Below are 72,089 nucleotides of genomic sequence, written 5' to 3' on the forward strand. Positions count from 1 at the left end.
TGGACACACCTTGTTTTTACTGAGGAAGATGAGAGGCTTGAGATGTAATATTGCTGTTACTGACAAGAGAAAAGGAGAAGCCTTCCCCTTATACATTGAGAAAGCTACAGTTTAGCATGTGCACATGCACTTCTGTCAAACACAACAGTACAACTGCAAAATACCAGACATGTACACACTCCCATTTCTTACATCATTATCCTTCTCCATCACTAACATTTGAGGAGATACTTAAGTTCACATCTGCCCTTCACTTCTCTCAAAACATTTTCTTTTTCATCTTTTTTAAACACAGTTTTAAGCAAATCACTTTCAGAACAATGCTTAACTGTCTCTTGCCCTTCCCTACTTCTCATTCAACACTACCATTGCTCCCTCTGGTAGAAATACTTTTATTTGTCAATAATTTGCAGCCTTAACACTCTGGCCTTCCATAAACCTGGGTAGCTCAACAAATTTCCCAGCAATAGCAACACATTTCATGGCCATTTAGAAGGTCTTGTAAGTATAAGCTCTACAAATAGGTTAGCACCACAGGTTTACAAGTTGCAGATCCAAATTTCACATGGTTATCTTCTCCTGGATGCTGCTGGAGCACTGTGATCTACAAAAACAGCCTCAGGAGCAAAAGCCATACTCAAATGTGCACACATACAGACAGACATGAATTGGCAAAGTGACTATTGTGCCAAATACAGATAAAAAGAGCAATTTCACATTTACTGTCTTCACAATGCCAGGAGTGCAGAAGCAGAGCAACAAATTGGTAATACTTACATTCAGATCTTACTTTCATTTGGAAACAGGTTAGTCTGATGACTTTAAAATCAAACAAACAAACAAAAAGTTGAAGGATAGGATTCCTCTCCTTCCTTGGTAGGAGAAATAGATGGCCAGTTATTTCAGTCAGTTACAGTTTTCATAATATACAACATTAGAGCAACACACACCAACAGTCAGTGAATAGCAAAGGATCTGCGTTCCTGAATTATATGCACAATGTGACAGGATATAAGTGTACTGTGTTTATATAAAAATAGATTCAAGATTTAATGAACTATGTTTTGAAATCTCCTAGGCCAACTTGGCAACAGAAGCTGTAATTCTAAGTTGTTTCCACAGTATTTTTTAGATATTGGTTTTCAGGCTAATTAATTACTTATGCCAAAGAAGAGTAACAAAATTAATAATCTTTTTCATCTCTACTCTCTTTAATTTTATCTCTATTTTTATTCTTCTGATCTGCCATCCAGTTGCCAGAGATTCAAATCCCATTAGTCAGCATTTTCTAATTCCATGTTAAGAAATATAATAATTTCAACTTGAGACAGTATCTTATGTTGTTTCACTTAAGTACTTCCTTGGAAATTGGTCCAGCAGATGAAGTCAACTTAATCCAGTTTTACAGTCTAGACTCAGAATAGAACAGATGAAACATAAATAATTACTGAAATGTTGCTTTCATCCTGCGCAGTGTGTCCTGAATTTTTCGAGAATGTTTTTCTGCTGGTATCTGATGGAAGTTGGCACAGTTGTCAGCTGCCAAGGCAGAAATGTCTGCATCTTTAAAACGAGTTATTCTTTGTCTGAGGTAAGACTGCAGCTTGAAATCTGGTGCATATGTATAAGGATTCTCTTGGAAGGCATGAACTTGGCTCACAACTTTTGCAATATTTCTTGTAAGAGAATATGGTAAAAAAGATTAGTTCGTTTTGCTGATGATAAAAACAAAAGCATAAACCAAAACCCAAACTTTAAAGGAAATTCAAAGGCATCAAGCATTTTATTCTATTGTATATGTACCTCTAATTACATGTCCAAACAAATGAAATTATTTGAACTGGTAACTGTGAAATGCTGCATTAGTTCTCATTATCTCATTAGACAATAGTGTAATAAAAAATGTAGGTGATATATACACATAATTAAAATATTTACCTAAGTTTAGTCCACTTGTGAGCTCCATTTGTCATTGTGAATCCTCCAGTTTCAAGTTGCTGGACATGCATAGCCAAAACATGGGCTGATGGAATTGTTGGAAGAGTTTTGAATCTGTCTCCTTCCATCAGGCATAAGCTGTCACTTTTTAAAAACACCTAGTTAAAAAATGCACTCAGATTAATCTCACATTAAGTATTGGGGAAGGCTTTACAAGTTCTCCATGTACTTAACACTATCTATTTATTTGTCATGAATATCAACTTTTGCCACTAAAGTTCAAGACAACACTATGAATTCATCTGGTAGCAAACTTTTTAAAGTACACAAATAAATAAAAGTAACTTTAATCAAAAGATACTTCATACATAATTTTAATTGTTGTAAATTACAGGCAAAATTGCATTTTAAAACCTCACTCTATGTTTCAAAGTTGTATAGATCAGTAAGACAATGGCTATAATAAAATAAACATTTAAGATTTTTCAGAACATATTAGAGCTGCAAAGCATCTGCAGAAATCTTCTAATGCAATGTGTCTAATCTAATATTTTAGCTTGCTTCTGAAATTTTGATTTGTCACACAGGATACATGTTAAAGAAATACTCAGATCAAAATTTACATAAACTTTTTGATTAGGAGTAAAAAGTCTTCAATCAAATTAAATTCATAATACAAAGTAATAATTATGGTTTTCATTCTGCAGAGACACCCATTTAAGCAGATCTTGCACCTTCTCCAACCCCAAAGAAGTCATTTTGCATTAAGGAGTTTATACTGTACCTCAACAGCCTTGAGTTCCTCCATTATCTCAGCTACCTTTGCAGGTAAAATTTTCCAGGCCTTATAATAAAACAGAATAGATTTTTGTTTTTCACATTAATGTCCATATTCAAACAGAATTATATTAAGTAAAATGGTTAGAGAAGAGAGTCCCAAACTTACTGGTAACTGTCGTACAATAAGATTTTCCAGTCCTGCTAGGATTTGCATTGCAGTAGCAAAATTTCTTTGTTCGTAGCAGCATTTTGCTATAAGAAGAAATTTTGATAACAAGCTCACCTGCCGCTGGAAAAAAATTAAGATATATAATATATACATATATAGACATAGTAAATCTACACAATACAATTAAATGAGAAGGGGGAAGAGGTATTTCCTTTTTCAATTTGTTATCGAAATTGCTCTCTGTAGTTACATTTCCCTTCACCAAAGTTTTCCCCTTTCTGTCACTCAGGTGTCCTTGATAAAAGTTTGACCTATATTCCTCTCAGACAAGCCATTTCTTACATTCTGTTAGGTTTTGACACCTGCTACTAAAAAGCATCCAAGACCCTCCTTGTGACAACAAAGCAAATTTTTAACAGCCCACTCACAGGTGTATTTCAGAACATTTCTTGCAGGTTTGCTACATAGCAATTCATAGATAATAACAAATAAATAACTATTTTGTAGTTACTAGCACAATAAACAATGACAAACCTTAGTTGTGTGACATGTTACAATTTCAGCAGCAACCCAGGTGCTGATGCTGTCTGCATTTTTTAATAATTGCAGAAGGTACTGGTCTTGTATGCACTTTGACAGAAACAGATTACAGACTTTCAGTGAAACTGTGTCAGCAGAAACTGCCCTAAGGAAAATATGGAAAAAAAAAAAAAAAAAGGCAAAAATAATTCTGGCTGATACTGGATTTTTAAAGAAAACTTTGATTGTGAAGATGTCAACTTCTAACCATTTAAAATAATTTTGCATTTCTTTCCATCTTGATTTTATACTTCATGATGTACATAGTGAGCTGTATTACTTTTTCTTCCTTATAATTACAAGATAATTATATCTGATCAAAAAATAAGCATATGCAGGATACATTTCTGTACATAAAACCACTTTCACCACTCATTACTGAACAATAAAACCCCAGCCAATCTGACACAAAATAACAGCCAGAAATCCAAACTCAAGAACCACAGCCACATAAGAAATTGAAACTGATATCAAGGGGCACCACACACTTTGTTTCCCATGACTGGACCCCAAAATCTGTATAAATGAGCTGATTTAGCCTTGGCCATTGAATAATCTGTAAAAAATGAGGTGCTTTAGATGTACATTCCCTATCCTTAGAAGCAAAAATCTACCATAGGTAATGCAATTAACAAGTACTAATTAGAAGCTAACTGAATCCACTGAGTATGTAAGAAGTAGACCATCATAAAAATAATTAGGTCTACGTGGTTGGATAAAAACATTAATTACTGATAAGCAAATAATTTAAATAGGTTGGTAACCACTCTAGTAACTACAGGAAAATTTCTGTGTATCTCTGAATACCAATAATTAATTTCCCTAACAGTACAGAAGGAACATTGCACAGAAGCTGTGGAATCTCCATCCACCTTCAGAACCCAACTGCACACAGCCCTGGGCAACCTGGTCCAGATGACCTTGCTTTCAGCAGGGTAGTTGGACTACATGATCTTGAGAGGTCTCTTCCAACCTCAGCTATTCTGTGAGATTGTAAGTGTCTTTGAGATTTTAAATAAGTACACACATCCATAAGCAAGGATCCTACTTCAGAATCCATTACACTTTTTCCCTACCAAAAATGCAACCTTTCAAGCAACTCCCAACACAAGTTCTTAGAAATATTTTAGCCTCAACACACTTCAGATTTGAAAGAAATCACCTGGCAAATGTGACCTTCCACATACATGCATGTGCATAGGTATATACCTGTATCCATGTATGAAAACTCCTGAAATTAAATAATCCATATAAACAGGCTACTTAGTTTGTAAAAAAAAAAAATACTAAGTATTCAAATTGTTTCTCTGTTTCTGACTGTATTAAAAGTGTAACACTCTAAGTTATTGTGAGTCAACAAAACAGAAGGGCAGTTAAAACAAGCAACTTACTTTGGCACAGCAACACACTTATCTTTAACACCGAGTGCTCTGGAATTTAGGAAGTGTACTGGATGACATTTATGAAATACTTCCTAAACAAAAAGAGTAAGATATATCTGCTGTTAGTTCTAACAGTTCTTTTAAAATGCTCAGGGATAAAAATGACAGAGTATGTCCCCCTCCCAGCCCACCTGCATAAATTTCTGAGAGGGATCACAGCCTAAGAACAGCATTTGATATTCTGTATTTCACTGTAGAGGTTTCAACAGAAAAGCTTTAGTTCAAAGTACCATAAAATAGTATGAAATAAGCTTGAAACAAGGTTGGGAAATGGTAGAGAAAGATGAGAACAAGTAAGAAGATAGATATTATTTGTACTTCCAAATAAACCTAGACCTTTGTACCTGCTGCAGTAGTGTCAGCTGCCAACAAAGCTGCTGGGCACTGCACTCTATCAAGAGAAATGGTCCCACTTCGTCTGCTCTAGCAAAGGAGACTGAGGTTTCTTCTGTGAAACTGCTACAGCAGGGCTTTGGCAAAACTGCTGAACCAGTGTGCAGTCTCTCTCTCTGATATTGTGCAATTGGTCCCATACCTTTGGATCGCTTCCAGTAGAAGTTCTGTAGAAAAAATAAAATGTAAGGTTACAACTTCTCTAAAACAAACATTATGTCTCTTGAACAAACACTTCAGGAAAGTGTTAAGAGAAACACCTTTGTGCATGCAAAACTCTTCAGCTAATCTTCAACATTAGCCCAGAATGAATTGGTTTACTCAACATTGCTATTTTAAGCTAATATAAAATGCACAAGGAGTCTAAACAGGAGGCTGCCACATCTCATTCAACAGTCAGTATTTAAAACAAACCTCTGTGTATTCAAGCATGCTGCTATAAAACATTTTACTTCTTTTTGCTTAGAATCAAACACCTCTTTCCAAGAAATATTTTGTTTTCCATTATTTTTGCTTCTTCTGTCTTCCATTACCATTATTATGTGATGACAATAAAAAAAGTCCATGTTCCTCTATTCTGTTTGCCCTTCCTTGCCTGAATCCCCAATATACCCACGGAATTGTGCACCTTTATCATGAGGCTGGTTCTTAATTTACAATCTTAATGCACAATATTGATACATTTGACTTCCACATGTTATTTTGGTCACTCTGTAAAGAGATCTATTTTTGGGAAAAGCCTGCAGTATGTTCTGGTTTCTGGGGCTCTAGAACACTACAAAATAGTAAATATAGACAAAAATTCAGACAAGTTCTTGCTACAAGCTTTCAAGTTCTAGCAGGAAACCGCTTAGCCCCCACTGTTTTCTTGTATTTATAGTCTTACAAAAACCAATGCCTAATAAAAAGCATTAATGGTTGACAAGGGGGCAAAGGACTCCTAATAACAATGAATCACATGATAGTGTCAAGAATGAAGAGTTCAAATCTCAAAGTTTTTTATTATCTGATCTGTGATTACTGAAACAGCTGTCAGTAGTTAAAACTTAAGATTATTTTCACAGTTACAGAACTGTCTGGATCTTAGATACTTTCAAAAGAAAATTTAAAATGCAGGTACATAATTCTTATTAAGTATGTGGGCTGGATTCTGAGTTGGACACTTCTGTTTTTGTCAAAATGTAATATATGGAAATGTGCTCCATACACTGCAGTCTGAAGAAAAGACACACCTTTCTGGAAACATCTTCTGAGAGCTTTTTACATAGGGAATGTAATGTTTTTCTGCCCTCCTCACTTTCCTCTTCACATTTGTCCACACTAGAGCACTGACCAGCACTGCCACTTTTCCTTGCAGAGGCATCCTCGAGCAGTGACAACAAGCGCTCCCCGTAGCCATTTAATGAAGCAACCTGGGAATGCAAAACAGGCTAACAGAAAGCAGAACTCAATTTCCCAGAAATTAAAAGCAAGTTACAATACAGCTGTAAGATTCTTAACCTGTCCAAAACCAGACATACTGAACACAGCTGTCAAATATAGCATTATTTTTCTTTTATTTACGTTAATTGAACTTAGGGCAGCTATTTGTAATAACAATGTTACATATCCCATAACCGACTTAATTTTTTTTTTTTCTTAAAGGATCTATTGAATTTCTGAATTACCTTGGAAGAAATAAATTCTTTTAGGGTACCCAGAAGATCAGTATTTGTTGCAAAGTCTACACTATAACAGTCTTCAATCCATGCCTGCAGGATGTAGAAACTGCGGTTACATATTTTGGTAAGGGATGTGGAAGGATCCAGGCTTGCACTGGTGAGAAGAAAAAGAAACTTATTATGCCAAAATTGACATCCAATTCCAATTTAAAAATAAGTGTTGACAAAACCCAGAAGTTTTATTTGGTATTTAATGTATTATCTTAAATTCCTAAACTTCATGTCTCTAGCATCCATGGTTCTATGGGAAAAAAAGCTGTGGTTGTAATTACTACCCATTACTGGATAAGTGGTAAAAGGGAGAAGCAGAACTGAGAAGTAAGCACATTGTCAGATGCAGCTCTTGCTCTAGTTTTGCTGTCATTTGTTAAGAGAGTCTTAACAAACATAAAAATTCATTTTAATTAAGTAGGACTTTTGAGAAACAACTATTTGTTATTGGGAGGAAACTCAATTGTGCTTTGATAATATTTTTCATGGGAATTTACTGTACCTGGATAAAGTGCTGCTGATTCTATCAAGAAGAAACTGCAAAAATTCTTCTTGTGTGCAGAAATAGCGAAATGTATAAAGAAACTGCTGTACATAACCTTCTAAAAAGGCATTTCTGTAAAGCACAAGAAAACTTCAGACAAGCCAGAACACATCTTCAACTTGCATTACAGTACAGCAACAGCAAACAATCCTCAAAATATCAACAGGCATTTTAAATTCTCAAGCTCTTCATAAAACCTTGGATTTTTTAAAAATTATTTTTACACATCAAGTACTCTGACTTGCAACCCTGAAAGCATAAGTAGTTTTATAGAGAGTTTCTCTACTTTCAGTCTTGTGAATAACCACTTTGACACTTCTATTATTAAGGCAAGTTACAATCTAAATAGTATGGAAGAACATATTACATTTTCTTTTTTTTCTATCATATCACTTGATACTGCTTTAAAACATTTTCTTTATAATAACAGCATAAGAAGTAGATACATTAAGCAAGAAAATATTCCCCGTAGTTCTAATTAGAGGAGTAGTTACTTCAACAACAGAATACAATCATACACACATTAAAAATGAGGGCATTTAATTTTTTTATATACACACACTCTCAAGGTCTTAACACAGACCTTGAGGTCTCCCTATTGGCTTACAGCTAATCATGAAAGTCTGTGTTTGATGAATGTGGAAACTCCAATTCCAAAATATTTTCTTCACTTTGTGCAAAATATTAACTACCAGGCAAAGCAGCACTCAGCGTAAGTAACTGGATCTCAGAGTCAGGATGAACTGGGAGAAGTAGCTGGGAGGAAGTTGCTCCCTCTACAGAGGCACAAGTCTGAAGGAGCTGCTGGCAGTTTCCATCCTTCACACTATTACAGCTCAGGTACCTTAAAACAACACTGCCCTCACCTGAGCTGAAGGACACCTTTATCCCCTTTTATACCCTGAGATAAGCCTGCATCTTGATCAGTGGCAAGGACTGATTATTGGGGCAATAATCTGTAGAACAGAACCTAAACATTTTCATATCCAGACCCTATTAATAAGAACTACCAAATTACATCATCTGAAGAATTGTTGTACTGCTGGCAGTAACATAAAGTCTTGATTCCATGGCAACTATCAGAGCAAACCTCAAATAAGTACAAGATAAAAGAGTTTAAAGTTACTAGTTTTTTATTTATTATCAAATACTTTTAATCAAATCCAGCTGATCTTTTGCCTTTTTCACGTCCATTTCTGTAAATGAGTGTTCATAGAAATAACACAAACTTGATAGAAGAGAGGAGAATTTATTCAATATTGAGTAACTAGGATTTATCACAGAGACAAGTTTTTCCTGATTTAGCAACTATGCTTCAACCTACCCCCAATTTAGGTGCAAAATATACTATACCTAGAATATAAATAAGCCATTAAACCAAGTGGTGTACCGGCCTGCAGAACTCTTACTCCATTTTGATTATTACACTGGTGTTTCTCTGTGTTATAGTAAAGAAGCAATGATGATTCATCCATAGGTGCCATGTCCATGGTGTCAGTTTTCCCATTGTGAATGACTGTAGGCAGCACATAGGATTCCACACCCCACTGCTCTGCATACATCATCTGCTCAAAGAAGCAAGGCCATGATAAAATAAGAAATTGAAGAGGAAAATTCACACAAAATGCAATCAAGTTAAAGACAAATTGCATTTCATATAATTGATTTTTTTTTTCATTTTTAAACAATACTAGTAGCAATTACCTTTAATAATTCTTTTGGATCTTACTTAATTTGGCAGTTTGACACAAAACATTTCACACTTCTTATAGTGATCTGGGTGGCCAACTACACTGATGCAGTAATGAAATGACAAATTAAGCATAAGTGAAAAAAAGTCTGACTTGCCTGCACGTATTTCTTTACCAGTTCAAGAAACTGCACTTTTGATTTCATCTCCTGTAGCTGTCCTTTCAGTTTGGGCAACATAGATTTAGTTTCAGGACCTTTAGATTTAAAATACATGGCATAAGAACATCAATGATTCAGATTTACAGAACAAGTCCTTAAAAGTACTATGCAGCCATCTTATTACTGGCAAGTTGCTGCAATCTTACCTTTGCTTCTTCTTTCTTTCTGCAATAGTTTATGGTAAAACTTTATGGTCTTTCTGTAATTTTTTGTCTCCATCATTAGCAATTGTTCTAGTTCCTATTTAAAAAGAAACAGGATTCTGATCAGAATTGTAAGTGGAAGGTGGTTCTAGTAAGAAAGTGAAGTTTTAGAAGAGAATTATTTTGTATAAAGAAAAAAGACCATCCAAACAGACAAGAATATGGTACTAAAAATGAAAAACTACCTTTCACAGCTGTGCTTACAGGCAAGATACAGCAGGTATTATCTGTTCCCAGAAAAGCATTAGTGATGTCACAGTTCCCCAACTCAAGAACTGAAGCAGGTTTGTGTATGATGAGACTGCATGGAAGTTTGTCTGAGTCTGTTCACATAAATATGCCTTCAGTTATAATTGTACTTATCTGGTTGTTTTCAAGAGCATTTTTAAAACTTACAATCAGAAGTTACCCAGAATTAAAATTTGTATGTTCTGAATTTAGTGCAGACCCCAGAAACACTTTGTTAAACAGCTGACCTATATTTCCAGCAAGAACTGAAAGTTTGACTGAAATCAATGGCTTCCAAACAAGTATAATTACACTATACTGTACAACCAGGTCAGAAGGCAGACTAGAGAGCTGCTCTGGAAACAAAGGACATATAAATTTCAAAGTTCAGCTTTCATGTTTTATATTTATATATTTCACGAAATCAAAAAAATTAAACTAAATTTCCACAGAATTATGTAACTTAAGCAATGAATAGAAGTGAAAGTATATCAGGCCTCTCACAATGTATCAATTTAAAAGTAAACATTTACATTTATAATTGTTTGCATATCAAAGGTTTCATTATTTTACCAGCCAGTAAAAATGGGCCATCCACTTTGGGTTCAGCTTCTAATTTATTATGAAACAACAAACATGATGTATGTTGTGCTTTATAAAAAGTGGTGACTTTTGCACTTGGGTCCTAAGTTAACTACCAGTGACCCAGTTACATGAAACAGTATTTTAAATGCAGTAATTTCACGGAATGCAGCAGGCAACTCCCACAAGCAGAGTGATCAGAAAACACACAGCTCAGAGTTAACATATCAAACAACAGATTGGTAAATAGGTTAGCTTTAATGGGATGGACTTGCTAGAAATTAATTTCAGCTTAAGAAAAACCTGTCACTCTTTTTCAGAAAAGCTCAAAAGGTTTAACAACACAGTTCATTAACATCGAGTCACAAAAGCCCCCTGGATTTTTAAAAGATGTACTCCTACAGAGGCATCACACAGAGAACAGGGAAAGTACAGGAAAGCTGTTATCCAGATTCTAACTGGAAGCTGCTATCTTTTACTTCAAGGTCTGTTTTTGCTTCATCAATTAAAGCAAAATCAAGGTGATTAAGAGACTATGTAAAAAGAAAGGGAATCAGAACGACCAACCACTTGGAATCCAGCAGACAAAGTGGGTTGTCCCATAAAAGACCTGGGGTGAGTAGCAATGATGTCAGAGGCAAATTCTCTGTCTATTCCCCAACATTTTCCAGTTCAGGTAGGTCTAGAGTATAAAAACCTTTGATGAAGCTACATGCCTGTGATGTGCTCCAGTCACAGGCATTCTTAGCTCTTTTCTATAGTATCACCACCATGGGGTTGGTGCAAAGAACAGACAGGGCTTTTCCACTCAACTTTAAGAACAGGAGGTGGGTTGTAGGTCAGTGATGGCACTTTTGTGTCAGTGAGCTTTATTTTGGAATACTACCTCTACTGTGGTTACTGCTAAGACATGACAAATCTTGAGGATTTTAAACCACTTAAGAATCAATATTTGAAAGAAGAAATGGTGTTTCGACTCACTATAACAGAATGAATTTCATCACGCTATTAAGCAGCAAGATGTATCTTAATGATTTAAAATCAATGTACTCACCACTTTTTTAGCATCTATATTTTGTGACTCACTTGATTTCTGCTTTCCAAGGTTTTTCAAGTAATTATGAACTTCTGAATCAAAACATTCAGCTCCATAAAAAGCACTGCACCAACCAGGACTACAGCCATGAAAGTCAGGTAGATTGGGAGATGCCAGGTAGCTGTTTCCAGCTATCTTTATCATGGCCTGTTCCTCTGAACTTGTATTTCCTTCTGCAAAGCCTGGACCACAGCTGTTGCTTTGCAAATATTGTTGCTCTTTTGCTATGGGGACTGTACTCTGCAGAGTCAATTCTTTTTTGATATTATCCAAAGGTGACTCATCAAAATCCATTTCAACTAATGATGTTTTTATCATAGGCTCAGCCTTCACGTCAAAGTTTTTCTCCCCTTTTCCTAAAAAATGTGTATAGGGGAAAAGAAATAATGGTTATGTGTTGTAATGCATGCTTTGTTGAACTTAAACACTACCCATACAAAACACTGCTATGAGACCACGTATGTGCTCTAACAGTGGGTTTAGATGCTTATTGTGACTTTACATTTTTTTTCTCAACTACACATTGTAAAATGATAAAGGTTAAAAACATTTCAGAACTATTAAGCAATAGTTAAGTAATGCATTTCTGAAAAGTACGAAATATTTTCCATGCATAGGCAACAAGCATTTAAACAATACAGAGAAACTTTAAGACTGAAGTTAAATATGTCAGACCTAAGAACACATTAGTGAAAAAGAACACATTAACTTTTGAGTTTTTTCCATCCATAAGTCTTGAAGCTTTTATTCCATACAGAGAGGGCAAGAATACTCGATACAGCCAATGTTAAACTTTCTATCCCTACAGGACTCAATCCCTTGAGTTATGATGGGACTTTTTTGCAGTTTTAACAACTACTACCAACCTTCAGGGACTGAGGTGACCATCAAAGGTTGGTATAATGCTGACAGGAGCATTTAGACCTGCCAGAAGTCTCCCTTTCCACTTGAGCAACCCTCCAGGGCTTAGATATGCCACCTTGGAGTCAAACAAACCTAAATTATTGGTGCAAAGAAATCACACACTCCACAGTAAAGTCTAGCTCTACATTTGCAATCATTCTGATTTGGAATGGAAAACTGCAATACTGAACAAATATTGCAGCAAAGTGCAAAATTACAAATTTAAGTTTTGCTATAAAAATGAACAATGTTAAGTGTATAAGCCCTTCTGTAAAACACACACATTTTCCCTTTGCTAAAAACAGAGAAGTAAGCAAGTTTAAATGCTGAAATTTGGATGAACTGTCTTGAAGAAACCTCACACTGGTAAAACAGCAAACAACTAGAAGCTGTCCATCTACGCAGCAAGCCTAGAAGGGGTAATGGTTTTGTTATAATATTGGGATTCACCAGTCCCAGCTCAGTTTTGAGTTCAGTTGCTGAAAGATAGATATTTTGTAAACTTTCGATCACGAAGTGTGTCAGGAGAAATATAAAACCCAAACTGAAGAAGTATAAATAAACAATCCACTAATATAGCAGGCACTAGAATATCTACTCAAACACAAGAAAACCACATACAGCACTTCTCATTTTGGGAGTTTTCAACAGACACATCTGTCTAAATAAAAGTAGGTAAAGTAAATGACATTCCACAAAATAACATTGGGTCAAATGTAAGCTTCATTCATTTATGTCCTCAAGGCAGTGATAATGTAAAGATTCAGTGAAAATGTCCGTAATTGTTGTGTGCTTTTCTGAAGACACAAGGAAAGTGTCTCAAAGCTTATGTCATTGATAAGATTCCCAGCACACACAAAGATCTAGAAACATGAAGTCTCTTCTCACCCGCTTTCTGCTCACTGGTTTCCAAAAAGCTTTCAGATTTCTGCACATCTTGGAATTTATTGCCACACTTTGCTTCATCTGCCTCAGTTATGCTGAAAATACAAGGAGACTGAGAAAAATTAATGTTTCCTATAATTTTATATTTACATCAGCAAAATGAGATCTTACAAGTGACTCTACCATGCAAGTAAAGGGCTTCATAGCATTTATCTACTTCCTAAAGTTTTAATGTTCAGCTTCAGTTGTTATTTTACAAGAAAAAAACAATGCTCAAATGGCTATTCAAGCACAATAAGACAGAGATTTTCCTGTATAGCATTTGGCAGACTCCAACAGAAGTACAGAGCACACACAAACAGAAGGCTTAACTCCAGGCATAACTTAAGACTGCAAATTACTGTAGTGGGTTTTTCACTCAGGATCCAACCTCTGGATAACACTGACTCCTAGTTATCCATAGTTAGAATCATAATCTGAAGTCAAAGAAGCTAACACTGAAAAACTGCTGTAGTCTTTGTCAAGCTAACGTTAAGTAAAGCAGTGTCTGAGAGATATTTTAAGACAGGCCTTGCATGTGATGTAAAAGCTAGACCTGTATTTTACACTGGATAATAAATTATGATCTCTCACTGTCAAAAACTACTTTGTAACAAAAGTTCATACAGAGGATAACCCCTTCACACATCTCAGTAATTCAGCTGCAACAGTTCAGGTTTCTCCTACCATGTCACTGAACTCTGGGGAACTAAGGGCCTAACTTCCAAGCAATTTTCAATATCTCCTTAAAAATCCCAACCTAAATGGAAATAGGCCAGCATACCAAGGCTGGGTATTTGGAGGTCATAATCTATTATCTCTGAAATTTGCTGTAAGAATTATACACCTTTCAACACTGAAGTTTTTCTAAACTGTATCTACTAAGCTTCTTTGTCAAAACTTCAAATTTGTAGTTCCAAAAACCCCCAAATTAACTTTGACATAAATTTATTTCTTTTTCAACCGTTTTCAGCAAGAAGCTTTTATAAAAAGTGTGCTACATTTGGAGGCTGCAATAAACCAAGAATTTTGAAATTATTTTTCAGGCAGATACATATGTCAATGAAGATTAAATAAGAAAAACGAGAAATTAATTAAGCTGTTTTTTCTCACTTAACAGGCTACTTATGAAAGACTGCCAGGAGGAACACTGAGTCAAATTAAACCGGTTAAGCAAAACATTTCTAGCAAAGCTAAATTAATTTCCTTTTTCTTGGGTGTGATTAGAACACATGATGTATAAAGAACTAATATCAAACAGAATAAGCAAACTGAACAGTGAGAGCAATATACTTCTGATTAAACAGCCTCCTTCTAATAAGACTATGAAGCTCTCCATCAATGTTTGTAACCAATATTGAGCAGAATTAGGTTTCCATTATTCAGCTGTCATAAGATGGAGTTAGAGACAAGTGTAATAGAAAATATTTTTGACTGAACCATTAAGCACTAATTATCATGGAAAAAGCTTTTAAAAACCTCAAACTGTGAAATAACAGTTTACAGAAAACAAGTACGAATACCCGAAGAGAAACCACATATTCTTTCCTGCTGCTATGAAGTAGTGATAAAAGCAGTAAATTCAACTGTAAGAAGGAAAAAGCTGAAAAACACCTACCATAAGTGTGAAGATCTTCTTCCATTTACTACCTGATAGAGATTCTCCAGTAATTTTTCATCCCAGTAGAGGTCACAAAACTTCTCACAAATTCTATCAGAGAACATACCAAACTTAATTTCCTTTAAGTTTAAAATGAAGTTACCTTGTTCAAAATAAAAAGAACAGAAACAAACAAAAGAGGGAGAAAAAAATTAACAGCAATATTCTTACAAATCAACGATAATAACATACAGAAGAAAATGCACATACCCATATCAAAAACTTCAGTTCCATTCTCTAAATAACCATCAAATGCAAACTCCTCTTGTATAAGATGAATCACTTCCTGTAGTAAAGTGCCACTTGTTCTGTTCTGATGGTGCAGGACTTTATCATCAAAGAAATTATAATTGTCTTTATTCACTGAAGTACATTGTGTGTGTTCTTGTTCAGTGAAAAAACTGTCTATGCTGGTAGCACACTCAGTTTCTTGGCAGTTGGTTTGAATAACTGGGCTACTTTTATCAAACTGGTTCTTTGTATTAGTAGTCTCATGACTTTGCACATTGCAAAGGGAGGCATCATTTTCTGTCTGCATGCTCATTTTATAACTTGCAATAGTACTTGAAAGTAACACTGGCAAACTGTGATAGCAATCATAAGCAATTCTTGAGCGAAGAGGCTTATTTGGTATTTGCTCTGATACAGCCAAATGTACTGGTACAAATGTCAGAACTCGTCTCTCTGAGTCCTGCTTGAGAATGATGTTATTTATATGAAGAAAATTAGGAGATGTAGGACAAGCTAGGGAGCTGGAAGGATCTTCAGATAAAATGGTCTTCTCTTCTAGAATATGTGAGGAATCAGATGGTGATGGTAATGTAACTGTAGAAGTAAACATATTGCCTGAGTTTTGCTCTTCTGAAGACATCTGGAATAAATGGCTTGGAACTTGTAAATCACACTCAGTTGTTTCAGGTACAGTTTCAGCAACACCTGTATCCTCAATACCACAGCTTTTAGAGCCTTCTATATATCCCAATTTGTTGTGGTCCATACGTTTTTCTTTCCTTGTCTCTTTCTTGAATTGCTCAGAAACTGGTGTGTGAACCTCTCTGAAAAAAAAAAAAATTTTTTTTAAAGAAAAATTCAAATAGATTTAACAATGAAGTTTAAGCTTTAACTTATTCTGCTTTAGGATGTACTAACTTTGTTATATTTGCATCTTGTTTCAAAATAATAGGCTTAAAGTGAGTTGCAGGAGAGGTGAATGCAACAGGTAATGTTGCTTTCTCACAATTTAGTGAAATCTGGCATGGTACTGGTCCTTTAACTGCTACAAGTTTACTTTCACTGGTAAAAGGCACAAATCCTAAAAACAAAAGCACAGAAAGATCATCAATATGTAAAACATAAATGCAAGGCAAGTAATAATCAATTTAGATAGAAAAACAGTTGCATATTGGACTGAGAAAATCTTATGTGGAGAACTGAACTAGAGAATACTAAACCAGAGTAAACATGTCAGAGCCTGACTGCTTACCTAGACTTGACTCTGAAGGGTCCATTTCATGTTTCTCATTTTTAAATTCAAAAGTGACATGATCTTGAGACAAGACTTCTTCCTCAACAGCCTAACAATAAACATTGAACTCCAAATTGATGTTATTAGCATTTTCTTTTATCAAAATCTGTTCAGCACATGACTTTAAAAAAAACCCAATCCTCATATACACCTAGAATATTGCAAAGCAGCAACCTAGTCATGCCAAGGTGAGGAATTAAAAAAATTACATACAGAAGTCTAAGGACTGGTAGAACTGTTTAGAAATCTTGATAACTTGGTCTTTCAAATCAGAACCTTAGGGTAATCAAAGTTTTGAACAAGCTCAGTTCTATGGATTGACTGAATCCTGTGTGCATTATATACAAACATTTGAAACACAAACAGAACCCAACAATTACATATTAATTTCTTCTGCAGAGAGGTAAATAAAAAGAGAGATTATGAAATTAGTCACTTATTCTTCACCCATACAGATTGTGGGGTCAGAGCATCACAATCTGTGGAGTGATCATTCCAATAGCAAGGACTAGGAAAAGGCAGTACTTAAAGACTACTTGAAAATACATTAAAAAAAAAAACAAACCACAAAAAAAACCCCAAAAAAATGACAACAAAAAAACCAAACCCAAAATCTAGCTACTCTTGCAGGGGACAAAATCTTACTGGAATACATTTACAGAATTAATTGAAAAAACACAGAATTAAAGAAAGGTGGCACTCTTACCTTAAAGATGGGTTTACCCAATAATGTCAAAATATTTTTGCTGTTTATACCTTGTTCAAGTAAATAATGATCGCATGTCTAAAAAAAAATTGTAATTTTCAGTGGGTAAGTAAGTTTTCAGTCAAGTGAGGTATTCTTGGACAAGGACAAAGTCAATATAAATAGTCAGTTAGAAGTAATCTAAGTTCAGGAAGTCTTATGAACCTTGTCCAAGTCCAAGTACCTTGATAATTTCAATTTAAATTAAAAACACACCTCTCTGTGTCCCTAAGGAGGTAACTTTAAAAACAAAACCCAAAGTGACTGGTTATGCTTTAATTAGATATCAGTCTATTACAAGTATTAAGTTATTATTTTGATTTTAAAATCACTAAAATGAGAATTTGGACACAACTAAATTTAGTAACCTTAATTGCAGCAGTTAGAGAAGGTCTTTCTTCAGGGTTTTTTCTTGCCATATCCAGAAGTAGTTTTTTAAATTTTCTTGGCAATACTAGTTTGTGACTCGGTGGAACACTGTATTTTGCAGCCATCCACAGAACTGCAGCAACACCATAAACACAGACCTATTGGCATAATGTAAGAGACAAAAAAGATTTAAACAGACTAAAAAAAGCCTCCACTTCAAAAACAATTCCAGCAAATTATCCAAAAATTCCCCCCATTCCCTGCCAAAAAAAGAAAAAAAAAAATTGCTAGAGTTTTCAAAGTACAGATTACATTTGGCTTTTGAGGATGCTGATGAAAATCCCAGCCCATTTCAAAATCTAGTTGTTACACATGCAGGGACGATAACAGTTGCTATTTTTCTACTGTTGGAGTAACAGACATTAATTTTCTTATTCTTTACCTAGGGAATTTATCCAGGAAAAACGTATTTTAGAACCATTTTGAAGAATTCCTTTCTCACATAAAAAGATTGCTGCAAGCTCCAGAATACTACCATAAAACCTGGCCAGCTGCAATTTACTTAAAAAAGGTCATGATAATTCAGCAAGTAAGTGGCACACAGTAATTACGAGCTAGCCAGCAGAAGTCATATTTTATAAAGAAGATTATACCTGTCAGAAGAATGAGGCACTGCATATTTATTCTAGCAATTATTGTGCTACCTGCAGCTAGACCAATTGAAGTTGCACCAATGAGCGACCTTGAAAAGGACTTGGTCTTTACCAGCTTGCTTGTTTTGTTTGAAGAATTACAATTTTCAGAGTCAGATTTAGACCACTTAATGCTTAGTTTTCATATGTTAGTATGTACTATAAACACAATTTTAACAAATTTAAAGCACCATTCTTTACATTGCCCCGAAAGATATTAAAAAGGCTCAGTGGACAGAACTCTAAGCACAGTAGTACACAATGTGTTCCCATAAAACAGTGTTTTCTGGCACTCTTTTGAGCAAAGTGAACAGCAATGAACAAAACATAACAAGTAAGCTCACTATAAAAAAAATAATCTGTGAACCATTTGAGCTATTGAGCAAAAGCTACTAATAGGTACAAAAATACCTGAAATAGGAGAAAGCAGCTAAATCAAAACATAAATAATTTTCTTCCCCTTAGGTGCAGAACTCCAAGATTACCCTAAATGTATTAATTGAGGAAAAACTTGTCAGCCAATCCATCATATCCTTCAAAGAAAGTTCTTTTTACTGTTATTGTGATTGACATTACAGTCTTCATTCCCATACCATAATTTGAACTGAATGTTCATAACTAGAAATTTATACAGTCAACCTCATCAGCTTATTCTATATATAATGTTGTAGAAAACCAAGGAAGCAGATTACTTCAGACATTTTAAAGAAAACGAACAAAGCATAAAGACTTCAGGATTATTAATTTTTACTGTCTGGTGAGACTGCTGTATTATATTTCAGGGATAGTTTAAGCTTCTGAAACCTCAAAAAACCTGCACATTGGATCAAAGCAGTTTAAGAAAAAGCAATTTTAAGGAAGATACACAAATATTTTCTAATTACAGATAGCTTTACAGAAAATTGAATGTTTTTAGTAGATTTTTATGAACTTTTATTTTCTGATTCATGATTATTAAGTCTAATTCCAAAGAACTCATGTGACACAAGGTACATATTAGCTAACCTCTTTTCTTGTTACATAATAGAAAGGTACTGTAAATTCTGTTCCCCTAACTTTTAAGATCATTGTGGTACAGTTCGCAACTCAAAGGTAGCTGCTGTGGAGACACATTCACCTGCTATTTGACATTTTTATTATCTTTGTTCTAAAAGCTCCTTAAGGCTTTTATCTATAGCAAAAAGCTCTAAGAAAACTATATTGGAGAAAGACTTAATTCATAATGTTCCCATAGCAAAAACATACCGATAATAACATTTTTATCCAGTCTTCTAAATGTGAATAATCTTTGAGCTTCTGGCCAGACAGTCTAAAACACTGATCTTACTGTGACCTTCAGAATATGAAAACATGACTTCAAAGTCTGTCTTACTGCTAACAAACTGAAAATAATTAAGTCTTATGGAATACCATTGAATAACAGATTTTCGGCAGTTACTCCAAGAATTTTGGAAGGCAAAATTTTAGAAGCAACTACTTTTATGAGAGGTCAATATATTTTAAAAATCCCCACAGATAACCAAGAAACAGTGGGAGAACTGAGAAATATTAACACAGTCTTAGAAGAGTTTAGCTTTCTTCTTCAACTAGCAGGGGGATAAAACTGTCCTTTGATAAAATGCAAAGCAACCTACATAACCTACCACATTACCTTCTCAGTATCCACATCCTCTTCTTCAATTTCAGGAGCTAAATAAAATACATCACAAGATTCTAAAGGAGAAAAGAAATCAGAAACAAAAGGTAAGATGTTTGCTTTCTTCTCCACCTCCCCTGGAAAGAAATAAAAGCTGAGCATGCAATGTCTTATTTTACCTTCATCTTTTGGAGCAGCAAAGAGGATCCTTCCATGGCAGTCAATCAGCACAGAGTCCAAACATAAGACCACTGCAAAAAACCCACAAATGGGCAAGACATAATAAGTATCTGTTCTTGTAGCTACTTAGCACTAATAAAAATAAAAAATTTTTTAAAAGAATTTTCAGTGTCAGAAATTACTCTTTGATAAATGATGCTTTAAATAACATTTATGCTAGAACAGACACAAGCCAAAAAAGAGACAGTAGCTGTGCAATTACCCAAAGCAATTTCTGCAGAACAAAGACAAGAAACTGGAAATTTAGTCTCTTTATAGCCAGCCCTGAAAAGGAAGGTCAAGAAAGCAGGAAAAAAAAAAAGTGTATATATATATATATATATATATATATATATATATATATATATAAAACAGGTAGATATACTCTAGTCTTCTCACAACATGCCAATAAAGATAGTCAATTTATCTTAAGCATTTAAGTCTCTCTTCTCTTCTCTTCCCTCCTTCAACCCTCCAAAAATACAGGGTCATCATCTGGAGAAACCTGACACACACATGGCCAGATCCAAAACTCCTATATTTGCAAGGCCATGAAATCTTCCATTGTTAAAAAAGAAACAATGGACTTCTAAAACTATTTTAAATGATTTGAGGTCTTCAGAAGCTTAACATAAAAAGTCATGAGATGATGTTATATAAACTTGGTATTGAAAATGTTGTGGTAACACTGTCTATCTGTTTGCTAGCTTCAAAGCACACTTTAATTTAACATGTTTCACTGTATTAAGCCAACTGGCCAGTAATGTAGTCCTCTATTTCTAGATTACCATCAAATGCACTGTTTTCTTATTAGAAAAAAGTACTGAAAGTATAGATTGTTAAATTGAATACGAAATTAAAGTATTAAATGTATTAATTAAGAAATAAAATATTAAAGATGTCTAAGAGAAACTCAAATATTAATTTATTAATAAATAATTAATTGAAGAGGTCTAAGAGGCAAAAAAATAAAGTAAGAAAAAAAGGCAATATTTAGTTACCTGTACAAAACACATCTAAAGTTCACTATGCTTAACACAAATAAAGGCTTGTCTACTACCTTCAATAATATTGAATCTGGACCTGAAGTATATGTCTTGAAAAGCAAAGCTTTCCCAAACGAGAACCTTTGCTGGTTATTTCTGCAGAGGCAGCTTCATGCTCACTTGTCTTTGTCAGCAGTTAACTCCCCTGGCCCTGCTCACACAAACCAGATCTCAGCTTGTTCTGTACAACCTAAGAATCCTCACCTGGGCTCCCTGAATCACCCATAAGCAACATGTAAACAACATTCACTGATAAGAGGAGAGGAATTCAGTAAAATCCCAATGGAGCTTACAAACAAGTTCTGTAGCAGAACTGAATTAACAAACACATGAAGAAGAGGCTGGCTGTGGGGTATGTTTTCTTAGCCAGATAATTCCTGCTTAGGATAATGAAAAAAGTGTAATCAATGAAGGACTTGGAGGAAAAGGCTGTCTATGTGAATAAAGAAAAAACAATTCAGCTTCATATATTTAACTATGACTCATCAGCTACCAGTCTTCTCTACCATTGTCAAGACGAAGAATATTTTAACTATATATTCAAAATACGTATCAGCCTCACCTTTAGTAAGTTAGTATTATTCAAAAGGAACATCGAGAGAACTTTGTGTGTGTGTGGGCACTGAAGTAGCAACACCACTGTAAACCTTTCCACAATGCACAACTCCTCTCAGAACAGGCCGAGTATCCTCTTGCAGAAACATTCTAAATCTGAAACCAATATTCAACTTGAAGGTAGCTTTATTTGTCAAATACAGAATTTTTAAGTCAGGTGTCTTCCATTTGGTGGTTTGTCACTGTGTTCACTTCTACAGGCTACATAAGGTTCAGATGACAACTCAGTTGTCAGATGACAACTTTTAATATTTTTAAGACATGCACTTGGATGCATGTGAGTGCAGTAACAGAGGCTGGCTAAGCATATTACATTAGAATCTGAGACATTATGTGCAGTTATCTGAAACCTTCAAAACACTAGGAACATGCTATGAGGCTGAAATAATCCCTCTGTTGCAAGGTATATTAAATACTTCATTTTATGGGTAACAGTTCTCAAAACGCTCAGAATCTTCGTTTATGGCTTATTTCCTTTTAAGCAGTTTTATATCACAGAAGATAAAATAACTGAAGCTGAAACTCAAAGAGATGCAGTAAGTTTTCTGTACATTACTATCCAGTTGTTTATATCCACTTACAGGCTTCAAACTCATCCCTGCCCATACTCTCAAAAGCAAGTTTTTTAGAAAGGTGGGGTGGTGGTGGGGGAAACCTCTGCTCTGTTTATCAGAACTACTATAGGTTTATCATTAGTATAAGCCAAACCATCATTCAGAATGTCCATGGAAATCTAGGATGGCCTTCTCCTGAGTCACACACAACAGATTCCAACTTTGTCAAAGGATAGTTTCCCCTTTCTCTCTCAGAAGCTTACTTCTTATAATTCATCCGTAAACTGAAGCATAGGGGATGTGGAAGGAGTAACATCATGACAAGATCCTGGGTGCTTTAAAATGACAAAGCCCTGTATTGTAGAAAATATGTCAGGAATCATTTGTCACAAAGAAATCCAGGCAAAAGAGGAAGAGTTTGTTTACGTATATATGTATGTAAAGCTTATTTCCTCCTGCTTGACACAAGTCACAAGTGTTTTTCTTAAAAGTCACAGTACAGATTCTCCATTCCCAAAAGGTCTAAAATTTGTTTCACTGCTTGAAGCCAAAGATTCATTTCTGCTGCAAAAGCCACCAAAACTCAGAATAAAGAGAAAAAAAGACATTCACCTATATATGGAAGAAAACTCCAAATTGAGTTTTGCCACAATTTAAGAGAGTCAAAACGGAAACATTGCCTATTATTTTCTGTACACAAAATGAACGTCAAGATCCTTTCAATCAACAGAATAAAAGGAAACATTAACACAGTGAACATAAATAACTAGGCAAAATACTTTATGATAATTAAGACTATACCTGGATAATCTATGCAAGTCTGTAGAGTATATAAACACCCGTGACATAATGCCCAGAGTTCATAGTCTTTCAGAGGCCTACCATACCAGGATAACAGGAGTTTTAGAGAGATCCACTGAAAAAAACAGTGAGGATGCAGAAAGTTATAAAAATTATCACAAATGAAAAACATTTACTAATGCAATAAAAAAGTAGATCCTAATATAAAAAAAATACTCAACTTAAAAAGTAACAAGAAAATATATTTATTGCACTTACCAGTAATGAACTAATACTACTTATAAAAAAGCATGGTCCAGTTAGCTAACTGTATAAATGAATCAATTGTTTCTTAATTGCTTCAAGAAAAGTGAGCTGTCTGGAAGCTCCTTCTTACCATACTAAGGAAAGACTCTTAAAATGTCCACTGTGTAATAGACATATTTTATGATAAAACATAATTACATAATTATAGGGACAACGCCTAGACTGAAAAACAAAAAATTCAAATGATTGCCATCAAAAAAACAGTCCCACATTTAAATCCTGATTTACCCTGACAGTTGCATTACATGTCTTACCTTCAAGATTTCATCAACATCTCTTGTTCTTCTGTGAAAGATGTTAGCAATATTGACAGAATTAATGACAGGTTTATTTGAAGTCCAAGCACGTTGTTTTATTTTTAATCACTGGCTGCTCAATTTGTAGTAACAGCATTAGTCTTTCTGACTATCAATTTAGCTTTTGATACCTGGCATAATACCTTAACATGACAAATATACTGCTCCATGGAAACCTACTGTTCTTCAGAGACATGCTTTACATTTTGTGATTTTTTTATATTTGGGGGGTGGTGTGTGTTTGTATGAATCTAAGAATATGAGATTTATAGTAGTGCACACACACCTTCCCGATCAAACCGTGCTAATGGAAAAGTTTATCTCTAGTAGTGGCTCTTGACATCAGCGGCACTTTATGATCTCCGCTCATCTACCAAAGGAACAATAAAAAATTCATTGTAGGCAGAAACCTCTGAGTGAGAGCAAACCCAAAGAACTCTTTTAAAAAAGAGCACAGAACATTTTCTCTTGCATATGCAGTCCTGAGAGAGTCAACTTCAGGCCATGTTGGGAAAAAGAATTACCAGAAGTAATTCAGGATTAACTCTGGAAAAAACCAAACACGCCACTCTCAAAAAAACCGCAAACAAACAAAAACCAATCAAATAAAAAAGCCAACCAAGCCAACCCAAAAAAACCCAAACACAAAACTGAAGCACAGGAGACAAACAAAAACCCCTCTGAACTGTTTTGCTGCTTTTAGAGACACCTTTATATCCCAATCAGTATTTGCAAACCTACATAGGCTAAGGGTCTCTCCCACACGCAATGTCAGTACATCATTAACTCTGACAAATCAGCCTCTGCACTGTCATTTACTAAACTCAATTCTTCATTATCTTGTCTATGAAATACCCTTTACTGAGATGCTCTTTGGATTTTATCATGCAATATGTAATGAGCAGGCTACTGCATTGAATTTCATAAAGCTCAACAAACAGAAATAGCTTCAGTGCAATCTATGGAGAAGGACATGAATTTCTGTAGCTGAAACTTTGTTGATAATTTTAACCAGAAGACCTTCTCAAAGAACACAATACCTTAGGCCCATATTCTTTAAATATTCTTTCAAGGTGAACCAGATAAACGACCTTTTTTTAAACAAAATATGACAAGAAACACACCTTTTGATTTACTGAAAATGTTTCATATTCTGCCTACCTCTGACAGATAAAAATGAACTTGGTGCTTTTCTATCCTACATTGTGGCACATTGCAAAAATTAGTAACTTCAGCATAGACTGATTTGAAGCCAGGTGATAAGATTCAGTTTCATTCTCCAATTTTGCTATCACCAGCACCCTGGAGTGCAAAATTCTTTCATCCATGTGTTCTTTTACTATATCTAGAAAAGTAAGCTCTTGAACTGTCTGATAAAAAGCCATCAATCACACAGCAGGAAGGAAAAGGACAGATAGTCAAAAGAATGAATTAGTCTAGAGACCATGTAAGATAGAGCTTCATACTGTTAATAGATTACTATCCCTGAGCAGCTGTTTCCCCCTCCAGAGCACTCTGGTTCTCATGTGCCTCAAGTGTCTTTGCTCACAGACACTCTACAAAGAAAGGAGCAGTCAACCTTCAAATTAACCCTGCACAGCTGACAGGAGTGAAAAGAAACTATAAGAGAAATTTCAGAGACTTACTAAAACATTAAGAAGGTTTTGGGATTTGGGAATTTTCTTCTAATAAGTATACACTAGTGCCACATGTTTCTCTAGTTGTAAGATACAACTACACACACTAGTTATCCACACTGGTTGTGGTAATATTAGTTATTATCCACACTAGTTGTAAGATAATCCCTCCTCTTGAAGTTTATGTCTCTAGAGGCTCGAAAAGCTGCAGCGAAGAAAGATGGACTTCTTTACCACATATACAAATCATCTTTCACTTCAGGAGAACGTGATCAGTAGTTAGCCAGGGAAAGAAGGATCTCTTAGTAAACTGGAGACTGAAGTTTGTTGTACAGCAGAAAGCTGCAAAGTATTTCTCATCACTTCTGGGATATCCAAGCTCTTTGGAGTAAGAAAGAAATGAGAGAAAGAAATTTAGGTGCAGCAGGAGAGTAGGAATAAATCCTAAGAGCAGCAGCAAAAGTTTATGATAAGGAACAAGTGTCAATGATAGATTAGAAAATAGAGGATGAAGAGGCACCAGGAAAACTGTTTTGGAAGAAAAAAGTATGTAGGGAAAGCAAATCTTAGCAGAAAGGAGAATCACTGCCATGTACAGGATGGCTAAATCAAACCGAGTCAGGAAAAAAAAGGATGCAGACTGGTTACAGGCTGATGAACTTAATTTAAATGCATATGCTCATTGTTTCTCCAGCAAGCATTCTAAAGAAACAAGAAACTTCAAATATAATATTGTTAGCTGGTATTTGTGTGCTAGTTGGTCTTCTGTCATGCTAAAAACTACCTGCACTGCTATTGTCTCTTACTATAACTCACATCTCTCCTCACCTTGATCATATCAAAGATTGATTTTATTCCTGAAACAAATATCTGAGAAGGTCATTCTTATACTGTCCTAATTATTACAAATTCTCACCTTCGTACACCAGAAAGAGAAATGTGGAAGACTTCAGATGAAAACTGAGGGTTCAGACCTGCTGGGGACTTGTGCTTCTAACACCTTGCAAAAGTTACCCCATGTAGTCAAGGTACATGAAAAGACATGTTTCATCACACATTTGCATTTCCATCCTTAAATAAAAGTATTTAATGCAATGCTCCTGGTACCTCACCGCTAAGATATTTTAACACAATGCACATTCTAACTCCACTGAACCTTGGTTTGGTAAACATTTAAGTGTAAAACTCCTTATTTAGGCATGTCTCAGGTTTGGCTGTTTTGTTTTTTAACATGCAAGTCTCTGATTCATGGATATTACTATTTCCTAAAAATAAAAACCCCACTCAACCACCAATTAAAAAAAAAAAAATCAGAAGTACTGAAAAATATATGATTAAATGGTTTTAGTCAAACGATCTGTAGCATGCATTGTTTCTTATCTATTCACATATTTTAGCAAAGCAAGCTCACAATAACTCTTCAGCATCTATAAGTCCACTTCATTTAAACCATTAACATTAATACTGATATTAAACATTCATTAATATATTATCACCAGTGAAACTGCACCAAAGATGAAACAAAATTATAATCTAATGTGTCTTTCCAAATTTTTTTCATGTTCTAAACCAGACCGTTTCATAACAGAAATTATATTACCCATTCTTTAAAGTAAGAAAATGTTTTTCACAGTATAAAAACTATGTCAGAAAATATAAAAGAGCCAAATGAGCCATTATTGCCTACAGCTACATCCTGGTGCCATTTTGATTGATGCCCAAAGACTGCATTTTAAACTTTACTTGTTGGAAAAGTGATGGGTTTTTTGCAGTGCTGCAAAGATCATTTAATAGATCTTCTACTTAATTGTTGGTACCAGAATTGTAAACCCCAAATTTAGTAAAGCATTTCAACTATGCAAACATAATCTACTTTATGAACATAATGCTGGCATGTTTTAAATAGCCAAAGAAAGATTTTCATCACTCTTTTCTTAGCAAGTAATGTTCTGGGAATTGACAACTTTTCTTTCCTTCAAGTGTTATTTCCCCAGTGTTAAAGTGTCAGCCTCTAGCTACATGGCTTTTCACTTCTCTCATGCTTGACAGGGTATGAATGACCAACAGAAAACAAACTTGCATATGCCAGGTTCCCATTAACCCTTCCCAAGGCCATAGCATTTAAATCACAGAGAAACATTTTAAAGGGTTAGAGATGAGACACACCTGATTGGAATGAAACTGGTTAGAGAAATAAAAGATCCCCACTCAAACTTGAAGTGAAAAATATTTATTTATGGCATGCAAAACTATAAAAATTACTAGGAAAACCCTCACAAGATACATTGCAGTAGCCAGACAAAAGCAAGCAAGTATTTTTAGTAATGCTTACTAGCAGTAAAGCACACAACAATAAGAAGCAGTGTTTGAGTATTAGAAAAATATTGTCCACTGGAGAAGTACCGACAGGCAAGAAAAACTGTCTGTTCTCCAGAGCAGACAAGGTTGATCTTCAACCGGATGGGGTTGGTATTGCACCTTCTCTAAACAACATGAAATATTGAAAGGAATGCTAGAGGTACTACTCTAAAAGCTCTATTTGTTGCAATCATGCCAATCTGTTACAGAAAACTCGGGAAAGAGCAGCACTGCAAATCTTCTGAGGTATTTTCTGTTTACCCCACAAGGCAGAAATCACATTAGCTGGGGCTTCACACTTCTTGTGCTTTTGCAGTAAATCAACAAATTCAGGTTTTCTTAAACAAAAAAAAAAAAAAAAAAAAAAAAAAAAAAAAAAAAAAAGATACTTGGTAAAATTCTGGCCAATGGGAACTTGAGAGAGAGACAGCAGTTGTACTTTTGTCATGCAATGGATAGCACAGTATGGCTTTTTTTGCTTTTTTTCCCAGTTGTCAAGAGGTAACAGAGGCAAAACCTGCTATATTTTGGGAGCCTGAGGAATAAAATCTCTTTTCCGAAAGAAAAGAAGAAGCTGAAAACACTAACCCACTCCATTTCTCTAAGAAGACTAGTAATAAAGTCTGCTATATAGTTTAATGACTACTAACAATGAATGACCTTCCTTCAGAAAACAAAGGATTACAAGGCTAGAAATTCAGCATTTCAGGAAGCCATTTCAGAAGCCTAGATGTTGTTAATATATTTAAAGAGTTTTTTTTCTCCCTTAACAGCAGTTAAAGAAGATTTTATAATGTTTGCTTTTTTTTTGTTTAAGACCAACAAGATTTTTCTAAATAGTGTATCTTTATGTGGCAGAACCCGAACATTTGCTGGAATCATTTATTAAAAGAGAGAATATAGAGCATGAGTCTATCAAACATTTCTTCTATTGAAAAGACAGCTATAAACCTCTGATATCACAAAGAATCACCCCCCTACTGTCTTCATTTCAGATCCTATGTATTACAGCACTGCTTATTAGGTTATCTGGAATAAGAGTCACCTTTTCTAAGTCACTGTGATTGTCCTGTGAGTTCAGTGGGAGCAGGATAACCTCACTGTTAACAAGAGCCTACTTGTTTGCGAGAACAAAATTCTGTTCAGGCTTAATGAATACTTTATTTAAATCGAGGATGAAATATTTGAAGGAAAAGACGACTTCAGAAGAACAGCAGAATAACCTGAAAACGTGTTTTGGTTTACTTATCTGTGTGTCAGTCTCAAGTGCTGCTGCACAAAAAGCAAATGAAATTTGTTACAGCTTTTAATTTCATGGAAGAATCTTGGAGAACTATAATTCTGGAGAAGATTATTTTCTTGAAACTACCTTCATGCTCCCAGACAAACTTTTGCCCTGGTAATCCAGTAAGGACAGAATATAGGTCTTCAACATTTTCTTTCTCCTTAAAAAAGAATCTCTATCACTACACTCAACTTATGTTCATAAGTGATGGCAGAAATAGAAAAAAAGAAAGGATGTGTGTACAATAAATGGATCAATTATCAGACTCTGAAGAATGCACTTGCAGAGTTTAAAAACTAAATAAAGGATTCAATAAGCATACAACAAATAACTCCCTCAGAAGGCAAAACCATGCAATGTGGTAGTTATCCATATTTACTATCCTCTGGAAATACGAAGTTAATAAGCACACCTATTGAGGGAGAAGAGACAGGAAAGGGAAAAAGGATGGATTCTTCAATTTGCACTAGTTTTTGAGCTGTGATGAATCATAGGCTTTTTACACACCTGACAAATCTAGGTTAGTGCTCCAGTGGAGGTGTTTGGGCAAGGTGAAAAGAGGGATGGACAGAGACTGAATATAACCCTAAGTGCCACTGCATGGGATGGCTGGAAGATGGGTAGGCAAGGAGAACAAGGCTGACTTGCCAGTAGACAAGCAAGAAAAAAACCCAACATCTTCACCTAAGAATAATTTCTGAAAACAAAACGTGTGAAGTTTGTGCTGCTAATTTTTGTCCCGCCACAACAAAGCTGGAGAAGGATAAACCACCCTGCAGTTTTAGCCAGCAGCTCTCCTACTACAGGGATTGTTTACACCTCTGAGTGTGGCACAAGAGAAAACCATCTAGTCAGAGACCAAACTTGTCCACCCTGAGACATGTAATTTGAGCAGAGAAGAGACCATACTACAGTTATCTATCAACAAATTCTGGTAGATTCTCCCTCTCTTATTTGGCTTTTTATAAAAACTAAATGCATGAGACAACATATCCATCATATTGTGCACATATTTAAATTCTATAGTGAAACATACATAACAAACAGAGACGGCAATTTAAGAACACAGAACAAATATAGCATATGTACAATTTCCAAAAACTTAAATGTACATGAAAGAGTGAAAAAAACCCAGACTCTATCCTCCTGAAGCTGATGGGATATTGCCATTGATTTCAATGAGGTCATGTTTACAGTCAGGAATTTTGCAATTTTCATAAGCACCTGGGAGGCTCACTGCAAGGTAGTGAAATTTATGCATTGTCAGTAACACAGAGAGTTAAAAATATATGTATGCTTTGGTCATGTTCTCTTACAAATGTAATCAGCTATTAAGGAATGCTGCTCTAACACACTAGCAAGTAGACTCCATTTGTAAAAAAATAAAAAATTAAAATGGAAGTTGATTTTGCAGTAGCATAAATTTCACTGTAGCACTTTTTAATTTAAGAGGAAAAAAGGATCACCATATTTCCAATACTAACTCTTAAAGTGTGCAGACGAGCAAAATTTGATTTTCTGGGATGCTAAAGGGGACAAGGGGGGAAGAAATCACACAGTATTTAAGTCATCTCATCTCCACATAAGTGACTACAGCAACTATATAATGAAGACTTTATTTTTACTACCTGCTCATTACTTTTGATTTCTGAATCTCTGCCTCCACAAAGATTATCTTCATTATTGTTTGCACTCATCACACCGTTGCTTAATTCTGGTGGCCTAATTAGGTTTGATCCACATCTGTTCCCACTGGGTTTTGTTGTTAACACTGAATCCATCTTGTTAAAATGTGGTACATAATTTTCATTTGACCCTTGAAAAGTTTCAGAACAGTCTTCCAACACCATGTAGTTGTCTAGCATTTTTGCTCCAGCAATTGACTGATTTGGGCCTTTTGGCATATCAGCAGGTTTTAGCACTTCGGATGTAGCACCAGAACAGTCTTCTTTATGATCAGATGAAGAAAAACCTATCTTTTTACCATTGATAAGTGACATATGTTCTTCTAGATTCAAGCCAGACACCTGTGTGCATACACACGGAGCTTCTAAATGACGATCATCAGCTTGGTGATTCTTTGTTTCTATTTCTTGTGGACTACTGGCAGCAAACGAATTAAGATTTCCCTTTGAAAAAGCAACCCCGTTATTATTGTCTAGAGGTAGTGACTCTTGTGTCAGGAAGTGATTTTTCCTATCTAGTGGTCCACTGTTGGTTACAGAAGTAAAAAAGTTATTTGTATCTGCAAGTTCAAGTGGTAGCTTTGGAAAGGTTTTCATTTTTCTCAAAGAACCTTTCTTAAAAAGGCCATCTCTCTCCAGGTCAGTAACACATGATTTTATATCCAAAGCAGCACTAGCAAAACTGTCAGTATACACTGCATGTTTGTCCTCTTCTTTGCTCTTTTCAGTTTGTGTTGCAAGTTGAGAATGCTGAGTTTTCTCATTATCCAGATCAATTTGCATTTCCTTTAAGCCACTTTCTCTGCCAGTCACCATGGTAACTACAGAAGAGTTGTTATGACAGGCAGTTGTCACATCTTCCACTGCAGACGAATCACCTGCTATGTTGTTTTTGTCATTTAAATATAATTTAGATCCCAAGCTTCTCTGACACATTCTTCCCTTCCACATGTTATCACAGACATCTAGATACAAAAACAGATGCTTATATTAAATGTGTATTTAAACCTTCTAATCTGTCCTAGTAAATCTTTATATTGTTTTTTCTGGCATTGCTGTTACATATCTTCAGTACATTACACAAATTCTCTACTTCTGAACACATCACTTTGAATCATAAGGGGTGCTCTAAATATATTATGTTAATTAAGAGTTGCATGTCTCCAGTTCCCCACCACTGATCTACAAATATTTAATAATGATTTGCTGTAATCTAGAAAGGAACTTATAACAGGAGAGCACACAAACAGTCTTTTAAAAAGCATTAGATATGTCAGGCAATCTAAAGTTTTAGACTAAATACATTTTAAGGTTACCTTGAGAAGCACCAAATGATTCAATTGAAAGAACTCTTCTTCCAACAGCAGACAAGCTTCGACAAATATTACTTGATGAAGCAATCTTCATTTTTTCTTCACATAATGACAAAATGCTCTAGAGAAAATGAATGTTAAATACTTATTTAATAATGAATAGATTTGTGAATTTTGACTAACATGTATGACGTTAACTCCCACAGAACATCTGAATTTATATGATGCTACACTGGAGGTCCTTCTTCTACAATTCTTTATACTGCATGTTTCTATTATGTGGTTGAATTAATTTCTTGTTTTTACCATGGGCTATTATGAAGTCATTTAATACAATTCAAGTTTTAGCCTACAGTTAGAACATCAAGAACAACTGATAAAAATTATCTTAAATGTTATCCTTTATGAATAACATACTGAAAATGCAAAAAGCTAGAGTGTTGATTACTTTTTTAAACAGCCAGTGCTTCACTAGAATTCAGTGACACAGGCAGGATGATGAATGTTTTATTACTGAAATTACATTAAAATTAAACCCTAAATTTTTTAAAAACTGCAAAATACAAATATCTAGAAAGCAATATTCCCAGTTAGAGAAAGCAATCATTATCAGATCACAAGAAGTAACAGTCCTATCTGCAGCCTGAGCACCATTTGATGGCATTAGCACTGGTCTCACACACAATTAACTACAGATATTCACACATTTAAAAACCTGTCCCTTTGGGCAGCATGTAGAAGAGAGCTGCCTTTCCAAATACATCCCACCATTTCCTCAGTAAGTATTCCTAGATAAACACTGATGAGACCTCATACAGCTCTTAGGAGATGCTCTCACTTCCCCTCTAACCCACTCAACTGCTCCTCTGCTGTTGTGCATGGAAGGAAGAAATTGGCACTGTTGGTTCACATATGGGATTGAGGAAGGACAGGAAAAAGGGAGACAGGTATCCAAATGTGCTGAAGTCCAGCAAAATGCCTAGAAAAGCCTCTGGGTTTTTCCTCCAAATAGCTCCCCCAACTCTGCTCACCCAAAAAAGTGTCCAGGGGAAAAGGAACAGAGAGAACATACTCACAAAGTGACCCTTATATATTACCCAAGATCAGCTATTTTTGGATTGATGTAAATAGTCAGCAACTACTTTCAGGGCCTACAAACCACTTGGAGATGAGAGAGTGCTATACAATCCCTCCTCTGACTACTCAAAAGTAAATGAGTAGAAATAGAACTGCTGACCAAGCAGGCTCCATATCCGATACAGTCTCCTGCCTGGGCAATCCTCAATCAGGGAGCCAATGCTTTTTGCTTTATAAAAATGAACCTGTTAATTCTTCTGTTGCAGCACACTTTCTGCAAAGCATTGATCATAGGCACTATACCATTTAGAATATACACTATCAGCTCAGAAAAATGAAACACCTGCCCCCCGAAAAGTAGATAGCACTACTCTGAAGTAGAAGAACTGAATTCAAGAAAAGTCACATTGCACAACTGTTATTCTCTGGTTACATTCTCAAAGTCTGCAAAAGCATTAAACTTTTGTACATTAATGTCAAATTACTCTATTAGGTAACCAACATTTAGAATGTAAATTCTTTGAAAACATCAGCTTGAAAAATCCTATTTGGTTTCAAATTCTTTCTAACAACTAAAGGTAAAAAAAGAGGCAAATGGAATAAAATACAAAATCCAATAAAGATATCTAATAAAATACTGCTAAGGTTTTATGCATTTACAGAAAAACTAGTTAGTAGTAATGCTTCAAACAACATGGCTTTGAACATGCCAAGGAATAGAGGTTTCCTGGGGCAGGGTCCCTAAATCCCCTTTTTAAATGCAATCTAATGGTCACACAAATTTCACAGTGTAATGCCTGTGCTTTTATTTCTAATGACACTCTTTTTGCAAACCAAATATTAAAATGGAAGAAACAGTTAATGAGAAAATTTAGATCCACCAGCGTACTCACCCAATCTTCTTAAAAATCCAAGCACTGTCTAACACATACATCTACTTTTCACGTTATATCCCCATTAGAGGGGGGAAAAAGGATGAATTTCTGCAGAGTCTGGGAAGACCTTAGCTGTCTTGCAAAACCTGAGCATACCACTTATCAAGACCATCTTGATAATTACAGAGATTAACAAGATAAATAGAGATTAATGAGCACACATACAGAAATATTAGTATCACTTCTTTTAAAACAAAAAATTATGTAGGGCTGTTTTACCTCAATATCTGGCCTATTTTCAGGATTGTCTTCTTGCATTTGTTCAAGTAGAGTGTGCAGATCTTGTCCAAATTCTGTTTCTGTCTCAGGTTCTACGATATATTCTATCGCTGCTTTCAGTGTTGCACCCAAAGAATAGATGTGTGCCTGCATGAAGTGTAAAAAAGACATTAAATATGCTATCAATTCTCTCTCCTGCCACCAAAGCTTCAAGATCACACAAACTTACACTATTTTCAATTTTAACGTAACAGTCTACTGGAAAAGTGGTTTAATTTAAACATGAGGAACAAAACCAGCTCCAGACCTGCTTAGGGGGATATACTTGCTGCAAACAAAAAGAAAATTTTGTGGGGTCCAACTAGAACTTTTTTTTCCCCCTCATCAATAACCAGTATTACAATTATTATATCAGGCTACAATTAAATATAAAACTCAGAACCCTGTGTTTGTGTAAGTATTGTTTAAGTTAGAAGCATGCTGGGAGATTGAAGTGACATTCCTCTTAGTAGGGAAACAAAATATTAATTTGCAAAAACCCCTTTTATATATAGCAATATTTTATGAGTGCTATCAAGCATAAAGAAAATGAGCAGAAAAAATAGAGCATAATACCACTAGTCTCTGAAGACACTTATGAAAGAATTTTTAAAAATGCTTCATGTTTTCCACCTCTGCTTCTCTTAAAGCTCACAACCTTGTGAAGAGTTCCAATAAAAACAGAGGTGAACCAGCAACTTTTTAAAAACTAGTGAAAATGCAATAGATTTCCCATACAACACAGCTATCTCTTAATTTTAGAAGTAATTTACTTTCTGGGAAAAAAAGAAAAAAAATTTGAAAAATTTTAAAAATACCTTTTCACATCTGCTTAAGTAGTAATGGTACTTTATCCATGATGGCCTGTATTTTATATTCCATTCGTAGAACACAATTCAGTAAAATTTATAAGCAAATATAAGACCAAGTTTGGGTAAACATTTCAATGGTGATACAGCGTAGCCAGGAATTCAAGTGTACTGAACACTGCCCTCTGAGGCTTACAGATACATACCTAAATAAAATAATGACTGCACTTGCACAGTAAATTTGGTTGTTTAACACATTTGCTACACACCTTACTCTTAGAAAGAAGACTGACTCAAAGGTCACAAGTAATTTCCTTCCTCCGCCCACCCCTAACTTTCTCATTAAGCTGTGTTTTTGTCTCTAAATTGTATGAATTATACTTTTTCCACAGATATGCTTATATATTTACTTTCAAGTGAGGCAGGGCACCTCCATGAAGGGAAGTGCAAAACCACCTCATCAGGAAGAGCTGTGTGTGTGAGATTGGCCAATTCCTCTCTTCCCTCTCCCCTCCATGCCATCCCCAAACCAAGAATACATAAACAGTGCTGACTGCTGGCTCTGAAGCCTTGATTTATTTTTGGGACACATCAAGATTAGGAAAAAGGTCAGAAAAGCAGAATATATGCCATCTGATCTAGACAGAAAAGATAAAATTTTTTTGCAAAGCAGTGATTTCAGTCTCAAGTTCTTCACTGTTATACAACTTCATCATTAAGCAGAAGAGGTAACTGAAGAGTTTTGAGAATCTCAGAGGAACTAAGACAGGAACTGTTATGCTTTTATTTAGATTTAGCAGAAGAAAGAAGGCTGTTAATCTATTCCAAAAGTAAGGATTACTTTCCCCCCCAGCAGTGGCAGCAATCCTACTGAACCCTTGACAAGACTTGTTTTTTGGGGGTTTTTTAGGTTTTTTGTGTAAGATGAAACAGACCATGTTGGCAAAAGGATACAAAACTATGAAGCCTGAGCAAATAGCCCACTAACAAGGTGATGGCAAAAGTTATTTCTTCATACACAACCTTTACCCATACTTATTTCTGCTGCAGAAACTGCACTCCACCCTAGACTAACAGAGCTACACACAAAGGAAGTACAACTCCTGTAAGTAAATGCCTAAAGCTTGATGGTTTACAGTCCACGTGAGTTAACTTGCTATAAAATTAACCAGACAAAAGTAGCACTACTCTAAGCGTGCCCAAGACTGAAGGCCTGAAAAGGTAACTGTAACTGAGAAAAAAAGGATTAAAAAAAATCTAGATTTATAAACTTTAATGTATTTCACTTGGTAGAAGAAATTTAACCAAAATTCCTTCCACAATAGGAATTTAGGATGGTTTTAAGGTCTTTTTTTTCTGTAGACTGTTTCATAAGCTTTTGAACAGTGAAGAAGTGTACAGTGTAGAACTTATTCCTTGATTTTGATATTAAACACTTTTTCAGTAAGCTATGTAATTTTCCATTTCTCAGCGGACAACATAACAGAGAAATTAACATAAAGTTAAAAAAAGAATAAGGAAACAAGGACAAGCTTAAAAATATAATACAGCTCTATTTAAAGAGCCTTTTGTATAAATGTAGTATTGTTCTGGGCAGTTTAATATATTGATATTAGTGAGTTATTCCACTTATTTGATAGGATCTGCAACAAGTGACATCACCTCTGTTCCACAAAATTACTATTATAGAAACAAATTAATCATTCCTCTAAGAACTGAAGGAAAAAACCACACGGCACAAGTTATGGACTTATGCTACACAGACCAAGCCATGGTAAACACCAGAAGGAATAATGCCATATAGTGTGGGGACTCCTTGGGAGTCAGAAGGTACTTCCAAACAGAATAACTTCAGAATGGAATAATTTCTTCCAGTAACAAATGTGTAAGAATTCACTAGTTCTTATAATACAGGAGAATAAGAAAGACTATTTGAATATAATTTCATTATATAAGACTCAAATACCAGCTCCAAAAGCAGGACAGAAAGATGAGGAGCTTAACTTTAAAGGAACAAAAGAATTTGCTTTTGACAAATTTTCTTCATACACAGAAGGCTGGGTGTGAACATTATAGGACATAGGAACAAGACAGGCAGAGCAACACATTACTTCATCCCACTTTTTCCAATTAGTAATTTCTGTTCACAGTGGGGTATATCTCATATGCCCTAGTCTGCCTTCAAAAGCACAAGTGTCTGAGATGCAAGCAGACAGGCTTCAACTCCATTTTACTGTCCTGTTTTAATGAAGTTCACTGCGTCTTTTCTTGTACAAGAGAAAGGCCAGTCTCACACTGAACAAAGACCTTTTTTCCCAATACACAGGAAGTTGCCCTGTTAAGGTACTTCCTTTCCTTTGACATGCAGGAAAGCTAGTTTGGAAGATGGCCATTTTTAGCACTGTAGCTTGTAACTAATTTCTATGTTAAAACATTTATTGAGAATGTGAACATCTTTTTCAACTTGAAACTTTCTTTCATGTAAATCCCCTTTTTTACCTTTCCCCTCTCCCAGCTCCCAAAACAACACCACTGTCACCCCACAAGGAAAAGGGGAAAGAAAATCCAGCTATTTAATCAATTTCCTGAGCTGGCAGTAAACATGGGTAATATTTAAGGTAATCCAATCTAACTGTAAGTCTGTCCAAACTGGAGCAATGAGAAAATGAGTTTGTGATCATCCACTAGGTGGGGCGTTCCCCAAGTTAATGCATCAAAATGCTTCTACTTAACTGTGCAGTTAGGCTTAGGGAGAAAATTTCACTTCCTGGGAACGGAGAGCAAGATGGGTATATGCAATAAATAAAGCAAATTCTTAACTATAAAATACCTAATGCTTACTGGAAGTGACTGCTCTCAATGAAAACAATCTCAAAAGCAAGCTAAAGATTTTTCAGTCTGCTCTATGGAGAGTAACAAATAGGAAAGGGTGGCAAACAACCTTTCTTCTGCCCAGACAGAATTGGGACTGAATGGGCCATTAGGAATTCTATTAAATAATTAAGAGGGCTTTTTTCCTTAATTTCTGGAAAAAACTCAACCAAACAAAACCACCACCACAAAAACCCAACAACTCCTCCAAAAAAACCCACCCTCACACTCACTTGTTTTAAATGTAGATAAGGAGAAAAGCTTTTTGAATTATAAGCATTTTGCATTACAGGATAATAATTTAATAGTTGATAAATAGCATGAATTTCCAGAGAGATCCAAAAGAAAAACCAAACAAACCCAAAGCAATCTCTTCACAATTCCTGAGGAGGCTTAGGAGTTAGAGACTTAATGCCACTTGTTACAAAAATATATAGACCATGCCAGCAAGACTGCACCACAGCGTCAGCTTCAAAAAGGATGGGAAGAAAGGGAGGAAGTCACATTAGGAAACTCTCCAGATTTGGTCCTAGAGAGTACATGTACTCTTAGCCCAAAGTCAGCAAGTATAACAAGAATTGTAGGTAAACCACTATGGTGTGCATTACTGGGAAAGCCATCATGGAAATAATGTGCCCTTTAAGAATCACAACGGCAACACAAAAAAAGATGTTTGAAGAGAGTAATAAGTATGATTTGAGGTAACAGAAGTCCTTTCAGCAACATGCTGAAACAAGGGAACTCATGTATTTCAGAGAAAAATTTGAAGGTCATAATCATACAAGTAGCCTCAAATCAAAATAACTTTTAATACTAGAGTGGTTTCCAAGACACAAAGGCATAACAAGACAAAAAAAAAAAAATCCCAAACCAACCAAACAAAAAGGTAATTCAAAATTCTTTTTAAATGATCAGGCTAAGTACTGGAAGCACTCACCAAAGGAGAGGAAAGCTTCTGCCATCATGTTATAATTTTACATCATTATTGAAATACTTTCCAAAAGGCTTCTGCAAGTTCTAATCAAAAGTTACTTGCCTTGCTGCATGCCATTTTATAACCATTTAACACTATAGGAAGTGAAATCAGAGAAAAGTAATGATCTGCTCTAGTTTTAAAATCTGCCAATCAAAAAATTGGGAAAAGAAGTAAAAGCTCCAAGTCTACAGAGAGACCATGACAGAGGCATTGTTGTATTACTGCTTGACAGGACTAAAGAACTAAACTTCTCCAGGAGCCCACATTTGCAGACAAACACTACAGGAAAAAGCTGACAAAAGAGCTTTTGAATAGAGACTGCACAAGCATGTAGCAATTATGAATAATGACCATTTATATTTTGTATTGAGATTTCACTGAGTTCAGAATTGTAGGTCTTGTGGAGAACTGAAAAAGACAGACCGTAATACAGCCAATACTTCCTGAAAATATTTCTGACTAAATAACAAACTACAGAAATTGTGTAAAACAATTCTTGGTTTTGACATTCATATCTGACCCTTATTTTACTTTGCATATTTTCTTTTTTTTATTGAGATTGCACAGATTTAGACACTTCCACCCTTTCACAATTCAAAGCATTTAAGGGTTCCATAAATGAAAGCTTCAGTGTGATTATAAACCTCAAAGTTTTATAAAGAAATTCAAGGTAATGCTTGAGAAAATTACTACTGAGAGACAACATTTAATATTTACCTATGTCATTTTTCTATGTTGTCATTCTAAAATGCACTATTTTTATGCAAAAGAAAGTCAGTAATATTCCTCAGCGAGAAAATGAAAGGGAAATAGGCCTATTATTTTCAATACTTTCCTTCACTACAAATGGACTAAATGCCTTTCTGCATAATTGTAATTACTGGAAGGTGCTGTATTAAATATTAGCTTTCTGTTCATTTGGCACTCTGGATGCGTAGATCATTAGTCTGCAGAGTGTGCTAGAAGTGCTCAACCACTGTCGACTATTCTGAAAACATACAGTATAGCTTGAAGCGGCAGCAAATGCTGGAAGTACACTTTCTATCAAAGCTGTATGTGCAGTTTGTCCCTTCTAACTACAGTTAACTCTGTCTGAAAAAACTTGATCCCCAAAAGAGTCCTAAAAATACACATGGGGACTAAAATGCATCTACAGGTCAGATTTTCTCATGGCCAAAGTCTGCAGGTATTTTGACTCTCAAACTGTCTTTCAACTAACCTAACAAAAATAAGTGAAAGCTTTCAAGTTTATTTATGTTGTTAAGCAAATATCAGGTCATAGTTTATACCATAAAACACAAGCAAAGTTTTGTTACCAAGTCCCTACATTTTACTGGTTCTGGGTGACCTGTATTTGTATCATCCAATTTGAACTGAGAAACACTACCTAGGACATCAACCTAATGTCAGTTTTACAGTTGCAGGCTTCTTGTCTGTAATGGTTCATGCCAACTGTTTTATTTCCATGAATTTGTCTAAGTTTTATTAACATGCAACCTTTTTGCATCTATGTTTTGCAGCAAGAATTTCCACATCTCATGGCATAAAAAGGCAATATTTTGTTTGAATCCACCCATGTACATCTCATTGTTGCCACCTACTTCTCCATTTCTGAGAGCTGACACTCACTCCATGGCTGCTGCCACAGCACGCCTCACAGATTTCTAGCAGAGCTTCTCCCTCAGGGCCTTCTCTTCCAGGCTAAAGAGTATTACTTGAAATAACTGTTTCTTTTATGAATGCTGTTTCACCATCTGGTCCTGGAAATTTATGTTACAGCTAATTTTGTCAGGTTGGTCACTAGTCTATTCTGACACTCTTAATTGAGCCAATTTTTGATAATTCTCCATAAAGAAGAGTTGCAATGTATGAACCTACTGAAGGTCCTACAAGATTAAAACGTTCAAAAAAATTACATAGCTTTTTGGCTGTGGCTTTCTTTGAAAAACTCTTTTGCATCTTATTCATTTGCAACATTGCAGACTTTGTGTAGTATTTCTGAGTTTTGAGAGATTTGAAAAATATCAGGTTTTCATTCTTTTGTAAGTTTTGTTGCATACTTTTTGACTAACCTCAGGGGTTTCTTTTCAGGTGGTCTTTGACAGGAGATACATATTGTTTTTAAAAAAATCATAAGATACATTTACAACAGTCTCTGTGCTACCTTCAAGCATTATTTTAACAGCAATAGGTTTTGGCTTTCCATATGACCCTGTTGATTGTTGTCCATAGAGTAACTTGCCAGCATTTATAGTAGTAATCATTTTGAAAAGAAATACTGTCAATTCAGAGCTACACCCAGAAATGAAGGGAAAAAAAAATATATATAAATTTTTCAAATGGACCTCAACACAGTTTCAAAAAGCTGTTGTTACCTTAACTGCCATAGTAAAGACAGATGTATCGTAAGCCACTGACAGTTTCTTGGTAAAGATTCATTTCACTTTTGGCAGTCACATGAAGATGAACATACACAGAATCTTGAGCAAATTTAAACCATGCTGTTTGCAGGAACTTACTCATGTATTTGCAGAGTGAAGACACAAATTAAGAACAGGTTTTTTTTACACTTCCATCCCACTTTTAGGCTCCCTTAATCACAAAGATCAGGCACCCCAACACAGATGAGTAGCACACTACTTGACTCCTCTCCTGTGTGACTGAAGAAGTATAATTATGACAGGTAAGGAAGAATACTGCAAAAAAACCTGGTGAAGACCTCAGAGGTTTAGATAGCAAAAATTACTCACATTTATCTTTAAAGCTTCTTGAACAATGGTATCTTTTTAAAACTCCCTTTGAAATGGAGTTTCATGTGTCACAGCTCTCCTTATGATTTATCAGCCATTAACCTCCTTACTTTTAAGTTACTTGCCATAGGTAATTCATTTATCACTTAATTAAGGTAACACAACTTATTCCCTGTAGGCATAGAAACAAGGAAGCCTGAGAAACAGTTATATGCATGCTGAGCAGACTGGTTCTGTCTTCTCTCAACGGTGCAGGATTTTTTTTTCAATTTATGGCAAATACGATGTTATTCATAGTTACTTAAGTTCTTTATTTAAAAAAGAAACCTACGTTCTTTTAATCTTAAACCTAAGAGGCAGTGCCTACTGGTAGTCTGTCACTCTGAGTAAGGCATTCACACCATTCTCTATTGAGGGATACTTATTACACATTTTGGAGGTAAGAAACTGAATTGTAGCACTTCCAGTTAAGAACACTATGGGCCAATACACTAGAATAGCATCCCAGTTCTTCTACCATTACATGAGTCAATGACATCCAGACTTTGATATGTAAAATATTTATTACGGTGGAATAACCAGCTAACTCTTTCTTAACATAATAATCTATGGAGATTTCTATTTTTTTTCCTATAAGAATTATGTATAAGATGCAAAATGTAAAAAGCTGGCCAAACACTTCTGTATTTACCTCTCTGCATAATATCTTGTTATAACAGCATTCAGAATACCAATTTTCACAGAACAGCTGGAGGTGACAGAAATAGCCAATGAATAGGTAGCTCTCATTTTATATGGCAGGAACATAAACATTTGGAGGGGGAGGGTTGGCAGCTTATTTCAGTTTGGTTATTTTTTTTGTTTGATTGTTTCAGGGGACTGTTTTCTGCAGAAGTAAACCTTGCTCCTTCTCTACTCAAGTACAGTAGTATTACAGCTAAGAGAAAGGAGAAGTTTGCTTGGGGCTTTTGATTGTTTTGTGGGGCTTTTTTTGTTTTGGTTTTTTTGTTGTTTGTTTGTCGGCTTGTGTGTTTTATTTGTTTGGGGGGGTTTTTTTGTTTGTTCTGTTTTGTTTTATTTTTAAACTTGGCAAAAGGGCTGAAAAGTTCAAGAATCCTGGAGTATGTATATACAAAGAGATTAATTCAAAATGTGTTGCAAGCTTATCTAAGAAAAGTCACATTCAACACATTTCCCAGGAGACACTATCCTCAGCTTCAAAAGCATATTCTCAGTTATTCTTCTAAGGTTTCCCGAAATGCTGTAACTAAGGAGACTGATGTATGAGTGACAACCATTTTGTCACAATCCTGAAGGCTCTGTTAACTAAATCTCAACAACCATCTAATTGACAGTGGAAACTGAACTAGTCTTGAAATTTTATCTTGAGATTAGGAAGTCATCCATTCTACCATCTAGTTCTAAGTCAATTGTTTCCTGAACCTTTCAAAAATAGTGGTATTAATGAATGTTCTCATACACTGGTGAAATGGCTCGATTTTCAGTTCACGCAAATGGTAAAAATTAATTGCCACTGTTTCAGGGAGTATAAATTATCCAGATCCAGTGTAGCAATGATCATGGATCTCTTAGTGACCTGAATATCCATGTAAAACAGGCATAAAATTAATGAAAGAGAAATCTTTTAATAACAAGTAATGATAAGGAATAATTCAATGTTGTCTTTAAGGGTTCAGGCTTACATTTCAACAGCATTGTAAACCACTCTAAGGAGTAAATGACGGAAATAAGTGGAAAGGACCAGAGAAAATTAAGTTCTGCCAGTAAGACCAGTATGATGATGGATCCATCAAAGAAATAAGTTTGAATGGGCAGCACCAGAAACTGACAGACAATGATACGAGGGCTAAAGAAGAGAACTTCACCCACAGCCAAGAAAGTATCAGTACTAATGAGAAGGGTTTATGTGGAAGAGGCTGGAGAGTAACAACTGATCTAAAACATTCATGCATCTTTAGCATTAAGAAGCCCAGAGCTTTATGATGACCCTGCACAAGTGTAACAGGAGAAAACAATTTCTTCTCCTTTCCATAGTTTTTTGCACATGATGGAAACAATCCACAAATTTATCCAATACAGCTGTTCGGGCTTCTAAAAAAGTAAACTTCAACTACAAGAACCACAGAACACAAAGTCCTCTCTTCACTCCCAGTCTTTTCCTCACAAAACAAGAATTCTTAAATAAGATTATTTAAAAATTATTTTGTACATTTTCACCGATCTTAGGGGAAAAAATTATATATCTTAGCTTTAACAATGCTTTCTTATAGGAATCTTGTAGCCAAATAAGGAAGAAACCTAAAATTCTATATATTTTCATTGACCAGGTTACCAGTAATTCTTCTTCTAAAGACATTTTTCTGCCAGGAGACAAATTGTTTCCAATAAAAATAAGTCAATCTGAAAAGTTGTTTCAGATTTAGAGACAAAACTGTAGAAATACTGGCAATATTCTCAAAAAGTTTGCTAGCAAAGACCAATATGACAACTTTGCAACCCCAACTTCAGGACTAAGCAACAAGCTATAGGTTTTTGAGGTAACCAAATTATAAACTTTAAGATAGTCTAGGCATTAAAAGAAAACAAACAAACAAACAAACAAACACTGCTGTAAAAAAGTCCCATTGGCCTCACTCCTCCTTTTGTTAACTTCGTGTAAAGCAACTAAAGGGTGTCTGCTCAGTCCTAAGTTCCTGAGTGGAACCTCAATTGGGACGGTGATGTAAAACCAAGAACACGAAGATTCCATTTTCTCTTCTATAGCACAGTAGACACAGAGGTAACCAAATGAAAGTAATTTATTTTTGTCACTGAAGGAAAAGACAGCTTTAAATAACGCTCAGAAGATTGAATGGTTTAGACTACAGGAGGAGATAAGTTACCATTTGCTGATGACAAGCCTTGCTGCTGTTAGATAGAATTAGTCTCAAGGGGAGGCTACATGAAACTAGGAAACAGAACTGAAGAAAAAAGGCACTAGGTGTTTCAAAAGACTTGCTTCCCCCATCAGATAAACACAAAACCAAAAGCCCCTCTAGGAGAACATATAAAAGTTCTCTTTTTTCATCCTGCACTGAGAGCTAAAGAAAGAATAGAACAATAGAGATAATCTCACAGTATTCAAAGCTACTGCTTTAAAAGACTAGGAAAGTCACAAAGACAAGACTTTCTTTTTACTGTCTGCTATTTGGATTTGGGAGAAAGATAAAGGCTTTCACATTTAAAGAAGGACCAACAGCTGAGACATGAGCACTAGGTTAGTGATGATCAGCTATTGAGAAATACTGCAGCATGAAACTGCTCAGTTTTCTTCAGTAGGCCTGACACAGATAGATATATATATATATATATATACGTACACACACCCTGAACCTGCCTTTCTTTATCTATTCTGTAGAACACTGTGTTTCATTTGACACTTCAACCCATGCATTTATATGTACATAAAATATTTGTATGTATATTGTACTTATCACTCCAACTGCCTTGTCTCATTTCATAGGAGTAAGTTATATGAATCTTAATAATTTAGTATTAAAAAAAATGTGATAACATTTTATTTTGTATCTTTTCCATTTGCAGTAGTTCTACCACTTTGGGTTCATTTGTTTATTTTTAACGTTGCTGAAACACTTGGACTTCTTTTTATGTAATATAAATCAACTACCAGCCACTGAGAACTGCAAGTTGACAGCCATGACATTCTAACAAAGACAGTGACAGCATTCAGCCTTTTCCAGTTGTGATTCTCTCACAGCTGAGGGATCAGCATACCCCACTCCTGTCCTGATAGATAAAAGCAAGAACAAGTTGTAGATGAGAAGAAGAGGAAGCGCGAACTTCACTTTCTTCCCCTTCTCTAACCCATATTTCTTCCTTCTCTTCAAGGTAGTATTTAACTCTGTATCACTTTTTCAGTACTTTAATTTCTGAAGGTTTTAATCCTGCTGCACACTGAGGCTTCTGAACTACTGCATCTTATCGCCACTAAATAATGAAATAAGTAATTAACAGAAGTATTATCCAATCTATGGACAAGAGCGAAAATTCACTGATTTCTATCACAAAGGTTCACTAGAACAAGCAAAACTGAATAGCCACATTATTAAAATATTATAAATGCAAGCTCACACATAGTGGATATGGGTCCTTCATCTCACTGAAAGCTCATATCTTAGAAATGTGGTGTTCCGCATCAATGAACCTCTGTGTGAGACTCAATGGCAGTTTTGTGATGCAGACAAATAGCTATTTGAAACTGGTTTGAGACAGCCAATGTTTTTAACCTGAGGCAATCTTGTATTGTAGTGATAGAAGTAAGGCTATTAATGAACTCAACAATATTTAACTATTCATGTTGAGCCTCCCATTGGTCAAATTTCCTAAGTCTAACACTGTACTGCTCAAGGCAAGAAAATGAAATAGGAACCACCTTCATTAGGAAAAAGGCTAAAGTTCTTCCTATTTAGAAGGCAGAACCAGGGCAAATTTTAAAAGAAGCCTAAAATATTATTTTTGCATCTGAGTCTATTAATGGTTTTCAAGAACAGAAAAATTCACATTCTTTGCTGTTCTCTATAGTATGATGAGTAGAAAATGATAAAATTAGATGCTAATCTTTATACTCCAGATGCTTCTAACTGACTTCTAGCTCAAGATTCAGTGAGAACAAAAATTTGATCAATAATTGCGATAGCAAATTCAGGCACAACTTCCAGTTGAGAGGAAAAGCAGACAATGAGATCTTTCCACCGATGCAGGCAAGTGACAGCTTCGGTAATGTGAAAACATTTACTGAACACAGTTACATCACATGCCTGCATTTGCATTAAGAGGAGAAGTGCAAGTTATAATAAGTGTACTGTAGAGAAATTCACCTTTTCTTTGGACTTACAGTATGGATCATAACTCCAAAGTTTATCTCCTATTGCCTCTCTCTCTTGTCAGCACCAGTTCTTAATAGTACATTTACTAGAGCACAATGGTAATGGAAGTCTGTAAGGAGATAGCAAAGTTACAGGAAAAAAATTAACACGAACAGATAGCCAGGAGATCCTCTGTTTTAGTTCAGTGCTGTCCTAGAGCCCAGCAGTACCCTCTCTGGCTACCTTTCTGCCCTTGTACTGCAAGCATGCATTATGACAGCTGGTGAGGGGTCAGTAGCTCTGACCGAGGAAGCTGTGACCGGTCCAGAGAGATGGTCTCCAAAGAGATCGTCTTCCCGAGGCCTGGTGTCTTCCCTCAGCTGCTGGCTGGAGGGCCCGTGCAGAAGCTGTCAGCTCTTCAGTGATTGTCAGCTCGTGATTTCAACTCAGCTCTGCAGGGCAGCCTCCAGGCCAGACCAGGGAGAGAGACGAGAGGCCTGTGTAGCTGTTCCGCACGAGGCAGCTTTATTGGTCTGTACTCTGGCGAAGGGGAGCTAGGGACAAGCACCTCTCTGCCCTCGCAGGGGCAGAGGGCTAGCTTTATAGGGATACAGGGGGTGGGTGTCAGAGGGTAAAGGCCAATGGGTTACAAAAGATCTGCATAGGGTCTCCCAGAGGATTCTGGGTCAGTCTTCTTCTCACCGTAACTGAAAAGTAGTTGCCTTTCCAGAGGAGTTCTGCTGGGAGATTTGAGCAATCTCCTTATCTCAGCAGACGTCCCTCCAGGGCAGTGGCTGGGCATACCCCACAATGCATACACCTGGAAGAGGAGAACATACCAGAACTAGCCTATTCAATGCCACTCCAACCACTTAGCAACATAGTGACTTCAAGGTCTCTTCAGATGCTCAGAAACTGCAATCCTTCCTCCAACCCCACAGGCTGGAAGTGTAGCAGCACTAAAGTCACCATGGAGAGTTCAGCTGCACTTCACTGTCAGTACCACAAGCTCCTTTCACAGCTAATTCCTTCTTAACCATGTTTCTCTCTAAAAAGTCTATTTTACACCTGTCACTGAAGCTGAAGGGCTAGTCTTCACCTTCCAACTCTCAGCAGTAACTGAAGCTGGTGCTATTATTCCCACTTTACAAATGGAGAGCAGGTCAGGAAAGAAGGCACAAGGCTGAAACCAACCACATGAAATCAATTACTTTTCAGTCTTGTGCATTGTCATTTGGACAAAGCTTTAGATCTCTTGCTATTTGAAATTCCAACTAGAAACCGACATCTTTAATAGCTTTGTTTCAGACACCAGGACAGCAATGCATTTCAATTTGTTTCCTGTGTCTATTACCCTTGTGTGCTTGTGAGTGCCAGCTAAGTTTAGCAACTAATTAGGCTGGAGTCACAATACCATTAGAGGTCTGGATCAGTAATTCACCAAGCAGGAAACAAAACATCTCTTGTTGAAATAACTGTAGCTTTAATTGAAGGAATTTTTCAAAAAGAGTTTAAAGAGGAAGAAGTCATCCAGTAGCCGTACAAATCTCCTTGTGTGCTTCCATTTTAGAAGCCGCAAAATAGGTTGCACTCAAATCAAGCAAAACCTCTGGCTGACATAACTATTTTAAATCAGCTGAGCTTTGACGCTGGAATAACAGCTATCAAAGATCATCCTGAACATACTTAGTAGTTCCAAAACTAATTTTTTCTCTCTATATTGAAATCAGACAGTTTCAATACAAACATTACTCGCCATTGTTCTAAACAAAGCAGACCAAGCAGCTGCAAAAACAATCCAACAAAGAAGAACCAAGTCAGGCCATTACCAAGGAAGAAGCAAGGAGTAACACAAGAGACTTGACACCCCTGTAAAAAGGGCAGCTTACTGTAATCAAAGAACCTCATAATACTGAGAAAGCACAACAGGCCAGGAGATGTATATAAAGCAGTACTGTTCTGCTATTGCACAGTAGAAGGTTACAATAGAGGTGAGGGGACAGACAGAAGTATCAATACTTTTGGAAAAGAGAAGAACGTGACGAATTAACACCAAGAAGGAAATGGCCAGCTTGGAAAGATTACAATATTATAAAACCCTTGTAACAAGTACACAAGCATTAACCCACTGTAGGTCTTGGAAATTGCAAAAGTAAAAGCAAGCAGAGATCAGCATGGAATCCTTGGCAGAAGTCGGTCTGGTACTAAAGCACTTAAACACTCAACCAAACTCTATACATGGTAAGAGGTAAAGCTCTGAAATTCCATAAATACTCTGAATCCCATAGACGTCTGACCAAATGCACACAAATCCCAGAGTAAAACAATACATTTCTGCCTCAATGCAGGGGAAAGCCCTTGCTTTTCAGTCCTGTGTATTGCTCTAGGATGGTTATTGAAAAACAGCTGAGGCAACAGGATACTGTTGTAGCACTCTCTCCCTGCTTTGGAAAGCTTCCCGACTTGTTAGATAAAGAAATAGCAGCAATGCACAGAAATCAGTGCACCCAGCCCTTACCCCACTTCACAAGAGACAATGCAGAGCATGTTGACTTCCTTCCACACAAATGTGTACCTTCATGTATCTTCAACGACCTTTGCAAAAGGAGTAAAATGGTCAATGTTTAGAGCCACTCCTGACTCAAACAGCTTTCAGTGACTGTTTAATTGCTTGTGCTGTGCTTTGTATTGGGATTCACTGGGGCTTAACAGGCTTGCACATGCTGCTGAAAGAGAAGAGTTAAACAACAAATCTGTACACAGATGAGTTTTATCCAAAAGGAATGCAACAGCTTTGTCTATCAGACAGAACTAAAATTTCAGGTCACTTAGTATTACCACAGTCTTTCCAAACTCCTATTTCACCTTGTTCCATCTCCTTGGTCTTTGAACCTCTTTCATTGTATCTATTTACTTTATGCAGACAAGTTCAGCAATTTCTAGACACGGAAAAAGGGTTGAGGGAAATAAGTTGGCCAAAGGAGCAAATAATTCCGCAAATCTTGTAAGCATTTCTGTGTCAAGTCTTTGAATCTTGTTAAGGAATGAAGAACATATTTATGTAAAATCTAAGTCCAGCTTCAGAAGCACAACAAAATGAAAGAAACAAAACCCAGTCACCTTTGGGTCTTGTTTTCCTCAACCACATCTGAATATAAAGGCTTATAAAGTTGCCAAGTTTACAGGCAATGCAGGCCACCTCCTAACAGTCCTTGTCCACAAAGAAAGACTCCCCGCAAACCATCACAGGGATGAGGAAGAGAGTGAGCACAAAATGACTAGAGCTCTGCTGGCCCATGTAGATACATTAATAAAGCATAGCAACAGAGTGAAATGTTGCCTCTCTAACCTGCAAGGACTGCACTATTTCATATTCTATTATACCACCCTCCCTGCCTTATCATTCTCATTTAACATGAGTACTACACACTTCCAAGGCTCACTTCTCCTCCTCCTCCCCACTACCACGCCCTCCACCAAGAAACACAGAGAACTACTAAAATGACTATGAAGGCTACAACTACGAAAAGCAAAAGATATTTGTACTGAACGATAAAGAACCATATTTTTAAACATACCTTGAATTAAATGTGTTGCTAATAAAAACATTAGAATTATCTAAGAATACATGCCAGAAAAAATAGTGTATTAAGAAGAAGGATATTAAGCAAGAAAGTGCTCCTGTAGCATGCAATGAGATGGTTGACTTGGGAGGCTAATGAATTAGTATAAACAATTCAAATCTAATTTAATTTAACAATGTAGAGCATTTGTGCATTGCAAAGCAACAGATAGTAATCTGTTTCTTCATTAAATCAAAGATAAAATTGCTGATTACCCTTCCCTGAATTATTTTATTGAAGAAGATAGCAAACAAATTTTATATTTAGTCATAAAAGTTCATGACTAGTCCCCAAACAAGCCAATGTAACCAGTGATGGGTACCAGTGAACATAATATAGGCCAGCTGTGGTTTAGCACAACACATTATTCAGCCAAAATAGATTCTCACATTTTAACAGTTAGTGAACAAATGTTTACGCAGAAAATTAATACGACATTTTAAGTTTACTTTTTATTTTCACAAAACATATCTCAACAGCACCATTTACTACTCAAAATCTTTAGAAGTTCTAAAATCATATACTGAGAATGCTGAGTATTTGGTATTGCCAGAAATACTAGAACTATTAACCTCCCCCTCTACTTTACAGATATAAATTTATGAACTTGCCTCAAAAGTGTTACCGGTGATATCAAATTCTGGTGGAACAAAGGCACCCTCTGGATCATCTTTGAAAACAAAAGGAAACATGCCAGATTAGAAATTAGTAGTCTTGTTTAAAAAAAACCACAAACCAATTTGATGATACACTCCTATCTGAGACAAAAGAAACTGTGTATAGTGTATTCTGGTTCACTCCAATTTGATGTACAGACAACTTATCCATGTTACTAGTGCTGGAAGTAAAATAAAGTGCTGTTTTCAAGGTATCATAACTTTCCTACTAAGAAACAAAACCGATTAAACACCCACAAAGAAATACATTTAAAATGTCTAACCACTTCTTGCCTTCAGGCATTTATGTTTGGACCCAGTTATCACCTAAGCTGGTGGGGCTCAGCTGTGGCTTAGAGATCTGATTTGATTAATTGGACACTTCCATTCACTATTTTCCACTGCAGACCTGGTGATAAAGGTTCAAGTAGCAAAGCCAGTCTGAACAGCTAATTGTCTCTTCATCTTAGAACTCTGATCTTTCTGCTTAGTTTGTTTTACTTATGATAAAAGAGTAGAGGAAGTAAATTGCCCACACATGTGCTGCTGAACAGAGAACTGAGCTACTACAGCAGTCAATTCTGAGTGAGGAGGTGAAAAGAAGAAAAGACCATCTTAAAAGAGACTGATGCTGCTTCTGCATCCAAGCAGGTACACAGTATCACAGTGTACTTATGTCACGTGAACCCAGTAAAGAACGCCAAGGAATTAAACAAGAGCCCAACTAAAAAACCTACTCTTCACATACATACTCAACTCACCTAACCTATCCTTCTGGGAAGCCAGGATGATTGAGATGATTCACATGCAAAAAGTGTGTTTCCCTTCTCAACAAGAAGAGAAAAATAGTATGTTCAGAGGCACAGCATAATCATCATAACTTTAGCTTTAATAGAACTTTTGTGCCTGTTTCTTAGAAGTGAAATGCAAAGTTTTTATTGTGAAGACACTAAGCCCAGGTATATGGCAGAGACTACCAGAGATGACTTCTTTTGCATATTCATACATTGCAGCTACATGGCCTGGCTGACTAGCCAGATACCAGTAACTGATTTACAGCTCCTTATGACATTCCCAAACGTACTTTCCCACTGAAAAAGAGGGGTATGCAACTAATTCTGCATTTCTTACCCACCACCACATTTTTTTGTGATTTTGAGGGTGGGCAGAGGAGGCAGAATAAGAAGGGAACTAACAGACAGATGTTTTATTCTCCTCTCTCCCCCACCTGCAGACTACTGCTCCTTTTTATCTCCAGTCCTTTTTCCCTTTCTTTCCATAGAACACTTTAAAGGCTGTACAAGTATTTAAATTATCACTGGTACAGCTCACTGTATTCTTCTAATATAATGTTTACAATGGGAATTTGTTTGATCTGAAGAGACAAGAAGGTATCAGACCCCTTGGCAGAACATCCTATTGAATGTTTGTCACTTTAACACCACAGAACCTGCAGGAAGCAGAACTTCCTGCTAAAGCAGAGATGACAGGCTGTTTGCTTTCTCTCAGTGGCAAGCAAATCCAGAGGATATAATTTTCTTCTGGAAGAATAAATCCATAGGCAACAACTACAGGGAAGCAAGAAAAGAACAATCTCCTCAAGTGCCTACTTAATAAACTACATTTTAACCAAACAGTAACAAGATCTGAGGGGAAGAGCCAAAGACATAGTGGAGTGTGTGTGAGAGAAGTAGAATGTATGTGTAACTTTTTTGCATTCCTATGGGAAGCATAACATTCTTTAAAGAGAACTAATGAAAAATCTTTTCCTTAGGGACTAACATGACTTCAGGGAACTAAGTATTTGTACATTTGCTTTGCATGGGAATTTGTTATCCTACATTTTAAGTCCTTGAATACAGCATTCCTGGATCAATTGTTTGCCAGCTATTCAATTAGACGAAAACATTTAAGAAGAAATTGATATTTTCCTTCCTAGCTACAAGCAAAGATCTCAGTTGAGGAACATTTTTTATCCACTAGATTTATTCTCTTCAACTAGTCTTTCATATACCCTTGGCTTATACAAAGGCAGATTCTTCTTCTTTTCTTTTAAATTTCAAGGTATGACAAGCTCCTTAAAATAAAGGAAGTTGATTCCACATTACCCTATTAATATGGAAGTAAAAGTTGACTCATGTCTATTTGAAGACTTTAGTAAAAAACAAACATCACAACAATTCTGAAGATACATTTTCATCTTTATTAATTATATTTTATGATGTTCCATTTATATGAAGTACCATCCCTAATCCTAAAGGAGGCAACAAATCTTCATCTGGTTGCGATGTCACCTTTCCTCAGTTTTTCTAGTATTTTTTCTAAATACTGTGATCTAGATTATGACTAAAAGAATAAACCCTTATCCTGACATAGGTTAAAAAATAAAGTAGGTTAAAGAAATCACAACAAAAACTTGACTAGTGTGTATATAGAATAGAATGGTTCTCCTAGTTATGAGCTGTCATAAATTTAAAAGTACCATAGCATAAGAGCTGTTTGGTTTTTTTCCTCCTCTGTAAAATCATTAAGAGGCTTTAGACCCATCATCTTGAGATGCATCAATGAGAAAGGAAAAGCAACCATAACATGCCTTTTCATCTAAGATGAAACAATAAGTTATTTTAAAGGTCATCACCCTGTTCACCTGCTAAGATACCTGAACATCTTCATGCCACTACATACTGGTTTCTAACATATTAAAATTCATTTCAGATTTGCCAAGTCTGAAAATCATGATTTAAAAGAATAATAAAAAAAAGGCCTTTATTCAACAGAACTTTCCTTTTTAATAGCAAATGTGCACTGGAATTGTTCCATTCTTTATGTTGACAATCAGCAAGATACACTGAATATCAGACTTATCTAGAAATAGAACATAGCTATGAAATTAGACAATCTGTAAGAGATGAAAGACATGCTTTACAAAGGTAGAGACTTGTGTACACAGGAACACGAGTACCTAATCTTCATGTTTAAAATGGACATAAAGAAGACTTATTACCTGGATCAGTCTTAAAATAACTAAGGGGAATTGTCTAAGCAAACTCAGAACAGCCTTTGTTCATCAATTACAAAACTGAACATGTAGTTTCACACGTACATATACACATCCCTTCCAAAATAAGTTTTATTTTACCTTTATTTTAATTGTAAGTCTTAAAAATAGAATGTAATGTTTTACTGCAGTTTCTCACTATGAGTTTGCACAGTTGTAAAACAGCCTGGAAACACAAATACTTACCACTGAGCTGTTCCATGAAGCATACATTGCCATTGGTGTTAAAAGCCAAAGTGTCAGGAGTGATGCAGAGTGTCTGGAAGATTGCAGAATGGGCAATGCTCTTCAAAGAATGGCAACACTCCAGGCAAATTGCCCAAATATCTTGCTCAGTAAGACAGCTATCCCGCAGTGACAAAATATCAGCAAGGGACACATTCTCCTGCCAAGATATGAATTAATAAATTACCCTGGATTTCATGACACAACTTTCTGTATCATAGATTACATTTGACACAATTGGCTACAAGTAATGTTTCCAGCAAGTTCTCAGACTTCCTAGGACACTGATTAACACCCCAAGAAACACCAAGTGCATGACTTTGCTCTTAACACAGAATGTTTTAAGAAGCACAGTTAACCTGAACAAAGATATCACAGTATGCTAACATAAAAAAAAAATACTATGGGAGATATGTAAGTTAAATAAACACTGCATCAAAGGAAACAGACCATTTGGAGGTAAAAGCAGGGAGACTAAATGAAAACATTTTGTTTCACCCATGCCTTTCAAGCTCTCCCAGGTGTCTTTATATAAACTACTTAAAAATTCTCTTCACAGCACTTCTCCCGAGCATTTGTGATCTGGGAAAAAGTACCCTTTAGATTAGCCTGTGTTAAGAATGATGCTCTTGTGAAGTTTAGTGATGTAGACCATTTAATAAACACTGAAAAGTCAAACATGCCATAGGAAAAGTGTTTTTATACTTGGACTTAAAACCAAACACTTCCGTTGCCCTAGGCCTCCCCATTACATCCAGAGCTCTTAGTGATCAAAATAGCTCATGGACTTAAGTTTCTAAGTTGCTGTCAACTTGCATTGACCCTGTTATCACTGTAAGGCTGTGAGTCCAGCCCCAAAAAAATTTCTAATGTGGCTTTCCTGGTCAAGATGTTTAGAAACAATGCTTGGCTCAAAGCAACCAGTCTCTCTATGGGTATTTTTGGAGTACAAACCAAATACATTACCCACAGCTACAGAAGTAAAGCTTTCACGAACTTAAAGGAATGAGGGGAAAAAAACCCCAAACAAAACATTGATTCCATCCATAAGGAAAAATAAGGCAACAAAACTGGAAGGTAATCTACAGAAGTTATTTTGTATCGGAGCTATAATTACTATTAATTACACAGTATTTTCCCATTTATATGTAAGTAATTAAGACTAAAGACTATGCTTCTCAGCGATATTAAATATACCCTAAATGGAAGGTTGTATTGGGTTGACCCTGAGTTGATGGACAGTCTTTAAGACCAATTACGCTTCTCACAATTTACATATTTAAACCGCACAGAAAGGCGGGACTTCCCCTTTTGGTCGGAGCTCGCTTGCTGGGAGGTGGGGGCTCCGGAGCCTCCCGGCCCCGCCGGGCCGGGCCGGGGCCACTGCCCCTTCCCCCCTTTCCCAACGCTGTGGCACGGACCCTGGGTCGCTGGGGGGGGACTGCCTCAGAGCCGCAGGCAGCTAAACCCAGCCATGGACTGCTCACAGCTAAACCCAGCCATGGACTGCTCACAGCTAAACCCAGCCAGGGACTGCTCACAGCTAAACCCATCCAGCGCGGCTTCTGGGGACCGGCGGGTCCCTCTCCTCTCCACGCGGGGCCGGCGGAGTCAACGGGAGCCGGCAGAGCCTCCTGTCTGCAGCCAGCACACTTCGTGCTGAACTGAAGAAGACACCACGCAGCCAGCAGCACAAAGGGAGCGAGGCTTTCCCCACCGTAAAGCCCGAACAAAAACACCCTTCAGCATGGCGGCTTCAGAGTCAGAGAGAAAGAGAAGTGAGTCACGTGGGACGGAGCTGAGCATGGCGGCGGGAGAAAAGAGGGCGGTGCCACGATTCTGGCGGGCAGCTTAAAAGAAACCTTCTTGCATGCCGTGGTAAGAAACTGTAATACCACAAACTGTTTGTCTCTTTAATCCATTTGAAGAACATGGGGGGATGGAGTATCTTCGTGTGCCTGTGAAGATTGTGAAGAATGCCGATGCCAGGCTTTATAGTAGCAAGAGGCTGTTAGAGACTTGTGGCGAAGAAGAGCCTTTGTGTGCAGGCCAAAAGAACTTATCCTTAAAAAGATGAATAACCCCATGTGATGGCCCATGTTTTGCAGTGTGAAGGAACTGTGAGATTTTTCATGGGAGAGATGTTCTACACACAGCAGATTGTTTGTTTCCGGGCGGATCTGCTGTTGGTGGCAGTTTGGGAACCACGTGCAACTGAAGGAAAAACCCTTTTTTTCCCTTAAGCATAAGAGAGAGACTTTTCAAGAACTGGAACACTGACTAACATCCCATGTTCTGTTATCCCTTGTGTGAGCTAGATAAAAGGAGAGAAGTGCTGGCTGGAGGGGGGGGGGGGGGGATTTGCTTTAATTTTGTTTTGTTATTGTCTCTTTACTTTTAATTCTATTAGTAATAAAACTCTTTCATTGTACTGCAACTGTTTAAGGTTTGTGCCTGCTTTGCTTTTCTCCTAATTCTTATCTCACAGAAAGAAAATGAGTAAGTAATGAATATTTTGAACCAAAACCACTACATTTAATTGGTGTTTTCTGCCCGGTTTCGAACTCAACCCGCTACAAAGGTGTAGATACACATTGCTTAGCATACAGAAAAAGAAAGTACGTCATCGTCAGCAAAAGAGGATGTGAAGTATCTTACAGATCAGAAAACTGCTGTGGTTTAAACTTTTAATCCCTTGGAGAACAGTTATAAATTTCTTTACCTATTTCAGCACAGGAGAATATCAATAATATCTGGATTACCATATACAGAAGAGGCTAACAGCTTATTAACGTGTCTTCCAGAGAATTAAGCACTGCTTTCATGATATCCTTCAAATAAGAACCAGACCTCAGTCCAAAAGTGTATTGTGTCTTTTAGTCTAAACTACAATGCTTAACAAATAAATATGAGGCAGGAAATAAAGCACACTCACTGTTATTTGGGAAACTTAACTTCTCTTTTCAAAGGTCTTATTTTTCATCAGCCTAGACATGGATTGATTTACTAATGGCAGCATTACTACAGTGCCTTCTAGCACCAATCATGGATCTTGGTCTCATTAAAATCAGTCCTACATAATAAAGAACAGCAAAAGATCTCAGCACAAAATCTTGTTTTCTCTGTGCTGTGCTCAGTACAGTTGTGTAATGCTGCCATCAGAGTTGGCGGGTGGACAAGGAGGTTTAGCACATCTCCATAGGGAAGCTGTTCCAAACATGAAGAGCAACACAGAGGTTCCTCTATCTGCAAATAAAAACACATTGCAAGAAGCTCTACTACAAACATTAGGCTTTGAAATTGACCAAACTGAGCAGCGGGATGAGGATAGGCTTGGATAGAAGAGACACACTGCTTATTCTATGGCCACCAAAAAGAGTTAAAAAAAATAAAAGTCCTATGATCAAAACAATGAACCAGTAATAATTTTTAACTCTCCTAGAATCCTCCAGCTAGGTGACATGATGGCATTTGCCACAAAAGAAAAATAAAAGAATGCTTCACTAATCAAGATGCAAAACTATGAGAGTTTCATCTGTATGTATGGACAAAATAGGCTCAATTTAGAGTGCACGTGAAAAAAATTAAACCTGCAATCTTTAAGACAGACTCAATATCAAATTCCAGTCACAATAAGGACTTGAGAGAACTTCTTTTAAGTCAAGGTTTGAGGCTGAACTCCACTGCAGATAATAATTATCAGCAATGATATCTACAGTATAAACCTACATAAACATCTTTGTCTTGTGGTTGTTTGGGAAGTAAACAAAAGGTAATGCTCTCATGTCAGGTAAGCTTATTTTCCTTCCAGGGAATGAAAAAGTTATGTAATACAGAAAAAAACCCCAAAACAAACAAAAAAAAACCCCAAAAAGAACCCCAAACAAACAAACCAACCAACCATCCAAAAAAACACCAAACAAACAAAAAAAAAAAGCAAGGAAAAAGGAAAAAAGTCCTATGAATGTTCTGTGGCTTCTGTCAAGAGTGGATGGCTAGGTGAAGCTAAAACAAACATACAAAAATATGAAACCACCAGTACCATATGGCAGGCCTTTCTATTTCCAATGCTCCAGGGCAGTAAGTTACTTACTTCACATAAACCACATATTTGCCACAATGATCGCACTTTCTTGACCTTACTTATTAAAGCTGCTACTGCAGCTAAGCAAGGCCTTTGTAGAGAACGAAGCATTGAAAACACTGAGACTTGCATTTGACTAGCTTGTATCCCCAAAGAAACACAGACCAGAAGCTTTCACTGTGGAAAAAAACCATGCTTTTAACACTGTAACAAAGGAGGTTCTGGCAAGCTGAAGCTTCTGGTGAGCAACTGCTTCAGTACTTTGGACCACTGGAAGTTGCTTCATTCAAATGTGCTACAAATCAGAGATCCTGATGCCTCTTTTTTGTCTCTTTCAGCAAAAGACGCTTGTGTCTGGTTTTAATATGAAAGTGTCTGGTTTTAACAGTAAGAACTACAAAAAGTAAACTGGTCAGGCAACCATGCTTAACTGCTCACTTTAGTTCTCAGCTTTCTCTTATATTTTCTTCAGCAAGTACAAAACAGTTCAGTAGCATATAATTAAGCAGAGATAATTAAGAGAGAGTAGGAATAAAAAATAAATTAATTGGCCACAGACCCTTTCTTAAAAATCTTGAAATTGAATATTAAGGAGTATGAAATGAAGAAGGTTCTAGTAAAGAGAGGAATTGGAAACACACCCTCATCCTCAGCATTTTCTACGCTCCAGTTCAGGCAGATTCCTACTTCACATATTGGCAAAAGCCCACATGCATCAGACACCAACCTCATTCTTCATACTAGGTACAATGATGACAAGAGCAGACTCCACTAAATGACTAAGCAACTCAGTGTTCAGTACAACAGCACTCACAGCCTTCTGACACCTAAGTCTTTTTGCCATAATTCACACAAACTTCAAAACAATCTAATCCAGAATCACAAAAAATGTGGCAAATGCCATTCATTACATTCATCACATCTGAAGACAAACACAGGGTTGCCTGAGTAGCTGAGTACTCTTCAAAGCAGCCCTTTTTTATTAACTTATCTAATCACCAGGTGATAGGTCATGTTCATTCTCCCAACAAAAATACTGAAACTATTTATGTTTTTGTAATAACTAAATAGGTGGGACTCATGGGAACCCACAAAGTATATCTTGAGTAGGTATGAAAAATGGGCTCAGTTCTTTCTTGTACAGAAGAGTTGACCCTTAGCCTTCTCAGTTCTGAGGAAATACTCTAAGTATTTAAGCCAACATGTAAAAAATGAGACCATTACCACCTTCCTCCTAGATTTTGCATTGGCCAGTCTGAGTGCAGAGGGCCTACTGCACTGAATATAACAGATGGTGGAAGAGCCAAACTGCTGAGCCACTGGCTGACTTGAGAAAGCTGAAAGGGGCTTCGCATTTTCAAATGTGCTTTTAGCTCCTGATTCAGCAGGATTCTTGATGTAGTAAATAAGAAAGTTTGCAAGATCTGGTTCAGGGAACGAGCAGCTCACATATGGTTCACCAAACCTTTAGTTAAAAAAGGAAGAAATCTCCAAACATTTTGCCCTAACATTCACTAGGGGGTAAGAAACACACATCACGTGAAAAGATAAAAAGATGAGCAAGAGCAATAAAAAGCAAGTGCAAAACCAATAATAGATCCAGACAAATGTGATGACAAGAACTGGGTTTAGCTACAGGTTATTCTGCATAACAACTGAACAAACAGATTTAACAGTTTCATTTTTTTTTTGTTTTTTATTTCCCAGTGTCAAAGGCCTTTTAGCACAGGGCAGAGATATACGGCTGTACAAAAAAGTGGCTGACAGCTTCGGGAAACTGTTCTGCCCGTGTAAATTTCCCTTGATCGGGTGCGACAAGGACACGTATTTGCCGACTGCAGCATTAACCCACGGCTACGACAGCAGTGACGAGACATCCCGCACTCAAGGACCATGACTTTGCTGTTGTGTGGAGAAGGTGCACGGGAATGGGCTAAAGCCCAACTTGGTGGCTGGGACCGCGGGGCAGGAGGCAGCGAGGAGCCGGAGAAGCACACACGGAAAGCGAACGGCGCTGTGGCCGCGGCCTGGCCGCTCCCGGGGGGCGGGTGCGCCCCCGGCCCCGGCCGCCTCCCGCGGGCGGACCCTGAGGCCGCTACACCACAGCTGAGCGCAAGGGCGGCGGCTCCGTCCCCGCACCTGCCTCACTCACCTCATCCTCCAGCAGCGTCGGCAGAGGCTCAAAGTCGTAGCAGTTCACCTCCTCCTCCTCCTCCTCATAAAACACGTCCTCTGCAGCGCCAAGAGTCTCCATCCCGCCCGGCGAGGGAGCAGAGGCTTCACCTCCGCAGCCTCCCTGTGCACTCGGAGCGCGGCCCTCGGCCCCCGCCGCCGCTCATCCCCACACCCGCCTGCGGGCTGCCCCCGGCGGCGACCCCCGCGGCGCCGCCCGCCCGCTTTAACCCCCTCCCCTGCCGGGCCCGGCCGCGGGGCGCCCCCGCCCCTCCCGCGCCGCCGCTCAGGCCCCGGCCCGGGGCAGCGCTGCCATGGCAACGGCCGCCGCCGCCTCGCCCGCGCGGCCTCACTGCGGCGGCTCCCGCCCTCCTGCGGCGCCGCCCGCCCCCGCCGCGCCCCGGGAGTCACCGGGGATGGCTGCGCGCCGCACCGTGTGCTCCGCGCCCGCTGCTCCCCGCTCGCCGCGGTGGGGTGGCGGTGGCGTGGCCCTGCGCCCTGAGGAGCGTGCCCGCCGCAGTGCGATTTGCGGCCGCCGAGGCCCCGCGGGAGCCGGGGCCGGTCCTCTCTCAGCTGCGCTCTGCCGGCGATCGGAAGCGGTGGGAAGGGAGGGCTGGTGCCGGGCAAGAGGGTGCTTGGTGGCCGAGGTGGGACCGGCGCTGTGCTGGGGCGCTGCTGCCGCCGGCGAGTGATCCCCACCTTGTCTGCCCGAGCCCTCGGGCTCGCGTTGCCGCCACCGGCTCTCCAGACCGCTGGATTTACTGGATGAACCGGTGTTTAGAATTAAGACAGGTGGCCAAGTATTTGCACGCTTATGGCATAACTCCTGACGCAGTTCGAACCATAACAACCACAAACAAAACCAAGCCGGTGCCACCAGCTTTACGTTCATTAGCCCCGTTTTCGCTCTCCACAGGGCTTAGGGTGCCTCAAGTAACTTCATTCGGACTCCCCTTGAAATCAAAGGTTCAAGATCAAGCATTCCTTCAAAACCACCACCCGCATAAGCCAGTTTTTAGTTCAAGTAAACCCCGTTAGAAAGCTCAGATCGTTTTGAGTAAACAGGCTGTAGCCTGGGAATGGGCATTCGGTAATGGACAAGTAACCTTTGAGCAGGTGTATCCTGATTTAATTTTAAGCCACATCACAGTCTTTTATCTCCATTGTAAAAGCATGGTGGAAGGAGAGAATAGACTCTCTTCTCCTGTAATTAAATTTTAGAGCTGCTGGAAAATAATGGTGCCAACTTCATTATTCTGTTTTCCTGTGTATCTATAATTCTATGTCAAAATGAAGTATGTTAATTAATTAATCTGTGCACAGTACATCAAACAAAGCAAGAGCTTTTTTTTTTTTTTTGGTATGTAATATTCTATGGAAAAGATTAATACTCTATTAAAATATACATTAACAAGCACTGTGAAGCAAACAAAGATACGTTGATTAACTGCCCCATAAAAGTCATCCTGCAGTTGTAAGATTTCTCCTAATTAAATATTATTTGGATACATTCCACAGTCATGGCACACTACTGAGAAGAAAGCCAAACCCAGACAGATTGCAGTCTTTCATATACGTGCTGTCTTCTTACTAATATTTTCGAACTAGGTTGATATGAACAAGATATATACTTACAATTTGGTAATTCAGGCTTTTGTGAACAAGTGTTGAAGCATGGGAAACAGTGAGTGCCTGGTACTTCTGGAAAAAAAGGCAAACATGAATCCAGTAACAGTGTTATTATATAATGTTTATTAAACTGTATTTTACCAGCATTTTTGGCAAAATATTTTCTTCAGGCAGCACAATGTACCTAAGAAGAACCCTGAATTTTGGACTTTCATGGGCTGGACTCATGAGTGCATTGTATATTAAAAAAACCAAAACAAAACAGGAAAAGTTTCTCTGGTGCCTAAATTAGGCCTAATATCTACACTCATCCATAAATATATCTTAGAGTGTTGCTTAAGGAAGTGTAAGTTCCTAGGAGGTCTTTATTGGTAGGCATTTTTTGAAAGGAGTTTTGATGGATATATGCCTGTGAAATTTTACTTCTGAGTCTGAGGTTGACTGAACCTTTAATGTGAGCACCACATTAAACACAGAAATATATAGAAGACAAATCAGGTTCTCATAGGTGAGAGTTCTCAAAAGGCAGAAATAAAAACATTACTTTGCACTAATAATATCCTATAGCCAGAAAAGAAATTAGAATTTTTAGCATAGATTAAGTGAATATACTGTGACTAAAATTGTTTTATTAAAGGATGCTGGAACAGGTTTTACTATGAAAGTACCAGAGAGAGGTTTCATTCACCTCTAATTAGATTTTGAACATGAACTGAGATCTCTTTAGCAACAATTACACCAGGAATCAAAATTATTAGAGATTTTGACTTCTTAATAGTAGATTAGAGACGGAGAGCTAAGCAAAGGTAAAATCCAGATATAATGTAGATATTACATGAGAAAACTCTTGACCAAAAAGTCATTAAATCAACATGGAGTTTTGTGGTTTAGAGTGTATGATCAGACAATGTGGAGGGAATGGATCAAATACACCTGATTTCAGTCCTCCCACAGTTGCAGCATGTTCCCCTTAAACTGTATCTAATTTGTAGGAAATGCGTTAGAGTAAGGGCAGTTTGTAATTTTCACAGAAGGAGTGTTTGCTGCGAAGTAGCTGACTTGATTTCTGTTTCTGACAGCAGCTGATAGCAGATGTCTAGAGAAGAGTGCAGGAACAAGGTAGTAAAATACTGTGTTCTCAGAACCTCCAGAGCATCACAGTTCAGATAGTCCCTAAGGCAGTGGTAGTGCCTACTAGTTCAAGAGACACTGGAATATTTTCCTTTAATGAATTTGTTCATTCACTTTTGGAGTCTGAATAGGTTTACTATCTACCATATCCTATTACAAAATTCCTCAGCTGACCCACATATAAAGTAAATTCTTTGTTTCATTTGAGCCCCCTAACTTCTTGTATTTAAAAAGGTGGTGGATAGATTCTTTATTTGTCGCCCTTCTAACATTTATGATACTGTATAGTTTTCATATCTCCCCTAGTTTCATCTTTTCTGGTTGAAAGGCCCTGGTCTAGTTGTTCACTTGCAGAATAGAAACTAGTCCGTAACTTTGATTATGCTTTAGCACTTCCCAGTATTTTTTCTAATTGTGTCATTATATAATTAAAAAATTGTGAAGAAGGAAAGAAGGAATTCGGAAGGAAGGAAGGAAGGAATTCGGAAGGAAGGAAGGAAGGAATTCGGAAGGAAGGAAGGAAGGAAGGAAGGAAGGAAGGAAGGAAGGAAGGAAGGAAGGAAGGAAGGAAGGAAGGAAGGAAGGAATTTTAAAAAATATATTAATAGCCTGCAAAATAAAAGGAAGTACGTCTTTTAACTGTGATTTATTGATCTAGTTATGAGCTGCCTGCCTTTTACTTCCAGGTAGCTGCATTCATGGGATACCATAAAAATAATTCTCTATGGCACAAGCCATAGAGAATGAATTCCTGAGAATTCAGGAAGTGACTGCCAGCACCCCTGTCTCTGCAACATAATCTAAATACAGGCTACATGAGAAAGGAAATTGTACAGGGTACTCTGTTACATCACTTTGAGCCACTGGAGGTGTCTTTTGTGTTCTTTTGTAGGTTTTTCCTTTTCATTATAGCACTTTGGTTATTCTTTTTAATAGATTATATAATCATAATTGACTATTATAATTTGGAGTACCAGCCTTGTAGATGAAAGGTACACATTTGTCACACTATAATTAGATTGTACATTCTCCTTTTAAGAATTTTTGTTTAATGGCAGTTTGCCTGAAGGTTCTCATTTTAATTTAGTTTGGGTGAAACTGAGGGAATTGAAGGATTGCTGTATAAAGAATTTGGTTTTTTGTGTGTGTGTGTGACTTATATCCTTTTCAATTGTTTGGGTTCTGTTAATCAGAGATCTCTTTAATGCCATAGGTTTTAATACTTTCACAGTCTATGAAACTATCATTCTTCTTTTAGAAATTATTTGGATTTCAAGACAGTGACATGCTTTCTGCCAGTTGCCAACTGCTGCTGCCTTTGTGGCAGCAGTGAGAAAGCATTGCAATAAAGAGCAAATTGTGTTGCTGCTACTGAAAACCTGAAAGAATTCAAAGGTAAAGAACTACAATTTTTAAACCGACCCCATTACTGCAATGACTCATAGAGGAGCGTAACTCTGCTTGCCTGAAGTGATAGGTTAGTTTGTATTCCAGGTACTTCAGAATCTTACAAGGCAATAGGGGTGAGTTAGCCGTGCATTCTGAAGAAGATCAGAAAATTACATGCATAGAGTGCTAACTGTACGGCAAAACCCATACAGAGCCTTCTCTTTCCATGGGGTTGAATGGTAGAAGAGTGAACTTCAGAATCATGGAGCACAGTCTTCAGGCATTATAGACACCTGTCACATCATTCTTTTCAAAGAAGTAATCAAACTCTACCTGCTCCTACATGTTCAGAACTTTCTGATTTCCAGCCTTTACTTATATTCATTCGCTTTTACCCCAACATTGTCTCTTATTTTTTAATCTCAGTTCTATTTCTTTACTGATTATCACTTTATGTGTACTTTTGTTCTGTTGCCTCATCTTTTCCTAACAGTGCATTTTCTTAAATCCCCATTTTAGACATGATTTTTCTTCTACTACACTACACTTTTATTGTATTTATAATACTGATAAACCTTAATTTCATAATTTCCTCAGGTGCTTAGGAGATCTGATCATTTCGAGAGTCCTCTTCTGTCTCTTCCCTTGATGTATTTCTTTAGGTATGTGCTTTTTTTCATCTTCATAATTTCTCACATGTCCACTGTCTAAAGACTTTGATTTCACTGCATCTTTGAATAGTAGTTTCATTTGTTTTCATTTGAAAGATGATAAAAGGATTCTTGACACTTCTCTTCCTCAGGACATATTTCAGCCATCTAATCCATTTTCATATGAACTGCAGCAGCATCTCTAATTCCTGTATTCTTTTCACATGAACTCTCCTAGGTGGCACTCCAGGCATAGATAGCTCCCATCAGGATTTACTTTAGAATAATGTGCTTTGCATTTGGGCATCTCCACTTTGTCATTCTTTAAATATCCTATGTTGTTGCAGTTGGATATTACCCCCCTCTACCAGCTGAAATGCAGAGATAGACAGAAGTAAAGAACATAATTTGGCCCAAATTGAAGTCAAAGCACAACTGTCATGGCATAATTTCCTTTGAAGAGAGCTCATTGAGATGCAAGATCAAAGACTGAAATTGATTTTATTTTTATGCAAATGGGCAAATAAGCTAGTAATCATCTGATATGCAAACACACCTTTTTTTTTCACCACTGGAAAATGAGGACTAGAGGAGGTATGTGTCCAAAATAAATCCAGTGCTAAGTCAAGTATTTGGGAATTTCTGAGTCATTGTCTCATTAATTCAATTAGACTATTAGGTTTGTCATAGGCAGTACCTATCTAGAAATATACATGTGTGTGTTCACACATATGGAAAGACTGGTAATGGGATTCTTCCTATTGTTATCACTCTGGAGTGTTGTATGACCATCTTGGTATATTACAATGAGCTTGTATTGCAAGGTAGAGTCCACTATACTTGTTTCACATGGTAAAGGGAGACATCATGAAAATAACTTCCAACATTACTCAGGAGTCTCATACCAAATGGAAATTTAAGCCATAAACCTGGAAAGCCAAATTTATGCAATAATTGCAAAACATTCTGCAATTGAGTCTGAACTGCTTTAGTTTGGACATTATAATGTTGTCTTCATAACACAATATTGTCTTTATAACACCTGTTGGTCTCCTTGCTCTTTTAATTCATTTTAGTGGTATTCATTTGAAAACAAAAGAAAAAGTTGCACAGAAGAGAATTTTAAAAGAAAATGTGCATAATAAAGTCTAATATGGTGCCTGTGGCAATTTCATGTTGGAAAATAAGATCCAGGGTAGAACCAATCATCCTTCAGAGAAACATCTCATCATGATTAACTAAGACTTAAATTCATATAAAAGAAACATAAAAATTAACTAAGTGCATGCAGCATTCTCACCCTGAGATTGCTTATATTTCTGACACTTGGCTATTTCCTTAAGCTGTCCTCTAAATATTTATGAGATCATTATCAGCTGGAGAGGAGAACACTGACAGTCTCCCATCTATGGGGCAGTGAATCAAATGGAATTGTTTAAATTACTCTTGAAGTTAATAAGCCAGCAGGAAAAGCCCATCCTGAAGACCTAATGTCTCCAAAATAATCACTCGGTGTCCCCAACAGCTGATACGCAATCCATGAGTGTCTGTTCTGTTCTATTCCTTTCCCCAAAGACATCACCATGGCTGTCCTGGGAGTCTTTCTCAATAAACCATAAAGACAAACTAGAATATAGATAACACATTCTACTAGTGACAGAGGTAATATACAATATTTACTATTTAATCTTTTTGATTTGCTGTGACTACTTGTCTCCAGTGAGGATTTAGCTACTGTGTTTCACACTTGGGTCAATGCAGTTCTTTCTCTGACACTGAATTGGAAAGGCATTCAGAAATTCCACCTCTGCAAGACAAAACAACACAAATCTCCTGGGAGCATACCAGGTGCTATTCTTCATATTCCTTACAGGCCCTCCAAAATAAAAGCATTCCTAATCCACCAACCTGTTCTCCATTCTTACCATAGGAAAAAAACTGCTGTGCATGGAAGCCCAAGGGCTGCAGTACTTCACTGTGAAGCACTCAGGAGCTGAGATCAGACTGTTCTTGGCAGAGAGCCCTGTGTTATGTTACTTTGAGCCAGAGCTGATTAGAATGAGTCTGATCCCAATCAATTTCAGATCACAATGCTGAACGCGATATTTCTGCCAAGCCCTTCAATAGGTAACAAAGATAGTCAGAGCAACTTTCAAAGGTACAGATCATCCACTAAAGTCACTTGACCTCAGAAGAGCAGAGGTTTTTTACGTGCAAACTGAGGCAAATCTCATACAGGGTATCAGAAAATGTTTGTTGAAGAACACAGCAGGAGCCATACTGAGGCTATTAAAAATGCAGATTTAATTTCCAAAATAGTTCCAGAGAGACTTTTATTTTTCACATAGCCACAACTGAAGAGGAAAAGGGCATTTGCTAAGGGTGACCTCTGCTAAGATAGCTTTCTAATGCTGTGAGTAGGGTGTACTCCTGGCAGATGGAAGAAGTTGTCCTTTATGCAGGCCTGCTTTGAGTTTGAACCCTGGTGCCACACACAGGTGAATGCCCTTTTTGCATTCTGAGAAAAAACCCCAACAGTTCTATTTCCAGTCACCCTAAATTAAGACTCATTTCTAACTTCTCAATTCAGCTACTGTAGTGAAAAAAATCAATTATTTTTACTACTCAAATCTTAATTTTGTGACTGCTGCCTAGATAACTTGCTGATGGATACATTAGTAATATCTATGTGTTGTCCCACTGGGGACTCCTTTATACTGGGAAATGCTCCTCTGAGGAGAAGCAGTTGATACCCAGATTATAGCCATAAAATTTATAAATACAACCTGAAAACATAGTTGAGACCGAATTTTGTACATTGCACATGCAGATTAGCAGGAGGAGAGAAGATTTTACCAGAAGAGCTCCTCTTACCAAGAGATCTCACCAGGAGAATGGAGAAAATATCCCCCCAGCCTTCAAATGATACAGGTCCTGAATGATTGATATGCACTCTGTTTTACATGATTGTAGATTTTTAGACTTTTTAAGAACTAATTCCAGGGCAGAGGTGACTGATTTGCAAATACTCTTAAATACATGATCATTAGCTGTGTATTAGGGGAGCTCAAAATAGAGTTTAATGAGCCAGGAAGAAAAATAAATTGCTGAGTTCAGCTTAAAGACTATAGTAGCTATGGCAAGTATGTGTTTGAAACATTTGTCATTAATTAGGCATCGTCAGTTACCTCCTGGATGAAGGCAAAGCCATCTTGGGCATCATAAAATCCATGAACTGCGGTATATGTCTCCTGAATTTGATAATCCAAATTAATCAACTGGGCAAAACTCCCTTCCAAACCATTAGAGCTATTGATTCATCTGAATCTATAACATGTCACTAAATTTTCATTCTTGGTAAAGATAGTTGATTTATATTAAGAGGGAAAAAAGAGGAAAGATCGTGTATAGCAAGAAGTTAGGTAGAAGAGTATCCAATAAAGAAGAAGCAGAGAGGAGAGTACAAGGTAGAAGCAGAAAGAGTACAAGGTAGTGCTTCCATCCAATATTGCATAGGATTTCACTGATTTCATGAAATTTTTGGTCTCTGCATTGGTGTCTGCATGAGCAGACCTTTCAAGAGGCAGGAAAGAGCCAGCTACTTGTCTCTCAGAGGCAATACACCCCAATTTTCATCTGCCTCACAAGGACAGATAAGTTATTTAAATTCACCTTCTTGAAATAAAACCCTAGTTTTATTTGTAGGAGTACAGCCAGGAAAAATGGTTAAAACAAACAAAAAAAGAGTTCACCTGTATGTAAGCTTCCCTAGTTAGACTTCCCTATTTCTAGTCACTCCTTACTACTGCATGGAATAAAGGGAAAACTCTTCTCACCACAACTTCTCTCTGAATACCCTCATAAGACCTCTTCCACTTGGGACCTAAAAATACAAAGCTAGAATCACTTATATATTCAATATAACAAATTCCAGTTGTCCTAATGCACCTAATGTCTTCTGGGTCCCCCAGACATCAGTAGTTGTCAGCGTGGCATGTGAACAGTGGAATGACTTTTTTTCTTACCTTGTGCAAAAGGCTGTCTGGGCATGACCAGACGATGTGGCCTCCAGGAGCATTCTCTTGAAGTCAGAACTTTTGTGGGACTGCTTTGACCAGTGTCAAGCCAAAGTACTGGACATTTTGTTTGGTGTGACACCTTCAGGTGGTACAGAAGCAACACAGGAACATCCAGGCCATCAAGTATTCGTATGGCTTATTGTGTCCTAGGCTCGGGTGGAACAGGGTAAAACCTAGCAGCAGCCTGGTGTGCCAGTTCCCCTTGGCTGTGCCAGACATACCTCAGCAGCAGCCAACAACCTGGCACAGGGGCTCAATTAATCAAGAGAGGTTATATAACAAGCACAGAATTCCAGGCAGAAAAATTCAAACGTATCTGCACACAAAACCCTCATTGTCCCGTCCTGTCACTTCTGCTCTGCACCAGCTGCTTCTGTGAACAGTTTTTCAGCTTTTCCTCAAACGTATCTGTCCTTGATCATTTAATCAGTATTTAAAGCTCTGTCTGTGATGTTATTGATCCCACTTCTGCCTCCAGCATGTGTTTCCAATGGAAAATCCAGCAGAGAGGAAAAGTACAGAATACCTTTTCATCATCTGCAAGAAGAAAAAGATGCATTTTTCTCCTTTCTGATTTTATAGTTTGTTGTATAATAGCAATAATCTCTTTTGCTTTCATATACTTGCAATAAATGGCTTTTGAGATCGATGAAATGTCTGATCTTCACTTTGGTTATTAATCATTCTTAGTAGCATTTTATTGCTTGGTGTATTACAAATAACAGAAATTATTCCTTAAACCTACCCAGATAGCTGAGGACTGCAAATTTCAAACCTAACTCTGAGAGACAGATTCACTGATGGCAATCCCTGTGTTGTCATTTGTAACAGTAAGTAATAATAACAGCACTATGCCTTGCACCTGCAGGTTTCAGCCCCCACTATACAATGCATTAAGGAAAAATGAACCTTGCTTCTCTGTTTGGAGGGGAGAAGGTGAGTTTGTGGGTAAGAAATATCTGTGAAGATCTCTTGCCATTTTTTTTCTCATCTGAGAAGGCAATATTTGTGACCTGGCAGAGTTTGTAATACCTGCTCTTAGTGCCATCCTGCTAACAAAGCTCCTTGGGAGCCAACCCTCTGGCTGCAGCTATGGAAACATGCACCAACTGCCCTGGGAGAGAAGCAGTGTTCCAGTTCCTGTTCATCATCAGCAAGAGTGGAGTGAAACAAATATTCACTCAACAAACTTGCTCCACATGTTTCCTAATTTGACCAGTTTTCAGTCCCTGTCTTTGCTCCCTATCCTTCTTCTGTTTAGAGTCTAATCATGGCTTTTTTTGAGTAATCATGAAATAAAAATGGACAGTGTAATCAAAGGAATGAAATTCCTTGTAAGTTCAACTTGGAAAAATATGTTCTAATCCTGAGAATAATAGTATTTTTCTTTCACAAAGGAGGAATTTCCATGAACTTGAGCACAGTGTGCTATTCTCTTCTGTAAGAGTCTTCTGCATTGACATATATCTGCCTCTTGGATACCTCTGCTTTGATCATCCATCATCCTTTATTCCAATAAAAATACAGAACCTATTTCTCAGTTCAGTGGAATTACATATTTGTTTACTCAGGTGATGACATCAGTATAATTTCTTTGCCTCCACGTGGGATTTACCAAATCCAGTAGGAAATCATCGTTGTGACTCCAATGGCAATGCCCCCATTTAGGGAATCATGAGCAGTCAGTTGCTAAAGAGCAACCAGAGCATTCTCACAACATGGCACAAAACATCTTACTATTGCCATAGGCTGGGGGAGGTCAAGCTGTGCATGAATCCTGGCTGTCTGGGGATGGATGCTGTTGGGAGCTCAGAGAAAGGACCCAAGTCAACTTGTTTCTCCCATGCACTGCATCAGGGTAAGGGCTGATGGCCAACAGATGTGAATGCCAGGTCCACCAGCATCACTGACAGTAAGGACATCCTGGGTGTGCGCACTGGTGTCAGTTTGATAGCACTGCAAACATATACCTCCCAATTCTAAAGGTTTGCGGTGAAATAATACAAAAATGGGATATTCACTCACCTACTTTTCTGCAACTTACAGAAAGTCAAAGAGAAACTGGGCTGGGATATCACAAGTCTTTTGTTTAGGCCTCAGCCAGCCTGAAAAAAACCAGGGGAAAAGCAGCTTTAATTGATTTGACAGCATTTTTATAACAGTCTCAGTGACTGGCTGGGGTCTCTGTTTGTTTGTTTGTTTGGTAACTAAAGGATAGACTTCAATTTCTTCTGCCATGTCTACTCTAGGTATTCTACTTTCCAATGTTACATTGTCTTCAACATTGCATCATGGTTTTAAAACTTTATCCAGGTTAGCTACCTCAATACCTGGAATTTATTTTAATGTTTTCTGCAATTTAATAAGGATCAATCCTGCTGAGCCTAATTCCACAGGCAAAATAGGCCCATACTATTAATGACAGCAATTTTATGTTATTGTAACACACAGTTGCAACAGGCGCTGTGTGAAAAGAACAGCTGAAAAAAGTCTACTTTAAAACTTCCCTGTTTTTCAACAAATCCTTTGTTGTATTGCATTTCCATTAGCCTTACATAAGATATTCTGCCACCCTCTAAATTACCTATGTTTTAACAGTGCCTCTGTATCCTATAGATTACTTCCCTCTGAATATTAGGAACCATATTTTAATAAGGGAAGTAGAGATGATTTGCTCTTTAGTTT

At 37.1% G+C, this 72,089-nt stretch overlaps 1 protein-coding gene across 1 annotated transcript; it reads right to left on the reverse strand.

Annotated features, from left to right (window-relative positions):
* Positions 1–1,444: 1,444 nt before the first annotated feature.
* Positions 1,445–60,608, reverse strand: KNDC1 (kinase non-catalytic C-lobe domain containing 1; the record flags this gene model as incomplete). Its single annotated transcript, XM_082286496.1, has 30 exons — positions 1,445–1,676; positions 1,939–2,096; positions 2,723–2,782; positions 2,885–3,007; positions 3,422–3,572; positions 4,858–4,940; positions 5,253–5,468; positions 6,534–6,713; positions 6,969–7,116; positions 7,516–7,629; positions 8,911–9,122; positions 9,406–9,503; positions 9,615–9,708; positions 11,536–11,933; positions 13,369–13,460; positions 15,023–15,167; positions 15,275–16,119; positions 16,214–16,376; positions 16,548–16,638; positions 17,296–17,373; positions 17,703–17,861; positions 20,047–20,108; positions 20,211–20,282; positions 23,267–23,381; positions 30,777–31,798; positions 32,150–32,267; positions 34,378–34,524; positions 50,943–51,001; positions 54,232–54,430; positions 60,507–60,608. The coding sequence occupies 30 exons, from the start codon at positions 60,606–60,608 to the stop codon at positions 1,445–1,447; spliced, it is 5,736 nt and encodes a 1,911-aa protein (XP_082142622.1).
* Between the last annotated feature and the right edge of the window lie 11,481 nt (positions 60,609–72,089).

This window comes from Coloeus monedula (assembly GCF_965178545.1).
Source record: "Coloeus monedula genome assembly, chromosome: 8".
Classification (NCBI taxonomy): domain Eukaryota; kingdom Metazoa; phylum Chordata; class Aves; order Passeriformes; family Corvidae; genus Coloeus; species Coloeus monedula.